Consider the following 72,089-nt stretch of genomic DNA (forward strand, 5'->3'; position numbering starts at 1 on the left):
CACAAACCCCCTTCAAAGCCAAAGGGGGTAGTACACGAAAAACTTGCAAAATTTGAAAGTACCATAACTCTTTCAAATGGTGCCCGATTTTTAAGATTCTTCGCTTGTTAGGATGATGGTTACCATAGTTTCGAGAATATGTAGGCGTGTAATTAGTTTTCGATCCCTACAAAAATTTCACAAATCCCCTTCAAAGCCAAAAACTGTTTCAAATGGTGCCCGATTTTTAAGATTCTTTGCTTGTTAGGATGATGGTTACCATAGTTTCGAGAATATGTAAGCGTATAATTAGTTTTCGATCCCTACAAAAATTTCACAAACCCCCTTCCAATCCAAAGGGGGTAGTACACGAAAAACTTGCAAAATTTGAAAGTACCATAACTCTTTCAAATGGTGCCCGATTTTTCAGATTATTTGCTTGTTAGGATGATGGTTACCATAGTTTCGATAATATGTAAGCGTATAATTAGTTTTCGATCCCTACAAAAATTTCACAAACCCCCTTCAAAGCCAAAGGGGGTAGTACACGAAAAAGTTGCAAAATTTGAAAGTACCATAACTCTTTCAAATGGTGCCCGATTTTTAAGATTCTTTGCTTGTTAGGATGATGGTTACCATAGTTTCGAGAATATGTAAGCGTATAATTAGTTTTCGATCCCTACAAAAATTTCACAAACCCCCTTCAAAGCCAAAGGGGGTAGTACACGAAAAACTAGCAAAATTTGAAAGTACCATAACTCTTTCAAATGGTGCCCGATTTTTAAGATTCTTTGCTTGTTAGGATGATGGCTACCATAGTTTCGAGAATATGTAAGCGTATAATTAGTTTTCGATCCCTACAAAAATTTCACAAACCCCCTTCAAAGCCAAAGGGGGTAGTACACGAAAAACTTGCAAAATTTGAAAGTACCATAACTCTTTCAAATGGTGCCCGATTTTTAAGATTATTTGCTTGTTAGGATGATGGTTACCATATTTTCGAGAATATGTAAGCGTATAATTAGTTTTCGATCCCTACAAAAATTTCACAAACCCCCTTCAAAGCCAAAGGGGGTAGTACACGAAAAACTTGCAAAATTTGAAAGTACCATAACTCTTTCAAATGGTGCCCGATTTTTAAGATTCTTCGCTTGTTAGGATGATGCTTACCATAGTTTCGAGAATATGTAGGCGTGTAATTAGTTTTCGATCCCTACAAAATTTCACAAACCCCCTTCAAAGCCAAAGGGGGTAGTACACGAAAAACTTGCAAAATTTGAAAGTACCATAACTCTTTCAAATGGTGCCCGATTTTTAAGATTCTTTGCTTGTTAGGATGATGGTTACCATAGTTTCGATAATATGTAAGCGTATAGTTAGTTTTCGATCCCTACAAAAATTTCACAAACCCCCTTCAAAGCCAAAGGGGGTAGTACACGAAAAACTTGCAAAATTTGAAAGTACCATAACTCTTTCAAATGGTGCCCGATTTTTAAGATTATTTGCTTGTTAGGATGATGGTTACCATATTTTCGAGAATATGTAAGCGTATAATTAGTTTTCGATCCCTACAAAAATTTCACAAACCCCCTTCAAAGCCAAAGGGGGTAGTACACGAAAAACTTGCAAAATTTGAAAGTACCATAACTCTTTCAAATGGTGCCCGATTTTTAAGATTCTTCGCTTGTTAGGATGATGGTTACCATAGTTTCGAGAATATGTAGGCGTGTAATTAGTTTTCGATCCCTACAAAAATTTCACAAATCCCCTTCAAAGCCAAAAACTGTTTCAAATGGTGCCCGATTTTTAAGATTCTTTGCTTGTTAGGATGATGGTTACCATAGTTTCGAGAATATGTAAGCGTATAATTAGTTTTCGATCCCTACAAAAATTTCACAAACCCCCTTCCAATCCAAAGGGGGTAGTACACGAAAAACTTGCAAAATTTGAAAGTACCATAACTCTTTCAAATGGTGCCCGATTTTTCAGATTATTTGCTTGTTAGGATGATGGTTACCATAGTTTCGATAATATGTAAGCGTATAATTAGTTTTCGATCCCTACAAAAATTTCACAAACCCCCTTCAAAGCCAAAGGGGGTAGTAGACGAAAAAGTTGCAAAATTTGAAAGTACCATAACTCTTTCAAATGGTGCCCGATTTTTAAGATTCTTTGCTTGTTAGGATGATGGTTACCATAGTTTCGAGAATATGTAAGCGTATAATAAGTTTTCGATCCCTACAAAAATTTCACAAACCCCCTTCAAAGCCAAAGGGGGTAGTACACGAAAAACTTGCAAAATTTGAAAGTACCATAACTCTTTCAAATGGTGCCCGATTTTTAAGATTCTTCGCTTGTTAGGATGATGGTTACCATAGTTTCGAGAATATGTAGGCGTGTAATTAGTTTTAGATCCCTACAAAAATTTCACAAATCCCCTTCAAAGCCAAATGGGTTAGTACACGAAAAACTTGCAAAATTTGAAAGTACCATAACTCTTTCAAATAGTGCCCAATTTTTAAGATTCTTTGCTTGTTAGGATGATGGTCACCATAGTTTCGAGAATATGTAAGCATATAATTAGTTTTAGATCCCTACAAAAATTTCGCAAATTCCCTTTAAAGCCAAAGGGGGTAGTACACGAAAAACTTGCAAAATTTGAAAGTACCATAACTCTTTCAAATGGTGCCCGATTTTTAAGATTCTTTGCTTGTTAGGATGATGGTTACCATAGTTTCGAGAATATGTAAGCGTATAATTAGTTTTAGATCCCTACAAAAATTTCACAAACCCCCTTCAAAGCCAAAGGGGGTAGTACACGAAAAAGTTGCAAAATTTGAAAGTACCATAACTCTTTCAAATGGTGCCCGATTTTTAAGATTCTTTGCTTGTTAGGATGATGGTTACCATAGTTTCGAGAATATGTAAGCGTATAATTAGTTTTCGATCCCTACAAAAATTTCACAAACCCCCTTCAAAGCCAAAGGGGGTAGTACACGAAAAACTTGCAAAATTTGAAAGTACCATAACTCTTTCAAATGGTGCCCGATTTTTAAGATTCTTCGCTTGTTAGGATGATGGTTACCATAGTTTTCGATAATATGTAAGCGTATAATTAGTTTTCGATCCCTACAAAAATTTCACAAACCCCCTTCAAAGCCAAAGGGGGTAGTACACGAAAAAGTTGCAAAATTTGAAAGTACCATAACTCTTTCAAATGGTGCCCGATTTTTAAGATTCTTTGCTTGTTAGGATGATGGTTACCATAGTTTCGAGAATATGTAAGCGTATAATTAGTTTTCGATCCCTACAAAAATTTCACAAACCCCCTTCAAAGCCAAAGGGGGTAGTACACGAAAAACTTGCAAAATTTGAAAGTACCATAACTCTTTCAAATGGTGCCCGATTTTTAAGATTCTTCGCTTGTTAGGATGATGGTTACCATAGTTTCGAGAATATGTAGGCGTGTAATTAGTTTTAGATCCCTACAAAAATTTCACAAATCCCCTTCAAAGCCAAATGGGTTATTACACGAAAAACTTGCAAAATTTGAAAGTACCATAACTCTTTCAAATGGTGCCCGATTTTTAAGATTCTTTGCTTGTTAGGATGATGGTTACCATAGTTTCGAGAATATGTAAGCGTATAATTAGTTTTCGATCCCTACAAAAATTTCACAAACCCCCTTCAAAGCCAAAGGGGGTAGTACACGAAAAACTAGCAAAATTTGAAAGTACCATAACTCTTTCAAATGGTGCCCGATTTTTAAGATTCTTTGTTTGTTAGGATGATGGTTACCATAGTTTCGAGAATATGTAAGCGTATAATTAGTTTTCGATCCCTACAAAAATTTCACAAACCCCCTTCAAAGCCAAAGGGGGTAGTACACGAAAAACTTGCAAAATTTGAAAGTACCATAACTCTTTCAAATGGTGCCCGATTTTTAAGATTCTTCGCTTGTTAGGATGATGGTTACCATAGTTTTCGATAATATGTAAGCGTATAATTAGTTTTCGATCCCTACAAAAATTTCACAAACCCCCTTCAAAGCCAAAGGGGGTAGTACACGAAAAAGTTGCAAAATTTGAAAGTACCATAACTCTTTCAAATGGTGCCCGATTTTTAAGATTCTTTGCTTGTTAGGATGATGGTTACCATAGTTTCGAGAATATGTAAGCGTATAATTAGTTTTAGATCCCTACAAAAATTTCACAAACCCCCTTCAAAGCCAAAGGGGGTAGTACACGAAAAACTTGCAAAATTTGAAAGTACCATAACTCTTTCAAATGGTGCCCGATTTTTAAGATTCTTTGCTTGTTAGGATGATGGTTACCATAGTTTCGATAATATGTAAGCGTATAGTTAGTTTTCGATCCCTATAAAAATTTCACAAACCCCCTTCAAAGCCAAAGGGGGTAGTACACGAAAAACTTGCAAAATTTGAAAGTACCATAACTCTTTCAAATGGTGCCCGATTTTTAAGATTATTTGCTTGTTAGGATGATGGTTACCATAGTTTCGAGAATATGTAAGCGTATAATTAGTTTTCGATCCCTAAAAAAATTTCACAAACCCCCTTCAAAGCCAAATGGGGTAGTACACGAAAAACTTGCAAAATTTGAAAGTACCATAACTCTTTCAAATGGTGCCCGATTTTTAAGATTCTTCGCTTGTTAGGATGATGGTTACCATAGTTTCGAGAATATGTAGGCGTGTAATTAGTTTTCGATCCCTACAAAAATTTCACAAATCCCCTTCAAAGCCAAAAACTGTTTCAAATGGTGCCCGATTTTTAAGATTCTTTGCTTGTTAGGATGATGGTTACCATAGTTTCGAGAATATGTAAGCGTATAATTAGTTTTCGATCCCTACAAAAATTTCACAAACCCCCTTCAAAGCCAAAGGGGGTAGTACACGAAAAACTTGCAAAATTTGAAAGTACCATAACTCTTTCAAATGGTGCCCGATTTTTCAGATTATTTGCTTGTTAGGATGATGGTTACCATAGTTTTTGATAATATGTAAGCGTATAATTAGTTTTCGATCCCTACAAAAATTTCACAAACCCCCTTCAAAGCCAAAGGGGGTAGTACACGAAAAAGTTGCAAAATTTGAAAGTACCATAACTCTTTCAAATGGTGCCCGATTTTTAAGATTCTTTGCTTGTTAGGATGATGGTTACCATAGTTTCGAGAATATGTAAGCGTATAATCAGTTTTCGATCCCTACAAAAATTTCACAAACCCCCTTCAAAGCCAAAGGGGTTAGTACACGAAAAACTTGAAAAATTTGAAAGTACCATAACTCTTTCAAATGGTGCCCGATTTTTAAGATTCTTTGCTTGTTAGGATGATGGTCACCATAGTTTCGAGAATATGTAAGCGTATAATTAGTTTTTGATCCCTACAAAAATTTCGCAAATTCCCTTTAAAGCCAAAGGGGGTAGTACACGAAAAACTTGCAAAATTTGAAAGTACCATAACTCTTTCAAATGGTGCCCGATTTTTAAGATTCTTTACTTGTTAGGATGATGGTTACTATAGTTTCGAGAATATGTAAGCGTATAATTAGTTTTAGATGCCTACAAAAATTTCACAAACCCCCTTCAAAGCCAAAGGGCGTACACGAAAAACTTGCAAAATTTAAAAGTACCATAACTCTTTCAAATGGTGCCCGATTTTTAAGATTCTTTGCTTGTTAGGATGATGGTTACCATAGTTTCGAGAATATGTAAGCGTATAATCAGTTTTCGATCCCTACAAAAATTTCACAAACCCCCTTCAAAGCCAAAGAGGGTAGTACACGAAAAACTAGCAAAATTTGAAAGTACCATAACTCTTTCAAATGGTGACCGATTTTTAAGATTATTTGCTTGTTAGGATGATGGTTACCATAGTTTCGATAATATGTAAGCGTATAATTAGTTTTCGATCCCTACAAAAATTTCACAAACCCCCTTCAAAGCCAAAGGGGGTAGTACACGAAAAACTTGCAAAATTTGAAAGTACCATAACTCTTTCAAATGGTGCCCGATTTTTAAGATTCTTTGCTTGTTAGGATGATGGTTACCATAGTTTCGAGAATATGTAAGCGTATAATTAGTTTTCGATCCCTACAAAAATTTCACAAACCCCCTTCAAAGCCAAAGGGACCGTACACGAAAAACTAGCAAAATTTGAAAGTACCATAACTCTTTCAAATGGTGCCCGATTTTTAAGATTCTTTGCTTGTTAGGATGATGGTTACCATAGTTTCGAGAATATGTAACCGTATAATTAGTTTTCGATCCCTACAAAAATTTCACAAACCCCCTTCAAAGCCAAATGGGGTAGTACACGAAAAACTTGCAAAATTTGAAAGTACCATAACTCTTTCAAATGGTGCCCGATTTTTAAGATTATTTGCTTGTTAGGATGATGGTTACCATATTTTCGAGAATATGTAAGCGTATAATTAGTTTTCGATCCCTACAAAAATTTCACAAACCCCCTTCAAAGCCAAAGGGGGTAGTACACGAAAAACTTGCAAAATTTGAAAGTACCATAACTCTTTCAAATTGTGCCCGATTTTTAAGATTCTTTGCTTGTTAGGATGATGGTTACCATAGTTTCGAGAATATGTAAGCGTATAATTAGTTTTCGATCCCTACAAAAATTTCACAAACCCCCTTCAAAGCCAAAGGGACCGTACACGAAAAACTAGCAAAATTTGAAAGTACCATAACTCTTTCAAATGGTGCCCGATTTTTAAGATTCTTTGCTTGTTAGGATGATGGTTACCATAGTTTCGAGAATATGTAACCGTATAATTAGTTTTCGATCCCTACCAAAATTTCACAAACCCCCTTCAAAGTCAAATGGGGTAGTACACGAAAAACTTGCAAAATTTGAAAGTACCATAAGTCTTTCAAATGGTGCCCGATTTTTAAGATTCTTTGCTTGTTAGGATGATGGTCACCATAGTTTCGAGAATATGTAAGCGTATAATTAGTTTTTGATCCCTACAAAAATTTCGCAAATTCCCTTTAAAGCCAAAGGGGGTAGTACACGAAAAACTTGCAAAATTTAAAAGTACCATAACTCTTTCAAATGGTGCCCGATTTTTAAGATTCTTTGCTTGTTAGGATGATGGTTACCATAGTTTCGAGAATATGTAAGCGTATAATCAGTTTTCGATCCCTACAAAAATTTCACAAACCCCCTTCAAAGCCAAAGGGGGTAGTACACGAAAAACTAGCAAAATTTGAAAGTACCATAACTCTTTCAAATGGTGACCGATTTTTAAGATTATTTGCTTGTTAGGATGATGGTTACCATAGTTTCGATAATATGTAAGCGTATAATTAGTTTTCGATCCCTACAAAAATTTCACAAACCCCCTTCAAAGCCAAAGGGGGTAGTACACGAAAAACTTGCAAAATTTGAAAGTACCATAACTCTTTCAAATGGTGCCCGATTTTTAAGATTCTTTGCTTGTTAGGATGATGGTTACCATAGTTTCGAGAATATGTAAGCGTATAATTAGTTTTCGATCCCTACAAAAATTTCACAAACCCCCTTCAAAGCCAAAGGGACCGTACACGAAAAACTAGCAAAATTTGAAAGTACCATAACTCTTTCAAATGGTGCCCGATTTTTAAGATTCTTTGCTTGTTAGGATGATGGTTACCATAGTTTCGAGAATATGTAACCGTATAATTAGTTTTCGATCCCTACAAAAATTTCACAAACCCCCTTCAAAGCCAAATGGGGTAGTACACGAAAAACTTGCAAAATTTGAAAGTACCATAACTCTTTCAAATGGTGCCCGATTTTTAAGATTATTTGCTTGTTAGGATGATGGTTACCATATTTTCGAGAATATGTAAGCGTATAATTAGTTTTCGATCCCTACAAAAATTTCACAAACCCCCTTCAAAGCCAAAGGGGGTAGTACACGAAAAACTTGCAAAATTTGAAAGTACCATAACTCTTTCAAATTGTGCCCGATTTTTAAGATTCTTTGCTTGTTAGGATGATGGTTACCATAGTTTCGAGAATATGTAAGCGTATAATTAGTTTTCGATCCCTACAAAAATTTCACAAACCCCCTTCAAAGCCAAAGGGACCGTACACGAAAAACTAGCAAAATTTGAAAGTACCATAACTCTTTCAAATGGTGCCCGATTTTTAAGATTCTTTGCTTGTTAGGATGATGGTTACCATAGTTTCGAGAATATGTAACCGTATAATTAGTTTTCGATCCCTACAAAAATTTCACAAACCCCCTTCAAAGCCAAATGGGGTAGTACACGAAAAACTTGCAAAATTTGAAAGTACCATAACTCTTTCAAATGGTGCCCGATTTTTAAGATTATTTGCTTGTTAGGATGATGGTTACCATATTTTCGAGAATATGTAAGCGTATAATTAGTTTTCGATCCCTACAAAAATTTCACAAACCCCCTTCAAAGCCAAAGGGGGTAGTACACGAAAAACTTGCAAAATTTGAAAGTACCATAACTCTTTCAAATTGTGCCCGATTTTTAAGATTCTTTGCTTGTTAGGATGATGGTTACCATAGTTTCGAGAATATGTAAGCGTATAATTAGTTTTCGATCCCTACAAAAATTTCACAAACCCCCTTCAAAGCCAAAGGGACCGTACACGAAAAACTAGCAAAATTTGAAAGTACCATAACTCTTTCAAATGGTGCCCGATTTTTAAGATTCTTTGCTTGTTAGGATGATGGTTACCATAGTTTCGAGAATATGTAACCGTATAATTAGTTTTCGATCCCTACAAAAATTTCACAAACCCCCTTCAAAGCCAAATGGGGTAGTACACGAAAAACTTGCAAAATTTGAAAGTACCATAAGTCTTTCAAATGGTGCCCGATTTTTAAGATTCTTTGCTTGTTAGGATGATGGTCACCATAGTTTCGAGAATATGTAAGCGTATAATTAGTTTTTGATCCCTACAAAAATTTCGCAAATTCCCTTTAAAGCCAAAGGGGGTAGTACACGAAAAACTTGCAAAATTTGAAAGTACCATAACTCTTTCAAATGGTGCCCGATTTTTAAGATTCTTTACTTGTTAGGATGATGGTTACCATAGTTTCGAGAATATGTAAGCGTATAATTAGTTTTAGATGCCTACAAAAATTTCACAAACCCCCTTCAAAGCCAAAGGGGGTAGTACACGAAAAACTTGCAAAATTTAAAAGTACCATAACTCTTTCAAATGGTGCCCGATTTTTAAGATTCTTTGCTTGTTAGGATGATGGTTACCATAGTTTCGAGAATATGTAAGCGTATAATCAGTTTTCGATCCCTACAAAAATTTCACAAACCCCCTTCAAAGCCAAAGGGGGTAGTACACGAAAAACTAGCAAAATTTGAAAGTACCATAACTCTTTCAAATGGTGACCGATTTTTAAGATTATTTGCTTGTTAGGATGATGGTTACCATAGTTTCGATAATATGTAAGCGTATAATTAGTTTTCGATCCCTACAAAAATTTCACAAACCCCCTTCAAAGCCAAAGGGGGTAGTACACGAAAAACTTGCAAAATTTGAAAGTACCATAACTCTTTCAAATGGTGCCCGATTTTTAAGATTCTTTGCTTGTTAGGATGATGGTTACCATAGTTTCGAGAATATGTAAGCGTATAATTAGTTTTCGATCCCTACAAAAATTTCACAAACCCCCTTCAAAGCCAAAGGGACCGTACACGAAAAACTAGCAAAATTTGAAAGTACCATAACTCTTTCAAATGGTGCCCGATTTTTAAGATTCTTTGCTTGTTAGGATGATGGTTACCATAGTTTCGAGAATATGTAACCGTATAATTAGTTTTCGATCCCTACAAAAATTTCACAAACCCCCTTCAAAGCCAAATGGGGTAGTACACGAAAAACTTGCAAAATTTGAAAGTACCATAACTCTTTCAAATGGTGCCCGATTTTTAAGATTATTTGCTTGTTAGGATGATGGTTACCATATTTTCGAGAATATGTAAGCGTATAATTAGTTTTCGATCCCTACAAAAATTTCACAAACCCCCTTCAAAGCCAAAGGGGGTAGTACACGAAAAACTTGCAAAATTTGAAAGTACCATAACTCTTTCAAATTGTGCCCGATTTTTAAGATTCTTTGCTTGTTAGGATGATGGTTACCATAGTTTCGAGAATATGTAAGCGTATAATTAGTTTTCGATCCCTACAAAAATTTCACAAACCCCCTTCAAAGCCAAAGGGACCGTACACGAAAAACTAGCAAAATTTGAAAGTACCATAACTCTTTCAAATGGTGCCCGATTTTTAAGATTCTTTGCTTGTTAGGATGATGGTTACCATAGTTTCGAGAATATGTAACCGTATAATTAGTTTTCGATCCCTACAAAAATTTCACAAACCCCCTTCAAAGCCAAATGGGGTAGTACACGAAAAACTTGCAAAATTTGAAAGTACCATAACTCTTTCAAATGGTGCCCGATTTTTAAGATTATTTGCTTGTTAGGATGATGGTTACCATATTTTCGAGAATATGTAAGCGTATAATTAGTTTTCGATCCCTACAAAAATTTCACAAACCCCCTTCAAAGCCAAAGGGGGTATTACACGAAAAACTTGCAAAATTTGAAAGTACCATAACTCTTTCAAATGGTGCCCGATTTTTAAGATTCTTCGCTTGTTAGGATGATGGTTACCATAGTTTCGAGAATATGTAGTCGTGTAATTAGTTTTCGATCCCTACAAAATTTCACAAACCCCCTTCAAAGCCAAAGGGGGTAGTACACGAAAAACTTACAAAATTTGAAAGTACCATAACTGTTTCAAATGGTGCCCGATTTTTAAGATTCTTTGCTTGTTAGGATGATGGTTACCATAGTTTCGAGAATATGTAAGCGTATAATTAGTTTTCGATCCCTACAAAAATTTCACAAACCCCCTTCAAAGCCAAAGGGGGTAGTACACGAAAAACTTGCAAAATTTGAAAGTACCATAACTCTTTCAAATGGTGACCGATTTTTAAGATTATTTGCTTGTTAGGATGATGGTTACCATAGTTTCGATAATATGTAAGCGTATAATTAGTTTTCGATCCCTACAAAAATTTCACAAACCCCCTTCAAAGCCAAAGGGGGTAGTACACTTGCAAAATTTGAAAGTACCATAACTCTTTCAAATGGTGCCCGATTTTTAAGATTCTTTGCTTGTTAGGATGATGGTTACCATAGTTTCGAGAATATGTAAGCGTATAATTAGTTTTCGATCCCTACAAAAATTTCACAAACCCCCTTCAAAGCCAAAGGGGGTAGTACACGAAAAACTTGCAAAATTTGAAAGTACCATAACTCTTTCAAATGGTGCCCGATTTTTAAGATTATTTGCTTGTTAGGATGATGGTTACCATATTTTCGAGAATATGTAAGCGTATAATTAGTTTTCGATCCCTACAAAAATTTCACAAACCCCCTTCAAAGCCAAAGGGGGTAGTACACGAAAAACTTGCAAAATTTGAAAGTACCATAACTCTTTCAAATGGTGCCCAATTTTTAAGATTCTTCGCTTGTTAGGATGATGGTTACCATAGTTTCGAGAATATGTAGGCGTGTAATTAGTTTTAGATCCCTACAAAAATTTCACAAATCCCCTTCAAAGCCATAGGGAACGTACACGAAAAACTTGAAAAATTTGAAAGTACCATAACTCTTTCAAATGGTGCCCGATTTTTAAGATTCTTTGCTTGTTAGGATGATGGTCACCATAGTTTCGAGAATATGTAAGCGTATAATTAGTTTTTGATGCCTACAAAAATTTCGCAAATTCCCTTTAAAGCCAAAGGGGGTAGTACACGAAAAACTTGAAAATTTGAAAGTACCATAACTCTTTCAAATGGTGCCCGATTTTTAAGATTCTTTACTTGTTAGGATGATGGTTACCATAGTTTCGAGAATATGTAAGCGTATAATTAGTTTTAGATGCCTACAAAAATTTCACAAACCCCCTTCAAAGCCAAAGGGGGTAGTATACGAAAAACTTGCAAAATTTAAAAGTACCATAACTCTTTCAAATGGTGCCCGATTTTTAAGATTCTTTGCTTGTTAGGATGATGGTTACCATAGTTTCGAGAATATGTAAGCGTATAATCAGTTTTCGATCCCTACAAAAATTTCACAAACCCCCTTCAAAGCCAAAGGGGGTAGTACACGAAAAACTAGCAAAATTTGAAAGTACCATAACTCTTTCAAATGGTGCCCGATTTTTAAGATTCTTTGCTTGTTAGGATGATGGTTACCATATTTTCGAGAATATGTAAGCGTATAATTAGTTTTCGATCCCTACAAAAATTTCACAAACCCCCTTCAAAGCCAAAGGGGGTAGTACACGAAAAACTTGCAAAATTTGAAAGTACCATAACTCTTTCAAATGGTGCCCGATTTTTAAGATTATTTGCTTTTTAGGATGATGGTTACCATATTTTCGAGAATATGTAAGCGTATAATTAGTTTTCGATCCCTACAAAAATTTCACAAACCCTCTTCAAAGCCAAAGGGGGTAGTACACGAAAAACTTGCAAAATTTGAAAGTACCATAACTCTTTCAAATGGTGCCCGATTTTTAAGATTCTTCGCTTGTTAGGATATTGGTTACCATAGTTTCGAGAATATGTAGGCGTGTAATTAGTTTTCGATCCCTACAAAAATTTCACAAATCCCCTTCAAAGCCAAAAACTGTTTCAAATGGTGCCCGATTTTTAAGATTCTTTGCTTGTTAGGATGATGGTTACCATAGTTTCGAGAATATGTAAGCGTATAATTAGTTTTCGATCCCTACAAAAATTTCACAAACCCCCTTCAAAGCCAAAGGGGGTAGTACACGAAAAACTTGAAAATTTGAAAGTACCATAACTCTTTCAAATGGTGCCCGATTTTTAAGATTCTTCGCTTGTTAGGATGATGGTTACCATAGTTTCGAGAATATGTAGGCGTGTAATTAGTTTTAGATCCCTACAAAAATTTCACAAATCCCCTTCAAAGCCAAAGGGGTTAGTACACGAAAAACTTGCAAAATTTGAAAGTACCATAACTCTTTCAAATGGTGCCCGATTTTAAGATTCTTTGCTTGTTAGGATGATGGTTACCATAGTTTCGAGAATATGTAAGCGTATAATTAGTTTTAGATCCCTACAAAAATTTCACAAACCCCCTTCAAAGCCAAAGGGGGTAGTACACGAAAAACTAGCAAAATTTGAAAGTACCATAACTCTTTCAAATGGTGCCCCATTTTTAAGATTCTTTGCTTGTTAGGATGATGGTTACCATAGTTTCGAGAATATGTAAGCGTATAATTAGTTTTCGATCCCTACAAAAATTTCACAAACCCCCTTCAAAGCCAAAGGGGGTAGTACACGAAAAACTAGCAAAATTTGAAAGTACCATAATTCTTTCAAATGGTGCCCGATTTTTAAGATTCTTTGCTTGTTAGGATGATGGTTACCATATTTTCGAGAATATGTAAGCGTATAATTAGTTTTCAATCCCTACAAAAATTTCACAAACCCCCTTCAAAGCCAAAGGGGGTAGTACACGAAAAACTTGCAAAATTTGAAAGTACCATAACTCTTTCAAATGGTGCCCGATTTTTAAGATTATTTGCTTTTTAGAATGATGGTTACCATATTTTCGAGAATATGTAAGCGTATAATTAGTTTTCGATCCCTACAAAAATTTCACAAACCCCCTTCAAAGCCAAAGGGGGTACACGAAAAACTTGCAAAATTTGAAAGTACCATAACTCTTTCAAATGGTGCCCGATTTTTAAGATTCTTCGCTTGTTAGGATGATGGTTACCATAGTTTCGAGAATATGTAGGCGTGTAATTAGTTTTCGATCCCTACAAAAATTTCACAAATCCCCTTCAAAGCCAAAGGGGGTAGTACACGAAAAACTTGCAAAATTTGAAAGTACCATAACTCTTTCAAATTGTGCCCGATTTTTAAGATTATTTGCTTGTTAGGATGATGGTTACCATATTTTCGAGAATATGTAAGCGTATAATTAGTTTTCGATCCCTACAAAAATTTCACAAACCCCCTTCAAAGCCAAAGGGGGTAGTACACGAAAAACTTGCAAAATTTGAAAGTACCATAACTCTTTCAAATGGTGCCCGATTTTTAAGATTATTTGCTTTTTAGGATGATGGTTACCATATTTTCGAGAATATGTAAGCGTATAATTAGTTTTCGATCCCTACAAAAATTTCACAAACCCCCTTCAAAGCCAAAGGGGGTAGTACACGAAAAACTTGCAAAATTTGAAAGTACCATAACTCTTTCAAATGGTGCCCGATTTTTAAGATTCTTCGCTTGTTAGGATGATGGTTACCATAGTTTCGAGAATATGTAGGCGTGTAATTAGTTTTCGATCCCTACAAAAATTTCACAAATCCCCTTCAAAGCCAAAAACTGTTTCAAATGGTGCCCGATTTTTAAGATTCTTTGCTTGTTAGGATGATGGTTACCATAGTTTCGAGAATATGTAAGCGTATAATTAGTTTTCGATCCCTACAAAAATTTCACAAACCCCCTTCAAAGCCAAAGGGGGTAGTACACGAAAAACTTCAAAATTTGAAAGTACCATAACTCTTTCAAATGGTGCCCGATTTTTAAGATTATTTGCTTGTTAGGATGATGGTTACCATAGTTTCGATAATATGTAAGCGTATAATTAGTTTTCGATCCCTACAAAAATTTCACAAACCCCCTTCAAAGCCAAAGGGGGTAGTACAGGAAAAACTTGCAAAATTTGAAAGTACTATAACTCTTTCAAATGGTGCCCGATTTTTAAGATTATTTGCTTTTTAGGATGATGGTTACCATATTTTCGAGAATATGTAAGCGTATAATTAGTTTTCGATCCCTACAAAAATTTCACAAACCCCCTTCAAAGCCAAAGGGGGTAGTACACGAAAAACTTGCAAAATTTGAAAGTACCATAACTCTTTCAAATGGTGCCCGATTTTTAAGATTCTTCGCTTGTTAGGATGATGGTTACCATAGTTTCGAGAATATGTAGGCGTGTAATTAGTTTTCGATCCCTACAAAAATTTCACAAATCCCCTTCAAAGCCAAAAACTGTTTCAAATGGTGCCCGATTTTTAAGATTCTTTGCTTGTTAGGATGATGGTTACCATAGTTTCGAGAATATGTAAGCGTATAATTAGTTTTCGATCCCTACAAAAATTTCACAAACCCCCTTCAAAGCCAAAGGGGGTACACGAAAAACTTGCAAAATTTGAAAGTACCATAACTCTTTCAAATGGTGCCCGATTTTTAAGATTCTTCGCTTGTTAGGATGATGGTTACCATAGTTTCGAGAATATGTAGGCGTGTAATTAGTTTTCGATCCCTACAAAAATTTCACAAATCCCCTTCAAAGCCAAAGGGGGTAGTACACGAAAAACTTGCAAAATTTGAAAGTACCATAACTCTTTCAAATTGTGCCCGATTTTTAAGATTATTTGCTTGTTAGGATGATGGTTACCATATTTTCGAGAATATGTAAGCGTATAATTAGTTTTCGATCCCTACAAAAATTTCACAAACCCCCTTCAAAGCCAAAGGGGGTAGTACACGAAAAACTTGCAAAATTTGAAAGTACCATAACTCTTTCAAATGGTGCCCGATTTTTAAGATTCTTCGCTTGTTAGGATGATGGTTACCATAGTTTCGAGAATATGTAGGCGTGTAATTAGTTTTAGATCCCTACAAAAATTTCACAAATCCCCTTCAAAGCCAAAGGGGTTAGTACACGAAAAACTTGAAAAATTTGAAAGTACCATAACTCTTTCAAATGGTGCCCGATTTTTAAGATTCTTTGCTTGTTACGATGATGGTCACCATAGTTTCGACAATATGTAAGCGTATAATTAGTTTTTGATCCCTACAAAAATTTCGCAAATTCCCTTTAAAGCCAAAGGGGGTAGTACACGAAAAACTTGCAAAATTTGAAAGTACCATAACTCTTTCAAATGGTGCCCGATTTTTAAGATTCTTCGCTTGTTAGGATGATGGTTACCATAGTTTCGAGAATATGTAGGCGTGTAATTAGTTTTCGATCCCTACAAAAATTTCACAAATCCCCTTCAAAGCCAAAGGGGGTAGTACACGAAAAACTTGCAAAATTTGAAAGTACCATAACTCTTTCAAATTGTGCCCGATTTTTAAGATTATTTGCTTGTTAGGATGATGGTTACCATATTTTCGAGAATATGTAAGCGTATAATTAGTTTTCGATCCCTACAAAAATTTCACAAACCCCCTTCAAAGCCAAAGGGGGTAGTACACGAAAAACTTGCAAAATTTGAAAGTACCATAACTCTTTCAAATGGTGCCCGATTTTTAAGATTATTTGCTTGTTAGGATGATGGTTACCATAGTTTCGATAATATGTAAGCGTATAATTAGTTCTCGATCCCTACAAAAATTTCACAAACCCCCTTCAAAGCCAAAGGGGGTAGTACACGAAAAACTTGCAAAATTTGAAAGTACCATAACTCTTTCAAATGGTGCCCGATTTTTAAGATTCTTTGCTTGTTAGGATGATGGTTACCATAGTTTCGAGAATATGTAAGCGTATAATTAGTTTTCGATCCCTACAAAAATTTCACAAACCCCCTTCAAAGCCAAAGGGGGTAGTACACGAAAAACTTGCAAAATTTGAAAGTACCATAACTCTTTCAAATTGTGCCCGATTTTTAAGATTATTTGCTTGTTAGGATGATGGTTACCATATTTTCGAGAATATGTAAGCGTATAATTAGTTTTCGATCCCTACAAAAATTTCACAAACCCCCTTCAAAGCCAAAGGGGGTAGTACACGAAAAACTTGCAAAATTTGAAAGTACCATAACTCTTTCAAATGGTGCCCGATTTTTAAGATTCTTCGCTTGTTAGGATGATGGTTACCATAGTTTCGAGAATATGTAGGCGTGTAATTAGTTTTAGATCCCTACAAAAATTTCACAAATCCCCTTCAAAGCCAAAGGGGTTAGTACACGAAAAACTTGAAAAATTTGAAAGTACCATAACTCTTTCAAATGGTGCCCGATTTTTAAGATTCTTTGCTTGTTACGATGATGGTCACCATAGTTTCGAGAATATGTAAGCGTATAATTAGTTTTTGATCCCTACAAAAATTTCGCAAATTCCCTTTAAAGCCAAAGGGGGTAGTACACGAAAAACTTGCAAAATTTGAAAGTACCATAACTCTTTCAAATGGTGCCCGATTTTTAAGATTCTTCGCTTGTTAGGATGATGGTTACCATAGTTTCGAGAATATGTAGGCGTGTAATTAGTTTTAGATCCCTACAAAAATTTCACAAATCCCCTTCAAAGCCAAAGGGGTTAGTACACGAAAAACTTGCAAAATTTGAAAGTACCATAACTCTTTCAAATGGTGCCCAATTTTTAAGATTCTTTGCTTGTTAGGATGATGGTCACCATAGTTTCGAGAATATGTAAGCGTATAATTAGTTTTTGATCCCTACAAAAATTTCGCAAATTCCCTTTAAAGCCAAAGGGGGTAGTACACGAAAAACTTGCAAAATTTGAAAGTACCATAACTCTTTCAAATGGTGCCCGATTTTTAAGATTCTTTGCTTGTTAGGATGATGGTTACCATAGTATCGAGAATATGTAAGCGTATAATTAGTTTTAGATCCCTACAAAAATTTCACAAACCCCCGTCAAAGCCAAAGGGGGTAGTACACGAAAAACTTGCAAAATTTGAAAGTACCATAACTCTTTCAAATGGTGCCCGATTTTTAAGATTCTTTGCTTGTTAGGATGATGGTTACCATAGTTTCGAGAATATGTAAGCGTATAATTAGTTTTCGATCCCTACAAAAATTTCACAAACCCCGTTCAAAGCCAAAGGGGGTAGTACACGAAAAACTAGCAAAATTTGAAAGTACCATAACTCTTTCAAATGGTGCCCGATTTTTAAGATTCTTTGCTTTTTAGGATGATGGTTACCATATTTTCGAGAATATGTAAGCGTATAATTAGTTTTCGATCCCTACAAAAATTTCACAAACCCCCTTCAAAGCCAAAGGGGGTAGTACACGAAAAACTTGCAAAATTTGAAAGTACCATAACTCTTTCAAATGGTGCCCGATTTTTAAGATTATTTGCTTTTTAGGATGATGGTTACCATATTTTCGAGAATATGTAAGCGTATAATTAGTTTTCGATCCCTACAAAAATTTCACAAACCCCCTTCAAAGCCAAAGGGGGTAGTACACGAAAAACTTGCAAAATTTGAAAGTACCATAACTCTTTCAAATGGTGCCCGATTTTTAAGATTCTTCGCTTGTTAGGATGATGGTTACCATAGTTTCGAGAATATGTAGGCGTGTAATTAGTTTTCGATCCCTACAAAAATTTCACAAATCCCCTTCAAAGCCAAAAACTGTTTCAAATGGTGCCCGATTTTTAAGATTCTTTGCTTGTTAGGATGATGGTTACCATAGTTTCGAGAATATGTAAGCGTATAATTAGTTTTCGATCCCTACAAAAATTTCACAAACCCCCTTCAAAGCCAAAGGGGGTAGTACACGAAAAACTTGCAAAATTTGAAAGTACCATAACTCTTTCAAATGGTGCCCGATTTTTAAGATTATTTGCTTTTTAGGATGATGGTTACCATATTTTCGAGAATATGTAAGCGTATAATTAGTTTTCGATCCCTACAAAAATTTCACAAACCCCCTTCAAAGCCAAAGGGGGTAGTACACGAAAAACTTGCAAAATTTGAAAGTACCATAACTCTTTCAAATGGTGCCCGATTTTTAAGATTCTTCGCTTGTTAGGATGATGGTTACCATAGTTTCGAGAATATGTAGGCGTGTAATTAGTTTTCGATCCCTACAAAAATTTCACAAATCCCCTTCAAAGCCAAAAACTGTTTCAAATGGTGCCCGATTTTTAAGATTCTTTGCTTGTTAGGATGATGGTTACCATAGTTTCGAGAATATGTAAGCGTATAATTAGTTTTCGATCCCTACAAAAATTTCACAAACCCCCTTCAAAGCCAAAGGGGGTAGTACACGAAAAACTTGAAAATTTGAAAGTACCATAACTCTTTCAAATGGTGCCCGATTTTTAAGATTATTTGCTTGTTAGGATGATGGTTACCATAGTTTCGATAATATGTAAGCGTATAATTAGTTCTCGATCCCTACAAAAATTTCACAAACCCCCTTCAAAGCCAAAGGGGGTAGTACACGAAAAACTTGCAAAATTTGAAAGTACCATAACTCTTTCAAATGGTGCCCGATTTTTAAGATTCTTTGCTTGTTAGGATGATGGTTACCATAGTTTCGAGAATATGTAAGCGTATAATTAGTTTTCGATCCCTACAAAAATTTCACAAACCCCCTTCAAAGCCAAAGGGGGTAGTACACGAAAAACTTGCAAAATTTGAAAGTACCATAACTCTTTCAAATGGTGCCCGATTTTTAAGATTCTTCGCTTGTTAGGATGATGGTTACCATAGTTTCGAGAATATGTAGGCGTGTAATTAGTTTTAGATCCCTACAAAAATTTCACAAATCCCCTTCAAAGCCAAAGGGGTTAGTACACGAAAAACTTGAAAAATTTGAAAGTACCATAACTCTTTCAAATGGTGCCCGATTTTTAAGATTCTTTGCTTGTTACGATGATGGTCACCATAGTTTCGAGAATATGTAAGCGTATAATTAGTTTTTGATCCCTACAAAAATTTCGCAAATTCCCTTTAAAGCCAAAGGGGGTAGTACACGAAAAACTTGCAAAATTTGAAAGTACCATAACTCTTTCAAATGGTGCCCGATTTTTAAGATTCTTTGCTTGTTAGGATGATGGTTACCATAGTATCGAGAATATGTAAGCGTATAATTAGTTTTAGATCCCTACAAAAATTTCACAAACCCCCGTCAAAGCCAAAGGGGGTAGTACACGAAAAACTTGCAAAATTTGAAAGTACCATAACTCTTTCAAATGGTGCCCGATTTTTAAGATTCTTTGCTTGTTAGGATGATGGTTACCATAGTTTCGAGAATATGTAAGCGTATAATTAGTTTTCGATCCCTACAAAAATTTCACAAACCCCCTTCAAAGCCAAAGGGGGTAGTACACGAAAAACTAGCAAAATTTGAAAGTACCATAACTCTTTCAAATGGTGCCCGATTTTTAAGATTCTTTGCTTGTTAGGATGATGGTTACCATATTTTCGAGAATATGTAAGCGTATAATTAGTTTTCAATCCCTACAAAAATTTCACAAACCCCCTTCAAAGCCAAATGGGGTAGTACACGAAAAACTTGCAAAATTTGAAAGTACCATAACTCTTTCAAATGGTGCCCGATTTTTAAGATTATTTGCTTTTTAGGATGATGGTTACCATATTTTCGAGAATATGTAAGCGTATAATTAGTTTTCGATCCCTACAAAAATTTCACAAACCCCCTTCAAAGCCAAAGGGGGTAGTACACGAAAAACTTGCAAAATTTGAAAGTACCATAACTCTTTCAAATGGTGCCCGATTTTTAAGATTCTTCGCTTGTTAGGATGATGGTTACCATAGTTTCGAGAATATGTAGGCGTGTAATTAGTTTTCGATCCCTACAAAAATTTCACAAATCCCCTTCAAAGCCAAAAACTGTTTCAAATGGTGCCCGATTTTTAAGATTCTTTGCTTGTTAGGATGATGGTTACCATAGTTTCGAGAATATGTAAGCGTATAATTAGTTTTCGATCCCTACAAAAATTTCACAAACCCCCTTCAAAGCCAAAGGGGGTAGTACACGAAAAACTTGAAAATTTGAAAGTACCATAACTCTTTCAAATGGTGCCCGATTTTTAAGATTATTTGCTTGTTAGGATGATGGTTACCATAGTTTCGATAATATGTAAGCGTATAATTAGTTCTCGATCCCTACAAAAATTTCACAAACCCCCTTCAAAGCCAAAGGGGGTAGTACACGAAAAACTTGCAAAATTTGAAAGTACCATAACTCTTTCAAATGGTGCCCGATTTTTAAGATTCTTTGCTTGTTAGGATGATGGTTACCATAGTTTCGAGAATATGTAAGCGTATAATTAGTTTTCGATCCCTACAAAAATTTCACAAACCCCCTTCAAAGCCAAAGGGGGTAGTACACGAAAAACTTGCAAAATTTGAAAGTACCATAACTCTTTCAAATTGTGCCCGATTTTTAAGATTATTTGCTTGTTAGGATGATGGTTACCATATTTTCGAGAATATGTAAGCGTATAATTAGTTTTCGATCCCTACAAAAATTTCACAAACCCCCTTCAAAGCCAAAGGGGGTAGTACACGAAAAACTTGCAAAATTTGAAAGTACCATAACTCTTTCAAATGGTGCCCGATTTTTAAGATTCTTCGCTTGTTAGGATGATGGTTACCATAGTTTCGAGAATATGTAGGCGTGTAATTAGTTTTAGATCCCTACAAAAATTTCACAAATCCCCTTCAAAGCCAAAGGGGTTAGTACACGAAAAACTTGCAAAATTTGAAAGTACCATAACTCTTTCAAATGGTGCCCGATTTTAAGATTCTTTGCTTGTTAGGACGATGGTTACCATAGTTTCGAGAATATGTAAGCGTATAATTAGTTTTAGATCCCTACAAAAATTTCACAAACCCCCTTCAAAGCCAAAGGGGGTAGTACACGAAAAACTAGCAAAATTTGAAAGTACCATAACTCTTTCAAATGGTGCCCCATTTTTAAGATTCTTTGCTTGTTAGGATGATGGTTACCATAGTTTCGAGAATATGTAAGCGTATAATTAGTTTTCGATCCCTACAAAAATTTCACAAACCCCCTTCAAAGCCAAAGGGGGTAGTACACGAAAAACTAGCAAAATTTGAAAGTACCATAACTCTTTCAAATGGTGCCCGATTTTTAAGATTCTTTGCTTGTTAGGATGATGGTTACCATATTTACGAGAATATGTAAGCGTATAATTAGTTTTCGATCCCTACAAAAATTTCACAAACCCCCTTCAAAGCCAAAGGGGGTAGTACACGAAAAACTTGCAAAATTTGAAAGTACCATAACTCTTTCAAATGGTGCCCGATTTTTAAGATTATTTGCTTTTTAGGATGATGGTTACCATATTTTCGAGAATATGTAAGCGTATAATTAGTTTTCGATCCCTACAAAAATTTCACAAACCCCCTTCAAAGCCAAAGGGGGTAGTACACGAAAAACTTGCAAAATTTGAAAGTACCATAACTCTTTCAAATGGTGCCCGATTTTTAAGATTCTTCGCTTGTTAGGATGATGGTTACCATAGTTTCGAGAATATGTAGGCGTGTAATTAGTTTTCGATCCCTACAAAAATTTCACAAATCCCCTTCAAAGCCAAAAACTGTTTCAAATGGTGCCCGATTTTTAAGATTCTTTGCTTGTTAGGATGATGGTTACCATAGTTTCGAGAATATGTAAGCGTATAATTAGTTTTCGATCCCTACAAAAATTTCTCAAACCCCCTTCAAAGCCAAAGGGGGTAGTACACGAAAAACTTGAAAATTTGAAAGTACCATAACTCTTTCAAATGGTGCCCGATTTTTAAGATTATTTGCTTGTTAGGATGATGGTTACCATAGTTTCGATAATATGTAAGCGTATAATTAGTTCTCGATCCCTACAAAAATTTCACAAACCCCCTTCAAAGCCAAAGGGGGTAGTACACGAAAAACTTGCAAAATTTGAAAGTACCATAACTCTTTCAAATGGTGCCCGATTTTTAAGATTCTTTGCTTGTTAGGATGATGGTTACCATAGTTTCGAGAATATGTAAGCGTATAATTAGTTTTCGATCCCTACAAAAATTTCACAAACCCCCTTCAAAGCCAAAGGGGGTAGTACACGAAAAACTTGCAAAATTTGAAAGTACCATAACTCTTTCAAATTGTGCCCGATTTTTAAGATTATTTGCTTGTTAGGATGATGGTTACCATATTTTCGAGAATATGTAAGCGTATAATTAGTTTTCGATCCCTACAAAAATTTCACAAACCCCCTTCAAAGCCAAAGGGGGTAGTACACGAAAGACTTGCAAAATTTGAAAGTACCATAACTCTTTCAAATGGTGCCCGATTTTTAAGATTCTTCGCTTGTTAGGATGATGGTTACCATAGTTTCGAGAATATGTAGGCGTGTAATTAGTTTTAGATCCCTACAAAAATTTCACAAATCCCCTTCAAAGCCAAAGGGGTTAGTACACGAAAAACTTGCAAAATTTGAAAGTACCATAACTCTTTCAAATGGTGCCCGATTTTAAGATTCTTTGCTTGTTAGGATGATGGTTACCATAGTTTCGAGAATATGTAAGCGTATAATTAGTTTTAGATCCCTACAAAAATTTCACAAACCCCCTTCAAAGCCAAAGGGGGTAGTACACGAAAAACTTGCAAAATTTGAAAGTACCATAACTCTTTCAAATGGTGCCCGATTTTTAAGATTCTTTGCTTGTTAGGATGATGGTTACCATAGTTTCGAGAATATGTAAGTGTATAATTAGTTTTCGATCCCTACAAAAATTTCCCAAACCCCCTTCAAAGCCAAAGGGGGTAGTATACGAAAAACTAGCAAAATTTGAAAGTACCATAACTCTTTCAAATGGTGCCCGATTTTTAAGATTCTTTGCTTGTTAGGATGGTGGTTACCATATTTTCGAGAATATGTAAGCGTATAATTAGTTTTCGATCCCTACAAAAATTTCACAAACCCCCTTCAAAGCCAAAGGGGGTAGTACACGAAAAACTTGCAAAATTTGAAAGTACCATAACTCTTTCAAATGGTGCCCGATTTTTAAGATTATTTGCTTTTTAGGATGATGGTTACCATATTTTCGAGAATATGTAAGCGTATAATTAGTTTTCGATCCCTACAAAAATTTCACAAACCCCCTTCAAAGCCAAAGGGGGTAGTTCACGAAAAACTTGCAAAATTTGAAAGTACCATAACTCTTTCAAATGGTGCCCGATTTTTAAGATTCTTCGCTTGTTATGATGATGGTTACCATAGTTTCGAGAATATGTAGGCGTGTAATTAGTTTTCGATCCCTACAAAAATTTCACAAATCCCCTTCAAAGCCAAAAACTGTTTCAAATGGTGCCCGATTTTTAAGATTCTTTGCTTGTTAGGATGATGGTTACCATAGTTTCGAGAATATGTAAGCGTATAATTAGTTTTCGATCCCTACAAAAATTTCACAAACCCCCTTCAAAGCCAAAGGGGGTAGTACACGAAAAACTTGCAAAATTTGAAAGTACCATAACTCTTTCAAATGGTGCCCGATTTTTAAGATTATTTGCTTGTTAGGATGATGGTTACCATAGTTTCGATAATATGTAAGCGTATAATTAGTTCTCGATCCCTACAAAAATTTCACAAACCCCCTTCAAAGCCAAAGGGGGTAGTACACGAAAAACTAGCAAAATTTGAAAGTACCATAACTCTTTCAAATGGTGCCCGATTTTTAAGATTCTTTGCTTGTTAGGATGGTGGTTACCATATTTTCGAGAATATGTAAGCGTATAATTAGTTTTCGATCCCTACAAAAATTTCACAAACCCCCTTCAAAGCCAAAGGGGGTAGTACACGAAAAACTTGCAAAATTTGAAAGTACCATAACTCTTTCAAATGGTGCCCGATTTTTAAGATTATTTGCTTTTTAGGATGATGGTTACCATATTTTCGAGAATATGTAAGCGTATAATTAGTTTTCGATCCCTACAAAAATTTCACAAACCCCCTTCAAAGCCAAAGGGGGTAGTTCACGAAAAACTTGCAAAATTTGAAAGTACCATAACTCTTTCAAATGGTGCCCGATTTTTAAGATTCTTCGCTTGTTATGATGATGGTTACCATAGTTTCGAGAATATGTAGGCGTGTAATTAGTTTTCGATCCCTACAAAAATTTCACAAATCCCCTTCAAAGCCAAAAACTGTTTCAAATGGTGCCCGATTTTTAAGATTCTTTGCTTGTTAGGATGATGGTTACCATAGTTTCGAGAATATGTAAGCGTATAATTAGTTTTCGATCCCTACAAAAATTTCACAAACCCCCTTCAAAGCCAAAGGGGGTAGTACACGAAAAACTTGCAAAATTTGAAAGTACCATAACTCTTTCAAATGGTGCCCGATTTTTAAGATTATTTGCTTGTTAGGATGATGGTTACCATAGTTTCGATAATATGTAAGCGTATAATTAGTTCTCGATCCCTACAAAAATTTCACAAACCCCCTTCAAAGCCAAAGGGGGTAGTACACGAAAAACTTGCAAAATTTGAAAGTACCATAACTCTTTCAAATGGTGCCCGATTTTAAGATTCTTTGCTTGTTAGGATGATGGTTACCATAGTTTCGAGAATATGTAAGCGTATAATTAGTTTTCGATCCCTACAAAAATTTCACAAACCCCCTTCAAAGCCAAAGGGGGTAGTACACGAAAAACTTGCAAAATTTGAAAGTACCATAACTCTTTCAAATTGTGCCCGATTTTTAAGATTATTTGCTTGTTAGGATGATGGTTACCATATTTTCGAGAATATGTAAGCGTATAATTAGTTTTCGATCCCTACAAAAATTTCACAAACCCCCTTCAAAGCCAAAGGGGGTAGTACACGAAAGACTTGCAAAATTTGAAAGTACCATAACTCTTTCAAATGGTGCCCGATTTTTAAGATTCTTCGCTTGTTAGGATGATGGTTACCATAGTTTCGAGAATATGTAGGCGTGTAATTAGTTTTAGATCCCTACAAAAATTTCACAAATCCCCTTCAAAGCCAAAGGGGTTAGTACACGAAAAACTTGCAAAATTTGAAAGTACCATAACTCTTTCAAATGGTGCCCGATTTTAAGATTCTTTGCTTGTTAGGATGATGGTTACCATAGTTTCGAGAATATGTAAGCGTATAATTAGTTTTAGATCCCTACAAAAATTTCACAAACCCCCTTCAAAGCCAAAGGGGGTAGTACACGAAAAACTTGCAAAATTTGAAAGTACCATAACTCTTTCAAATGGTGCCCGATTTTTAAGATTCTTTGCTTGTTAGGATGATGGTTACCATAGTTTCGAGAATATGTAAGTGTATAATTAGTTTTCGATCCCTACAAAAATTTCCCAAACCCCCTTCAAAGCCAAAGGGGGTAGTATACGAAAAACTAGCAAAATTTGAAAGTACCATAACTCTTTCAAATGGTGCCCGATTTTTAAGATTCTTTGCTTGTTAGGATGGTGGTTACCATATTTTCGAGAATATGTAAGCGTATAATTAGTTTTCGATCCCTACAAAAATTTCACAAACCCCCTTCAAAGCCAAAGGGGGTAGTACACGAAAAACTTGCAAAATTTGAAAGTACCATAACTCTTTCAAATGGTGCCCGATTTTTAAGATTATTTGCTTTTTAGGATGATGGTTACCATATTTTCGAGAATATGTAAGCGTATAATTAGTTTTCGATCCCTACAAAAATTTCACAAACCCCCTTCAAAGCCAAAGGGGGTAGTTCACGAAAAACTTGCAAAATTTGAAAGTACCATAACTCTTTCAAATGGTGCCCGATTTTTAAGATTCTTCGCTTGTTAGGATGATGGTTACCATAGTTTCGAGAATATGTAGGCGTGTAATTAGTTTTCGATCCCTACAAAAATTTCACAAATCCCCTTCAAAGCCAAAAACTGTTTCAAATGGTGCCCGATTTTTAAGATTCTTTGCTTGTTAGGATGATGGTTACCATAGTTTCGAGAATATGTAAGCGTATAATTAGTTTTCGATCCCTACAAAAATTTCACAAACCCCCTTCAAAGCCAAAGGGGGTAGTACACGAAAAACTTGCAAAATTTGAAAGTACCATAACTCTTTCAAATGGTGCCCGATTTTTAAGATTATTTGCTTGTTAGGATGATGGTTACCATAGTTTCGATAATATGTAAGCGTATAATTAGTTCTCGATCCCTACAAAAATTTCACAAACCCCCTTCAAAGCCAAAGGGGGTAGTACACGAAAAACTTGCAAAATTTGAAAGTACCATAACTCTTTCAAATGGTGCCCGATTTTAAGATTCTTTGCTTGTTAGGATGATGGTTACCATAGTTTCGAGAATATGTAAGCGTATAATTAGTTTTCGATCCCTACAAAAATTTCACAAACCCCCTTCAAAGCCAAAGGGGGTAGTACACGAAAAACTTGCAAAATTTGAAAGTACCATAACTCTTTCAAATGGTGCCCGATTTTTAAGATTATTTGCTTGTTAGGATGATGGTTACCATATTTTCTAGAATATGTAAGCGTATAATTAGTTTTCGATCCCTACAAAAATTTCACAAACCCCCTTCAAAGCCAAAGGGGGTAGTACACGAAAAACTTGCAAAATTTGAAAGTACCATAACTCTTTCAAATGGTGCCCGATTTTTAAGATTCTTCGCTTGTTAGGATGATGGTTACCATAGTTTCGAGAATATGTAGGCGTGTAATTATTTTTAGATCCCTACAAAAATTTCACAAATCCCCTTCAAAGCCAAAGGGGTTAGTACACGAAAAACTTGCAAAATTTGAAAGTACCATAACTCTTTCAAATGGTGCCCGATTTTTAAGATTCTTTGCTTGTTAGGATGATGGTCACCATAGTTTCGAGAATATGTAAGCGTATAATTAGTTTTTGATCCCTACAAAAATTTCGCAAATTCCCTTTAAAGCCAAAGGGGGTAGTACACGAAAAACTTGCAAAATTTGAAAGTACCATAACTCTTTCAAATGGTGCCCGATTTTTAAGATTCTTTGCTTGTTAGGATGATGGTTACCATAGTTTCGAGAATATGTAAGCGTATAATTAGTTTTAGATCCCTACAAAAATTTCACAAACCCCCTTCAAAGCCAAAGGGGGTAGTACACGAAAAACTTGCAAAATTTGAAAGTACCATAACTCTTTCAAATGGTGCCCGATTTTTAAGATTCTTCGCTTGTTAGGATGATGGTTACCATAGTTTCGAGAATATGTAGGCGTGTAATTAGTTTTCGATCCCTACAAAAATTTCACAAATCCCCTTCAAAGCCAAAAACTGTTTCAAATGGTGCCCGATTTTTAAGATTCTTTGCTTGTTAGGATGATGGTTACCATAGTTTCGAGAATATGTAAGCGTATAATTAGTTTTCGATCCCTACAAAAATTTCTCAAACCCCCTTCAAAGCCAAAGGGGGTAGTACACGAAAAACTTGAAAATTTGAAAGTACCATAACTCTTTCAAATGGTGCCCGATTTTTAAGATTATTTGCTTGTTAGGATGATGGTTACCATAGTTTCGATAATATGTAAGCGTATAATTAGTTCTCGATCCCTACAAAAATTTCACAAACCCCCTTCAAAGCCAAAGGGGGTAGTACACGAAAAACTTGCAAAATTTGAAAGTACCATAACTCTTTCAAATGGTGCCCGATTTTTAAGATTCTTTGCTTGTTAGGATGATGGTTACCATAGTTTCGAGAATATGTAAGCGTATAATTAGTTTTCGATCCCTACAAAAATTTCACAAACCCCCTTCAAAGCCAAAGGGGGTAGTACACGAAAAACTTGCAAAATTTGAAAGTACCATAACTCTTTCAAATTGTGCCCGATTTTTAAGATTATTTGCTTGTTAGGATGATGGTTACCATATTTTCGAGAATATGTAAGCGTATAATTAGTTTTCGATCCCTACAAAAATTTCACAAACCCCCTTCAAAGCCAAAGGGGGTAGTACACGAAAGACTTGCAAAATTTGAAAGTACCATAACTCTTTCAAATGGTGCCCGATTTTTAAGATTCTTCGCTTGTTAGGATGATGGTTACCATAGTTTCGAGAATATGTAGGCGTGTAATTAGTTTTAGATCCCTACAAAAATTTCACAAATCCCCTTCAAAGCCAAAGGGGTTAGTACACGAAAAACTTGCAAAATTTGAAAGTACCATAACTCTTTCAAATGGTGCCCGATTTTAAGATTCTTTGCTTGTTAGGATGATGGTTACCATAGTTTCGAGAATATGTAAGCGTATAATTAGTTTTCGATCCCTACAAAAATTTCACAAACCCCCTTCAAAGCCAAAGGGGGTAGTACACGAAAAACTTGCAAAATTTGAAAGTACCATAACTCTTTCAAATGCTGCCCGATTTTTAAGATTATTTGCTTGTTAGGATGATGGTTACCATATTTTCTAGAATATGTAAGCGTATAATTAGTTTTCGATCCCTACAAAAATTTCACAAACCCCCTTCAAAGCCAAAGGGGGTAGTACACGAAAAACTTGCAAAATTTGAAAGTACCATAACTCTTTCAAATGGTGCCCGATTTTTAAGATTCTTCGCTTGTTAGGATGATGGTTACCATAGTTTCGAGAATATGTTGGCGTGTAATTATTTTTAGATCCCTACAAAAATTTCACAAATCCCCTTCAAAGCCAAAGGGGTTAGTACACGAAAAACTTGCAAAATTTGAAAGTACCATAACTCTTTCAAATGGTGCCCGATTTTTAAGATTCTTTGCTTGTTAGGATGATGGTCACCATAGTTTCGAGAATATGTAAGCGTATAATTAGTTTTTGATCCCTACAAAAATTTCGCAAATTCCCTTTAAAGCCAAAGGGGGTAGTACACGAAAAACTTGCAAAATTTGAAAGTACCATAACTCTTTCAAATGGTGCCCGATTTTTAAGATTCTTTGCTTGTTAGGATGATGGTTACCATAGTTTCGAGAATATGTAAGCGTATAATTAGTTTTAGATCCCTACAAAAATTTCACAAACCCCCTTCAAAGCCAAAGGGGGTAGTACACGAAAAACTTGCAAAATTTGAAAGTACCATAACTCTTTCAAATGGTGCCCGATTTTTAAGATTCTTCGCTTGTTAGGATGATGGTTACCATAGTTTCGAGAATATGTAGGCGTGTAATTAGTTTTCGATCCCTACAAAAATTTCACAAATCCCCTTCAAAGCCAAAAACTGTTTCAAATGGTGCCCGATTTTTAAGATTCTTTGCTTGTTAGGATGATGGTTACCATAGTTTCGAGAATATGTAAGCGTATAATTAGTTTTCGATCCCTACAAAAATTTCTCAAACCCCCTTCAAAGCCAAAGGGGGTAGTACACGAAAAACTTGAAAATTTGAAAGTACCATAACTCTTTCAAATGGTGCCCGATTTTTAAGATTATTTGCTTGTTAGGATGATGGTTACCATAGTTTCGATAATATGTAAGCGTATAATTAGTTCTCGATCCCTACAAAAATTTCACAAACCCCCTTCAAAGCCAAAGGGGGTAGTACACGAAAAACTTGCAAAATTTGAAAGTACCATAACTCTTTCAAATGGTGCCCGATTTTTAAGATTCTTTGCTTGTTAGGATGATGGTTACCATAGTTTCGAGAATATGTAAGCGTATAATTAGTTTTCGATCCCTACAAAAATTTCACAAACCCCCTTCAAAGCCAAAGGGGGTAGTACACGAAAAACTTGCAAAATTTGAAAGTACCATAACTCTTTCAAATTGTGCCCGATTTTTAAGATTATTTGCTTGTTAGGATGATGGTTACCATATTTTCGAGAATATGTAAGCGTATAATTAGTTTTCGATCCCTACAAAAATTTCACAAACCCCCTTCAAAGCCAAAGGGGGTAGTACACGAAAGACTTGCAAAATTTGAAAGTACCATAACTCTTTCAAATGGTGCCCGATTTTTAAGATTCTTCGCTTGTTAGGATGATGGTTACCATAGTTTCGAGAATATGTAGGCGTGTAATTAGTTTTAGATCCCTACAAAAATTTCACAAATCCCCTTCAAAGCCAAAGGGGTTAGTACACGAAAAACTTGCAAAATTTGAAAGTACCATAACTCTTTCAAATGGTGCCCGATTTTAAGATTCTTTGCTTGTTAGGATGATGGTTACCATAGTTTCGAGAATATGTAAGCGTATAATTAGTTTTAGATCCCTACAAAAATTTCACAAACCCCCTTCAAAGCCAAAGGGGGTAGTACACGAAAAACTTGCAAAATTTGAAAGTACCATAACTCTTTCAAATGGTGCCCGATTTTTAAGATTCTTTGCTTGTTAGGATGATGGTTACCATAGTTTCGAGAATATGTAAGTGTATAATTAGTTTTCGATCCCTACAAAAATTTCCCAAACCCCCTTCAAAGCCAAAGGGGGTAGTATACGAAAAACTAGCAAAATTTGAAAGTACCATAACTCTTTCAAATGGTGCCCGATTTTTAAGATTCTTTGCTTGTTAGGATGGTGGTTACCATATTTTCGAGAATATGTAAGCGTATAATTAGTTTTCGATCCCTACAAAAATTTCACAAACCCCCTTCAAAGCCAAAGGGGGTAGTACACGAAAAACTTGCAAAATTTGAAAGTACCATAACTCTTTCAAATGGTGCCCGATTTTTAAGATTATTTGCTTTTTAGGATGATGGTTACCATATTTTCGAGAATATGTAAGCGTATAATTAGTTTTCGATCCCTACAAAAATTTCACAAACCCCCTTCAAAGCCAAAGTGGGTAGTTCACGAAAAACTTGCAAAATTTGAAAGTACCATAACTCTTTCAAATGGTGCCCGATTTTTAAGATTCTTCGCTTGTTAGGATGATGGTTACCATAGTTTCGAGAATATGTAGGCGTGTAATTAGTTTTCGATCCCTACAAAAATTTCACAAATCCCCTTCAAAGCCAAAAACTGTTTCAAATGGTGCCCGATTTTTAAGATTCTTTGCTTGTTAGGATGATGGTTACCATAGTTTCGAGAATATGTAAGCGTATAATTAGTTTTCGATCCCTACAAAAATTTCACAAACCCCCTTCAAAGCCAAAGGGGGTAGTACACGAAAAACTTGCAAAATTTGAAAGTACCATAACTCTTTCAAATGGTGCCCGATTTTTAAGATTATTTGCTTGTTAGGATGATGGTTACCATAGTTTCGATAATATGTAAGCGTATAATTAGTTCTCGATCCCTACAAAAATTTCACAAACCCCCTTCAAAGCCAAAGGGGGTAGTACACGAAAAACTTGCAAAATTTGAAAGTACCATAACTCTTTCAAATGGTGCCCGATTTTAAGATTCTTTGCTTGTTAGGATGATGGTTACCATAGTTTCGAGAATATGTAAGCGTATAATTAGTTTTCGATCCCTACAAAAATTTCACAAACCCCCTTCAAAGCCAAAGGGGGTAGTACACGAAAAACTTGCAAAATTTGAAAGTACCATAACTCTTTCAAATGGTGCCCGATTTTTAAGATTATTTGCTTGTTAGGATGATGGTTACCATATTTTCTAGAATATGTAAGCGTATAATTAGTTTTCGATCCCTACAAAAATTTCACAAACCCCCTTCAAAGCCAAAGGGGGTAGTACACGAAAAACTTGCAAAATTTGAAAGTACCATAACTCTTTCAAATGGTGCCCGATTTTTAAGATTCTTCGCTTGTTAGGATGATGGTTACCATAGTTTCGAGAATATGTAGGCGTGTAATTATTTTTAGATCCCTACAAAAATTTCACAAATCCCCTTCAAAGCCAAAGGGGTTAGTACACGAAAAACTTGCAAAATTTGAAAGTACCATAACTCTTTCAAATGGTGCCCGATTTTTAAGATTCTTTACTTGTTAGGATGATGGTCACCATAGTTTCGAGAATATGTAAGCGTATAATTAGTTTTTGATCCCTACAAAAATTTCGCAAATTCCCTTTAAAGCCAAAGGGGGTAGTACACGAAAAACTTGCAAAATTTGAAAGTACCATAACTCTTTCAAATGGTGCCCGATTTTTAAGATTCTTTGCTTGTTAGGATGATGGTTACCATAGTTTCGAGAATATGTAAGCGTATAATTAGTTTTAGATCCCTACAAAAATTTCACAAACCCCCTTCAAAGCCAAAGGGGGTAGTACACGAAAAACTTGCAAAATTTGAAAGTACCATAACTCTTTCAAATGGTGCCCGATTTTTAAGATTCTTCGCTTGTTAGGATGATGGTTACCATAGTTTCGAGAATATGTAGGCGTGTAATTAGTTTTCGATCCCTACAAAAATTTCACAAATCCCCTTCAAAGCCAAAAACTGTTTCAAATGGTGCCCGATTTTTAAGATTCTTTGCTTGTTAGGATGATGGTTACCATAGTTTCGAGAATATGTAAGCGTATAATTAGTTTTCGATCCCTACAAAAATTTCACAAACCCCCTTCAAAGCCAAAGGGGGTAGTACACGAAAAACTTGAAAATTTGAAAGTACCATAACTCTTTCAAATGGTGCCCGATTTTTAAGATTATTTGCTTGTTAGGATGATGGTTACCATAGTTTCGATAATATGTAAGCGTATAATTAGTTCTCGATCCCTACAAAAATTTCACAAACCCCCTTCAAAGCCAAAGGGGGTAGTACACGAAAAACTTGCAAAATTTGAAAGTACCATAACTCTTTCAAATGGTGCCCGATTTTTAAGATTCTTTGCTTGTTAGGATGATGGTTACCATAGTTTCGAGAATATGTAAGCGTATAATTAGTTTTCGATCCCTACAAAAATTTCACAAACCCCCTTCAAAGCCAAAGGGGGTAGTACACGAAAAACTTGCAAAATTTGAAAGTACCATAACTCTTTCAAATGGTGCCCGATTTTTAAGATTCTTCGCTTGTTAGGATGATGGTTACCATAGTTTCGAGAATATGTAGGCGTGTAATTAGTTTTAGATCCCTACAAAAATTTCACAAATCCCCTTCAAAGCCAAAGGGGTTAGTACACGAAAAACTTGCAAAATTTGAAAGTACCATAACTCTTTCAAATGGTGCCCGATTTTAAGATTCTTTGCTTGTTAGGATGATGGTTACCATAGTTTCGAGAATATGTAAGCGTATAATTAGTTTTAGATCCCTACAAAAATTTCACAAACCCCCTTCAAAGCCAAAGGGGGTAGTACACGAAAAACTTGCAAAATTTGAAAGTACCATAACTCTTTCAAATGGTGCCCGATTTTTAAGATTCTTTGCTTGTTAGGATGATGGTTACCATAGTTTCGAGAATATGTAAGCGTATAATTAGTTTTCGATCCCTACAAAAATTTCCCAAACCCCCTTCAAAGCCAAAGGGGGTAGTACACGAAAAACTAGCAAAATTTGAAAGTACCATATCTCTTTCAAATGGTGCCCGATTTTTAAGATTCTTTGCTTGTTAGGATGATGGTTACCATATTTTCGAGAATATGTAAGCGTATAATTAGTTTTCGATCCCTACAAAAATTTCACAAACCCCCTTCAAAGCCAAAGGGGGTAGTACACGAAAAACTTGCAAAATTTGAAAGTACCATAACTCTTTCAAATGGTGCCCGATTTTTAAGATTATTTGCTTTTTAGGATGATGGTTACCATATTTTCGAGAATATGTAAGCGTATAATTAGTTTTCGATCCCTACAAAAATTTCACAAACCCCCTTCAAAGCCAAAGGAGGTAGTACACGAAAAACTTGCAAAATTTGAAAGTACCATAACTCTTTCAAATGGTGCCCGATTTTTAAGATTCTTCGCTTGTTAGGATGATGGTTACCATAGTTTCGAGAATATGTAGGCGTGTAATTAGTTTTCGATCCCTACAAAAATTTCACAAATCCCCTTCAAAGCCAAAAACTGTTTCAAATGGTGCCCGATTTTTAAGATTCTTTGCTTGTTAGGATGATGGTTACCATAGTTTCGAGAATATGTAAGCGTATAATTAGTTTTCGATCCCTACAAAAATTTCACAAACCCCCTTCAAAGCCAAAGGGGGTAGTACACGAAAAACTTGCAAAATTTGAAAGTACCATAACTCTTTCAAATGGTGCCCGATTTTTAAGATTATTTGCTTGTTAGGATGATGGTTACCATAGTTTCGATAATATGTAAGCGTATAATTAGTTCTCGATCCCTACAAAAATTTCACAAACCCCCTTCAAAGCCAAAGGGGGTAGTACACGAAAAACTTGCAAAATTTGAAAGTACCATAACTCTTTCAAATGGTGCCCGATTTTAAGATTCTTTGCTTGTTAGGATGATGGTTACCATAGTTTCGAGAATATGTAAGCGTATAATTAGTTTTCGATCCCTACAAAAATTTCACAAACCCCTTCAAAGCCAAAGGGGGTAGTACACGAAAAACTTGCAAAATTTGAAAGTACCATAACTCTTTCAAATGGTGCCCGATTTTTAAGATTATTTGCTTGTTAGGATGATGGTTACCATATTTTCGAGAATATGTAAGCGTATAATTAGTTTTCGATCCCTACAAAAATTTCACAAACCCCCTTCAAAGCCAAAGGGGGTAGTACACGAAAAACTTGCAAAATTTGAAAGTACCATAACTCTTTCAAATGGTGCCCGATTTTTAAGATTCTTCGCTTGTTAGGATGATGGTTACCATAGTTTCAAGAATATGTAGGCGTGTAATTAGTTTTAGATCCCTACAAAAATTTCACAAATCCCATTCAAAGCCAAAGGGGTTAGTACACGAAAAACTTGCAAAATTTGAAAGTACCATAACTCTTTCAAATGGTGCCCGATTTTTAAGATTCTTTGCTTGTTAGGATGATGGTCACCATAGTTTCGAGAATATGTAAGCGTATAATTAGTTTTTGATCCCTACAAAAATTTCGCAAATTCCCTTTAAAGCCAAAGGGGGTAGTACACGAAAAACTTGCAAAATTTGAAAGTACCATAACTCTTTCAAATGGTGCCCGATTTTTAAGATTCTTTGCTTGTTAGGATGATGGTTACCATAGTTTCGAGAATATGTAAGCGTATAATTAGTTTTAGATCCCTACAAAAATTTCACAAACCCCCTTCAAAGCCAAAGGGGGTAGTACACGAAAAACTTGCAAAATTTGAAAGTACCATAACTCTTTCAAATGGTGCCCGATTTTTAAGATTCTTCGCTTGTTAGGATGATGGTTACCATAGTTTCGAGAATATGTAGGCGTGTAATTAGTTTTAGATCCCTACAAAAATTTCACAAATCCCCTTCAAAGCCAAAGAGGTTAGTACACGAAAAACTTGAAAAATTTGAAAGTACCATAACTCTTTCAAATGGTGCCCGATTTTTAAGATTCTTTGCTTGTTAGGATGATGGTCACCATAGTTTCGAGAATATGTAAGCGTATAATTAGTTTTTGATCCCTACAAAAATTTCGCAAATTCCCTTTAAAGCCAAAGGGGGTAGTACACGAAAAACTTGCAAAATTTGAAAGTACCATAACTCTTTCAAATGGTGCCCGATTTTTAAGATTCTTTGCTTGTTAGGATGATGGTTACCATAGTTTCGATAATATGTAAGCGTATAATTAGTTCTCGATCCCTACAAAAATTTCACAAACCCCCTTCAAAGCCAAAGGGGGTAGTACACGAAAAACTTGCAAAATTTGAAAGTACCATAACTCTTTCAAATGGTGCCCGATTTTAAGATTCTTTGCTTTTTAGGATGATGGTTACCATAGTTTCGAGAATATGTAAGCGTATAATTAGTTTTCGATCCCTACAAAAATTTCACAAACCCCCTTCAAAGCCAAAGGGGGTTGTACACGAAAAACTTGCAAAATTTGAAAGTACCATAACTCTTTCAAATGGTGCCCGATTTTTAAGATTATTTGCTTGTTAGGATGATGGTTACCATATTTTCGAGAATATGTAAGCGTATAATTAGTTTTCGATCCCTACAAAAATTTCACAAACCCCCTTCAAAGCCAAAGGGGGTAGTACACGAAAAACTTGCAAAATTTGAAAGTACCATAACTCTTTCAAATGGTGCCCCATTTTTAAGATTCTTTGCTTGTTAGGATGATGGTTACCATATTTTCGAGAATATGTAAGCGTATAATTAGTTTTCGATCCCTACAAAAATTTCACAAACCCCCTTCAAAGCCAAAGGGGGTAGTACACGAAAAACTTGCAAAATTTGAAAGTACCATAACTCTTTCAAATGGTGCCCGATTTTTAAGATTCTTCGCTTGTTAGGATGATGGTTACCATAGTTTCGAGAATATGTAGGCATGTAATTAGTTTTAGATCCCTACAAAAATTTCACAAATCCCCTTCAAAGCCAAAGGGGTTAGTACACGAAAAACTTGCAAAATTTGAAAGTACCATAACTCTTTCAAATGGTGCCCGATTTTTAAGATTCTTTGCTTGTTAGGATGATGGTCACCATAGTTTCGAGAATATGTAAGCGTATAATTAGTTTTTGATCCCTACAAAAATTTCGCAAATTCCCTTTAAAGCCAAAGGGGGTAGTACACGAAAAACTTGCAAAATTTGAAAGTACCATAACTCTTTCAAATGGTGCCCGATTTTTAAGATTCTTTGCTTGTTAGGATGATGGTTACCATAGTTTCGAGAATATGCAAGCGTATAATTAGTTTTAGATCCCTACAAAAATTTCACAAACCCCCTTCAAAGCCAAAGGGGGTAGTACACGAAAAACTTGCAAAATTTGAAAGTACCATAACTCTTTCAAATGGTGCCCGATTTTTAAGATTCTTTGCTTGTTAGGATGATGGTTACCATAGTTTCGAGAATATGTAAGCGTATAATTAGTTTTCGATCCCTACAAAAATTTCACAAACCCCTTCAAAGCCAAAGGGGTTAGTACACGAAAAACTTGCAAAATTTGAAAGTACCATAACTCTTTCAAATGGTGCCCGATTTTTAAGATTATTTGCTTGTTAGGATGATGGTTACCATATTTTCGAGAATATGTAAGCGTATAATTAGTTTTCGATCCCTACAAAAATTTCACAAACCCCCTTCAAAGCCAAAGGGGGTAGTACACGAAAAACTTGCAAAATTTGAAAGTACCATAACTCTTTCAAATGGTGCCCGATTTTTAAGATTCTTCGCTTGTTAGGATGATGGTTACCATAGTTTCGAGAATATGTAGGCGTGTAATTAGTTTTAGATCCGTACAAAAATTTCACAAATCCCCTTCAAAGCCAAAGGGGTTAGTACACGAAAAACTTGAAAAATTTGAAAGTACCATAACTCTTTCAAATGGTGCCCGATTTTTAAGATTCTTCGCTTGTTAGGATGATGGTTACCATAGTTTCGAGAATATGTAGGCGTGTAATTAGTTTTAGATCCCTACAAAAATTTCACAAATCCCCTTCAAAGCCAAAGGGGTTAGTACACGAAAAACTTGAAAAATTTGAAAGTACCATAACTCTTTCAAATGGTGCCCGATTTTTAAGATTCTTTGCTTGTTAGGATGATGGTCACCATAGTTTCGAGAATATGTAAGCGTATAATTAGTTTTTGATCCCTACAAAAATTTCGCAAATTCCCTTTAAAGCCAAAGGGGGTAGTACACGAAAAACTTTCAAAATTTGAAAGTACCATAACTCTTTCAAATGGTGCCCGATTTTTAAGATTCTTTGCTTGTTAGGATGATGGTCACCATAGTTTCGAGAATATGCAAGCGTATAATTAGTTTTAGATCCCTACAAAAATTTCACAAACCCCCTTCAAAGCCAAAGGGGGTAGTACACGAAAAACTTGCAAAATTTGAAAGTACCATAACTCTTTCAAATGGTGCCCGATATTTAAGATTCTTCGCTTGTTAGGATGATGGTTACCATAGTTTCGAGAATATGTAGGCGTGTAATTAGTTTTAGATCCCTACAAAAATTTCACAAATCCCCTTCAAAGCCAAAGGGGTTAGTACACGAAAAACTTGCAAAATTTGAAAGTACCATAACTCTTTCAAATGGTGCCCGATTTTAAGATTCTTTGCTTGTTAGGATGATGGTTACCATAGTTTCGAGAATATGTAAGCGTATAATTAGTTTTAGATCCCTACAAAAATTTCACAAACCCCCTTCAAAGCCAAAGGGGGTAGTACACGAAAAACTTGCAAAATTTGAAAATACCATAACTCTTTCAAATGGTGCCCGATTTTTAAGATTCTTTGCTTGTTAGGATGATGGTTACCATAGTTTCGAGAATATGTAAGCGTATAATTAGTTTTCGATCCCTACAAAAATTTCCCAAACCCCCTTCAAAGCCAAAGGGGGTAGTACACGAAAAACTAGCAAAATTTGAAAGTACCATAACTCTTTCAAATGGTGCCCGATTTTTAAGATTCTTTGCTTGTTAGGATGATGGTTACCATATTTTCGAGAATATGTAAGCGTATAATTAGTTTTCGATCCCTACAAAAATTTCACAAACCCCCTTCAAAGCCAAAGGGGGTAGTACACGAAAAACTTGCAAAATTTGAAAGTACCATAACTCTTTCAAATGGTGCCCGATTTTTAAGATTATTTGCTTTTTAGGATGATGGTTACCATATTTTCGAGAATATGTAAGCGTATAATTAGTTTTCGATCCCTACAAAAATTTCACAAACCCCCTTCAAAGCCAAAGGGGGTAGTACACGAAAAACTTGCAAAATTTGAAAGTACCATAACTCTTTCAAATGGTGCCCGATTTTTAAGATTCTTCGCTTGTTAGGATGATGGTTACCATAGTTTCGAGAATATGTAGGCGTGTAATTAGTTTTCGATCCCTACAAAAATTTCACAAATCCCCTTCAAAGCCAAAAACTGTTTCAAATGGTGCCCGATTTTTAAGATTCTTTGCTTGTTAGGATGATGGTTACCATAGTTTCGAGAATATGTAAGCGTATAATTAGTTTTCGATCCCTACAAAAATTTCACAAACCCCCTTCAAAGCCAAAGGGGGTAGTACACGAAAAACTTGCAAAATTTGAAAGTACCATAACTCTTTCAAATGGTGCCCGATTTTTAAGATTATTTGCTTGTTAGGATGATGGTTACCATAGTTTCGATAATATGTAAGCGTATAATTAGTTCTCGATCCCTACAAAAATTTCACAAACCCCCTTCAAAGCCAAAGGGGGTAGTACACGAAAAACTTGCAAAATTTGAAAGTACCATAACTCTTTCAAATGGTGCCCGATTTTTAAGATTCTTTGCTTGTTAGGATGATGGTTACCATAGTTTCGATAATATGTAAGCGTATAATTAGTTCTCGATCCCTACAAAAATTTCACAAACCCCCTTCAAAGCCAAAGGGGGTAGTACACGAAAAACTTGCAAAATTTGAAAGTACCATAACTCTTTCAAATGGTGCCCGATTTTAAGATTCTTTGCTTGTTAGGATGATGGTTACCATAGTTTCGAGAATATGTAAGCGTATAATTAGTTTTCGATCCCTACAAAAATTTCACAAACCCCCTTCAAAGCCAAAGGGGGTTGTACACGAAAAACTTGCAAAATTTGAAAGTACCATAACTCTTTCAAATGGTGCCCGATTTTTAAGATTATTTGCTTGTTAGGATGATGGTTACCATATTTTCGAGAATATGTAAGCGTATAATTAGTTTTCGATCCCTACAAAAATTTCACAAACCCCCTTCAAAGCCAAAGGGGGTAGTACACGAAAAACTTGCAAAATTTGAAAGTACCATAACTCTTTCAAATGGTGCCCCATTTTTAAGATTCTTTGCTTGTTAGGATGATGGTTACCATATTTTCGAGAATATGTAAGCGTATAATTAGTTTTCGATCCCTACAAAAATTTCACAAACCCCCTTCAAAGCCAAAAGGGGTAGTACACGAAAAACTTGCAAAATTTGAAAGTACCATAACTCTTTCAAATGGTGCCCGATTTTTAAGATTCTTCGCTTGTTAGGATGATGGTTACCATAGTTTCGAGAATATGTAGGCGTGTAATTAGTTTTAGATCCCTACAAAAATTTCACAAATCCCCTTCAAAGCCAAAGGGGTTAGTACACGAAAAACTTGCAAAATTTGAAAGTACCATAACTCTTTCAAATGGTGCCCGATTTTTAAGATTCTTTGCTTGTTAGGATGATGGTCACCATAGTTTCGAGAATATGTAAGCGTATAATTAGTTTTTGATCCCTACAAAAATTTCGCAAATTCCCTTTAAAGCCAAAGGGGGTAGTACACGAAAAACTTGCAAAATTTGAAATTACCATAACTCTTTCAAATGGTGCCCGATTTTTAAGATTCTTTGCTTGTTAGGATGATGGTTACCATAGTTTCGAGAATATGCAAGCGTATAATTAGTTTTAGATCCCTACAAAAATTTCACAAACCCCCTTCAAAGCCAAAGGGGGTAGTACACGAAAAACTTGCAAAATTTGAAAGTACCATAACTCTTTCAAATGGTGCCCGATTTTTAAGATTCTTTGCTTGTTAGGATGATGGTTACCATAGTTTCGAGAATATGTAAGCGTATAATTAGTTTTCGATCCCTACAAAAATTTCACAAACCCCTTCAAAGCCAAAGGGGGTAGTACACGAAAAACTTGCAAAATTTGAAAGTACCATAACTCTTTCAAATGGTGCCCGATTTTTAAGATTATTTGCTTGTTAGGATGATGGTTACCATATTTTCGAGAATATGTAAGCGTATAATTAGTTTTCGATCCCTACAAAAATTTCACAAACCCCCTTCAAAGCCAAAGGGGGTAGTACACGAAAAACTTGCAAAATTTGAAAGTACCATAACTCTTTCAAATGGTGCCCGATTTTTAAGATTCTTCGCTTGTTAGGATGATGGTTACCATAGTTTCGAGAATATGTAGGCGTGTAATTAGTTTTAGATCCCTACAAAAATTTCACAAATCCCCTTCAAAGCCAAAGGGGTTAGTACACGAAAAACTTGAAAAATTTGAAAGTACCATAACTCTTTCAAATGGTGCCCGATTTTTAAGATTCTTCGCTTGTTAGGATGATGGTTACCATAGTTTCGAGAATATGTAGGCGTGTAATTAGTTTTAGATCCCTACAAAAATTTCACAAATCCCCTTCAAAGCCAAAGGGGTTAGTACACGAAAAACTTGAAAAATTTGAAAGTACCATAACTCTTTCAAATGGTGCCCGATTTTTAAGATTCTTTGCTTGTTAGGATGATGGTCACCATAGTTTCGAGAATATGTAAGCGTATAATTAGTTTTTGATCCCTACAAAAATTTCGCAAATTCCCTTTAAAGCCAAAGGGGGTAGTACACGAAAAACTTTCAAAATTTGAAAGTACCATAACTCTTTCAAATGGTGCCCGATTTTTAAGATTCTTTGCTTGTTAGGATGATGGTCACCATAGTTTCGAGAATATGCAAGCGTATAATTAGTTTTAGATCCCTACAAAAATTTCACAAACCCCCTTCAAAGCCAAAGGGGGTAGTACACGAAAAACTTGCAAAATTTGAAAGTACCATAACTCTTTCAAATGGTGCCCGATTTTTAAGATTCTTTGCTTGTTAGGATGATGGTTACCATAGTTTCGAGAATATGTAAGCGTATAATTAGTTTTCGATCCCTACAAAAATTTCACAAACCCCCTTCAAAGCCAAAGGGGGTAGAACACGAAAAACTAGCAAAATTTGAAAGTACCATAACTCTTTCAAATGGTGCCCCATTTTTAAGATTCTTTGCTTGTTAGGATGATGGTTACCATATTTTCGAGAATATGTAAGCGTATAATTAGTGTTCGATCCCTACAAAAATATCACAAACCCCCTTCAAAGCCAAAGGGGGAGTACACGAAAAACTTGCAAAATTTGAAAGTACCATAACTCTTTCAAATGGTGCCCGATTTTTAAGATTCTTTGCTTGTTAGGATGATGGTTACCATATTTTCGAGAATATGTAAGCGTATAATTAGTTTTCGATCCCTACAAAAATTTCACAAACCCCCTTCAAAGCCAAAGGGGGTAGTACACGAAAAACTTGCAAAATTTGAAAGTACCATAACTCTTTCAAATGGTGCCCGATTTTTAAGATTCTTCGCTTGTTAGGATGATGGTTACCATAGTTTCGAGAATATGTAGGCGTGTAATTAGTTTTCGATCCCTACAAAAATTTCACAAATCCCCTTCAAAGCCAAAAACTGTTTCAAATGGTGCCCGATTTTTAAGATTCTTTGCTTGTTAGGATGATGGTTACCATAGTTTCGAGAATATGTAAGCGTATAATTAGTTTTTGATCCCTACAAAAATTTCGCAAATTCCCTTTAAAGCCAAAGGGGGTAGTACACGAAAAACTTGCAAAATTTGAAAGTACCATAACTCTTTCAAATGGTGCCCGATTTTTAAGATTCTTTGCTTGTTAGGATGATGGTCACCATAGTTTCGAGAATATGTAAGCGTATAATTAGTTTTTGATCCCTACAAAAATTTCGCAAATTCCCTTTAAAGCCAAAGGGGGTAGTACACGAAAAACTTGCAAAATTTGAAAGTACCATAACTCTTTCAAATGGTGCCCGATTTTTAAGATTCTTTGCTTGTTAGGATGATGGTCACCATAGTTTCGAGAATATGTAAGCGTATAATTAGTTTTTGATCCCTACAAAAATTTCGCAAATTCCCTTTAAAGCCAAAGGGGGTAGTACACGAAAAACTTTCAAAATTTGAAAGTACCATAACTCTTTCAAATGGTGCCCGATTTTTAAGATTCTTTGCTTGTTAGGATGATGGTCACCATAGTTTCGAGAATATGCAAGCGTATAATTAGTTTTAGATCCCTACAAAAATTTCACAAACCCCCTTCAAAGCCAAAGGGGGTAGTACACGAAAAACTTGCAAAATTTGAAAGTACCATAACTCTTTCAAATGGTGCCCGATTTTTAAGATTCTTCGCTTGTTAGGATGATGGTTACCATAGTTTCGAGAATATGTAGGCGTGTAATTAGTTTTAGATCCCTACAAAAATTTCACAAATCCCCTTCAAAGCCAAAGGGGTTAGTACACGAAAAACTTGAAAAATTTGAAAGTACCATAACTCTTTCAAATGGTGCCCGATTTTTAAGATTCTTTGCTTGTTAGGATGATGGTCACCATAGTTTCGAGAATATGTAAGCGTATAATTAGTTTTTGATCCCTACAAAAATTTCGCAAATTCCCTTTAAAGCCAAAGGGGGTAGTACACGAAAAACTTTCAAAATTTGAAAGTACCATAACTCTTTCAAATGGTGCCCGATTTTTAAGATTCTTTGCTTGTTAGGATGATGGTCACCATAGTTTCGAGAATATGCAAGCGTATAATTAGTTTTAGATCCCTACAAAAATTTCACAAACCCCCTTCAAAGCCAAAGGGGGTAGTACACGAAAAACTTGCAAAATTTGAAAGTACCATAACTCTTTCAAATGGTGCCCGATTTTTAAGATTCTTTGCTTGTTAGGATGATGGTTACCATAGTTTCGAGAATATGTAAGCGTATAATTAGTTTTCGATCCCTACAAAAATTTCACAAACCCCCTTCAAAGCCAAAGGGGGTAGAACACGAAAAACTAGCAAAATTTGAAAGTACCATAACTCTTTCAAATGGTGCCCCATTTTTAAGATTCTTTGCTTGTTAGGATGATGGTTACCATATTTTCGAGAATATGTAAGCGTATAATTAGTTTTCGATCCCTACAAAAATATCACAAACCCCCTTCAAAGCCAAAGGGGGAGTACACGAAAAACTTGCAAAATTTGAAAGTACCATAACTCTTTCAAATGGTGCCCGATTTTTAAGATTCTTTGCTTGTTAGGATGATGGTTACCATATTTTCGAGAATATGTAAGCGTATAATTAGTTTTCGATCCCTACAAAAATTTCACAAACCCCCTTCAAAGCCAAAGGGGGTAGTACACGAAAAACTTGCAAAATTTGAAAGTACCATAACTCTTTCAAATGGTGCCCGATTTTTAAGATTCTTCGCTTGTTAGGATGATGGTTACCATAGTTTCGAGAATATGTAGGCGTGTAATTAGTTTTCGATCCCTACAAAAATTTCACAAATCCCCTTCAAAGCCAAAAACTGTTTCAAATGGTGCCCGATTTTTAAGATTCTTTGCTTGTTAGGATGATGGTTACCATAGTTTCGAGAATATGTAAGCGTATAATTAGTTTTTGATCCCTACAAAAATTTCGCAAATTCCCTTTAAAGCCAAAGGGGGTAGTACACGAAAAACTTGCAAAATTTGAAAGTACCATAACTCTTTCAAATGGTGCCCGATTTTTAAGATTCTTTGCTTGTTAGGATGATGGTCACCATAGTTTCGAGAATATGTAAGCGTATAATTAGTTTTTGATCCCTACAAAAATTTCGCAAATTCCCTTTAAAGCCAAAGGGGGTAGTACACGAAAAACTTGCAAAATTTGAAAGTACCATAACTCTTTCAAATGGTGCCCGATTTTTAAGATTCTTTGCTTGTTAGGATGATGGTCACCATAGTTTCGAGAATATGTAAGCGTATAATTAGTTTTTGATCCCTACAAAAATTTCGCAAATTCCCTTTAAAGCCAAAGGGGGTAGTACACGAAAAACTTGCAAAATTTGAAAGTACCATAACTCTTTCAAATGGTGCCCGATTTTTAAGATTCTTTGCTTGTTAGGATGATGGTTACCATAGTTTCGAGAATATGCAAGCGTATAATTAGTTTTAGATCCCTACAAAAATTTCACAAACCCCCTTCAAAGCCAAAGGGGGTAGTACACGAAAAACTTGCAAAATTTGAAAGTACCATAACTCTTTCAAATGGTGCCCGATTTTTAAGATTATTTGCTTGTTAGGATGATGGTTACCATAGTTTCGAGAATATGTAAGCGTATAATTAGTTTTCGATCCCTACAAAAATTTCACAAACCCCCTTCAAAGCCAAAGGGGGTAGAACACGAAAAACTAGCAAAATTTGAAAGTACCATAACTCTTTCAAATGGTGCCCCATTTTTAAGATTCTTTGCTTGTTAGGATGATGGTTACCATATTTTCGAGAATATGTAAGCGTATAATTAGTTTTCGATCCCTACAAAAATTTCACAAACCCCCTTCAAAGCCAAATGGGGTAGTACACGAAAAACTTGCAAAATTTGAAAGTTCCATAACTCTTTCAAATGGTGCCCGATTTTTAAGATTCTTCGCTTGTTAGGATGATGGTTACCATAGTTTTGAGAATATGTAGGCGTGTAATTAGTTTTAGATCCCTACAAAAATTTCACAAATCCCCTTCAAAGCCAAAGGGGTTAGTACACGAAAAACTTGAAAAATTTGAAAGTACCATAACTCTTTCAAATGGTGCCCGATTTTTAAGATTCTTTGCTTGTTAGGATGATGGTCACCATAGTTTCGAGAATATGTAAGCGTATAATTAGTTTTTGATCCCTACAAAAATTTCGCAAATTCCCTTTAAAGCCAAAGGGGGTAGTACACGAAAAACTTGCAAAATTTGAAAGTACCATAACTCTTTCAAATGGTGCCCGATTTTTAAGATTCTTTGCTTGTTAGGATGATGGTCACCATAGTTTCGAGAATATGTAAGCGTATAATTAGTTTTTGATCCCTACAAAAATTTCGCAAATTCCCTTTAAAGCCAAAGGGTACTAGTACACGAAAAACTTGCAAAATTTGAAAGTACCATAACTCTTTCAAATGGTGCCCGATTTTTAAGATTCTTTGCTTGTTAGGATGATGGTTACCATAGTTTCGAGAATATGCAAGCGTATAATTAGTTTTAGATCCCTACAAAAATTTCACAAACCCCCTTCAAAGCCAAAGGGGGTAGTACACGAAAAACTTGCAAAATTTGAAAGTACCATAACTCTTTCAAATGGTGCCCGATTTTTAAGATTCTTTGCTTGTTAGGATGATGGTTACCATAGTTTCGAGAATATGTAAGCGTATAATTAGTTTTCGATCCCTACAAAAATTTCACAAACCCCCTTCAAAGCCAAAGGGGGTAGAACACGAAAAACTAGCAAAATTTGAAAGTACCATAACTCTTTCAAATGGTGCCCCATTTTTAAGATTCTTTGCTTGTTAGGATGATGGTTACCATATTTTCGAGAATATGTAAGCGTATAATTAGTTTTCGATCCCTACAAAAATTTCACAAACCCCCTTCAAAGCCAAAGGGGGTAGTACACGAAAAACTTGCAAAATTTGAAAGTACCATAACTCTTTCAAATGGTGCCCGATTTTTAAGATTCTTCGCTTGTTAGGATGATGGTTACCATAGTTTCGAGAATATGTAGGCGTGTAATTAGTTTTAGATCCCTACAAAAATTTCACAAATCCCCTTCAAAGCCAAAGGGGTTAGTACACGAAAAACTTGAAAAATTTGAAAGTACCATAACTCTTTCAAATGGTGCCCGATTTTTAAGATTCTTTGCTTGTTAGGATGATGGTCACCATAGTTTCGAGAATATGTAAGCGTATAATTAGTTTTTGATCCCTACAAAAATTTCGCAAATTCCCTTTAAAGCCAAAGGGGGTAGTACACGAAAAACTTGCAAAATTTGAAAGTACCATAACTCTTTCAAATGGTGCCCGATTTTTAAGATTCTTTGCTTGTTAGGATGATGGTCACCATAGTTTCGAGAATATGTAAGCGTATAATTAGTTTTTGATCCCTACAAAAATTTCGCAAATTCCCTTTAAAGCCAAAGGGTACTAGTACACGAAAAACTTGCAAAATTTGAAAGTACCATAACTCTTTCAAATGGTGCCCGATTTTTAAGATTCTTTGCTTGTTAGGATGATGGTTACCATAGTTTCGAGAATATGCAAGCGTATAATTAGTTTTAGATCCCTACAAAAATTTCACAAACCCCCTTCAAAGCCAAAGGGGGTAGTACACGAAAAACTTGCAAAATTTGAAAGTACCATAACTCTTTCAAATGGTGCCCGATTTTTAAGATTCTTTGCTTGTTAGGATGATGGTTACCATAGTTTCGAGAATATGTAAGCGTATAATTAGTTTTCGATCCCTACAAAAATTTCACAAACCCCCTTCAAAGCAAAAGGGGGTAGAACACGAAAAACTAGCAAAATTTGAAAGTACCATAACTCTTTCAAATGGTGCCCCATTTTTAAGATTCTTTGCTTGTTAGGATGATGGTTACCATATTTTCGAGAATATGTAAGCGTATAATTAGTTTTCGATCCCTACAAAAATTTCACAAACCCCCTTCAAAGCCAAAGGGGGTAGTACACGAAAAACTTGCAAAATTTGAAAGTACCATAACTCTTTCAAATGGTGCCCGATTTTTAAGATTCTTTGCTTGTTAGGATGATGGTTACCATATTTTCGAGAATATGTAAGCGTATAATTAGTTTTCGATCCCTACAAAAATTTCACAAACCCCCTTCAAAGCCAAACGGGGTAGTACACGAAAAACTTGCAAAATTTGAAAGTACCATAACTCTTTCAAATGGTGCCCGATTTTTAAGATTCTTTGCTTGTTAGGATGATGGTTACCATAGTTTCGAGAATATGCAAGCGTATAATTAGTTTTTGATCCCTACAAAAATTTCACAAACCCCCTTTAAAGCCAAAGGGGGTAGTACACGAAAAACTTGCAAAATTTGAAAGTACCATAACTCTTTCAAATGGTGCCCGATTTTTAAGATTCTTTGCTTGTTAGGATGATGGTCACCATAGTTTCGAGAATATGTAAGCGTATAATTAGTTTTTGATCCCTACAAAAATTTCGCAAATTCCCTTTAAAGCCAAAGGGGGTAGTACACGAAAAACTTGCAAAATTTGAAAGTACCATAACTCTTTCAAATGGTGCCCGATTTTTAAGATTCTTTGCTTGTTAGGATGATGGTCACCATAGTTTCGAGAATATGTAAGCGTATAATTAGTTTTTGATCCCTACAAAAATTTCGCAAATTCCCTTTAAAGCCAAAGGGTACTAGTACACGAAAAACTTGCAAAATTTGAAAGTACCATAACTCTTTCAAATGGTGCCCGATTTTTAAGATTCTTTGCTTGTTAGGATGATGGTTACCATAGTTTCGAGAATATGCAAGCGTATAATTAGTTTTAGATCCCTACAAAAATTTCACAAACCCCCTTCAAAGCCAAAGGGGGTAGTACACGAAAAACTTGCAAAATTTGAAAGTACCATAACTCTTTCAAATGGTGCCCGATTTTTAAGATTCTTTGCTTGTTAGGATGATGGTTACCATAGTTTCGAGAATATGTAAGCGTATAATTAGTTTTCGATCCCTACAAAAATTTCACAAACCCCCTTCAAAGCAAAAGGGGGTAGAACACGAAAAACTAGCAAAATTTGAAAGTACCATAACTCTTTCAAATGGTGCCCGATTTTTAAGATTCTTTGCTTGTTAGGATGATGGTCACCATAGTTTCGAGAATATGTAAGCGTATAATTAGTTTTCGATCCCTACAAAAATTTCACAAACCCCCTTCAAAGCCAAAGGGGGTAGAACACGAAAAACTAGCAAAATTTGAAAGTACCATAACTCTTTCAAATGGTGCCCCATTTTTAAGATTCTTTGCTTGTTAGGATGATGGTTACCATATTTTCGAGAATATGTAAGCGTATAATTAGTTTTCGATCCCTACAAAAATTTCACAAACCCCCTTCAAAGCCAAAGGGGGTAGTACACGAAAAACTTGCAAAATTTGAAAGTACCATAACTCTTTCAAATGGTGCCCGATTTTTAAGATTCTTTGCTTGTTAGGATGATGGTTACCATATTTTCGAGAATATGTAAGCGTATAATTAGTTTTCGATCCCTACAAAAATTTCACAAACCCCCTTCAAAGCCAAACGGGGTAGTACACGAAAAACTTGCAAAATTTGAAAGTACCATAACTCTTTCAAATGGTGCCCGATTTTTAAGATTCTTTGCTTGTTAGGATGATGGTTACCATAGTTTCGAGAATATGCAAGCGTATAATTAGTTTTAGATCCCTACAAAAATTTCACAAACCCCCTTCAAAGCCAAAGGGGGTAGTACACTAAAAACTTGCAAAATTTGAAAGTACCATAACTCTTTCAAATGGTGCCCGATTTTTAAGATTCTTTGCTTGTTAGGATGATGGTTACCATAGTTTCGAGAATATGCAAGCGTATAATTAGTTTTAGATCCCTACAAAAATTTCGCAAATTCCCTTTAAAGCCAAAGGGTACTAGTACACGAAAAACTTGCAAAATTTGAAAGTACCATAACTCTTTCAAATGGTGCCCGATTTTTAAGATTCTTTGCTTGTTAGGATGATGGTTACCATAGTTTCGAGAATATGCAAGCGTATAATTAGTTTTAGATCCCTACAAAAATTTCACAAACCCCCTTCAAAGCCAAAGGGGGTAGTACACGAAAAACTTGCAAAATTTGAAAGTACCATAACTCTTTCAAATGGTGCCCGATTTTTAAGATTCTTTGCTTGTTAGGATGATGGTTACCATAGTTTCGAGAATATGTAAGCGTATAATTAGTTTTCGATCCCTACAAAAATTTCACAAACCCCCTTCAAAGCAAAAGGGGGTAGAACACGAAAAACTAGCAAAATTTGAAAGTACCATAACTCTTTCAAATGGTGCCCGATTTTTAAGATTCTTTGCTTGTTAGGATGATGGTCACCATAGTTTCGAGAATATGTAAGCGTATAATTAGTTTTCGATCCCTACAAAAATTTCACAAACCCCCTTCAAAGCCAAAGGGGGTAGAACACGAAAAACTAGCAAAATTTGAAAGTACCATAACTCTTTCAAATGGTGCCCCATTTTTAAGATTCTTTGCTTGTTAGGATGATGGTTACCATATTTTCGAGAATATGTAAGCGTATAATTAGTTTTCGATCCCTACAAAAATTTCACAAACCCCCTTCAAAGCCAAAGGGGGTAGTATACGAAAAACTTGCAAAATTTGAAAGTACCATAACTCTTTCAAATGGTGCCCGATTTTTAAGATTCTTTGCTTGTTAGGATGATGGTTACCATATTTTCGAGAATATGTAAGCGTATAATTAGTTTTCGATCCCTACAAAAATTTCACAAACCCCCTTCAAAGCCAAACGGGGTAGTACACGAAAAACTTGCAAAATTTGAAAGTACCATAACTCTTTCAAATGGTGCCCGATTTTTAAGATTCTTTGCTTGTTAGGATGATGGTTACCATAGTTTCGAGAATATGCAAGCGTATAATTAGTTTTAGATCCCTACAAAAATTTCACAAACCCCCTTCAAAGCCAAAGGGGGTAGTACACTAAAAACTTGCAAAATTTGAAAGTACCATAACTCTTTCAAATGGTGCCCGATTTTTAAGATTCTTTGCTTGTTAGGATGATGGTTACCATAGTTTCGAGAATATGTAAGCGTATAATTAGTTTTCGATCCCTACAAAAATTTCACAAACCCCCTTCAAAGCCAAAGGGGGTAGAACACGAAAAACTAGCAAAATTTGAAAGTACCATAACTCTTTCAAATGGTGCCCCATTTTTAAGATTCTTTGCTTGTTAGGATGATGGTTACCATATTTTCGAGAATATGTAAGCGTATAATTAGTTTTCGATCCCTACAAAAATTTCACAAACCCCCTTCAAAGCCAAAGGGGGTAGTACACGAAAAACTTGCAAAATTTGAAAGTACCATAACTCTTTCAAATGGTGCCCGATTTTTAAGATTCTTTGCTTGTTAGGATGATGGTTACCATATTTTCGAGAATATGTAAGCGTATAATTAGTTTTCGATCCCTACAAAAATTTCACAAACCCCCTTCAAAGCCAAACGGGGTAGTACACGAAAAACTTGCAAAATTTGAAAGTACCATAACTCTTTCAAATGGTGCCCGATTTTTAAGATTCTTTGCTTGTTAGGATGATGGTTACCATATTTTCGAGAATATGTAAGCGTATAATTAGTTTTCGATCCCTACAAAAATTTCACAAACCCCCTTCAAAGCCAAAGGGAGTAGTACACGAAAAACTTGCAAAATTTGAAAGTACCATAACTCTTTCAAATGGTGCCCGATTTTTAAGATTCTTTGCTTGTTAGGATGATGGTTACCATAGTTTCGAGAATATGCAAGCGTATAATTAGTTTTAGATCCCTACAAAAATTTCACAAACCCCATTCAAAGCTAAAGGGGGTAGTACACGAAAAACTTGCAAAATTTGAAAGTACCATAACTCTTTCAAATGGTGCCCGATTTTTAAGATTCTTTGCTTGTTAGGATGATGGTTACCATAGTTTCGAGAATATGTAAGCGTATAATTAGTTTTCGATCCCTACAAAAATTTCACAAACCCCCTTCAAAGCCAAAGGGGGTAGAACACGAAAAACTAGCAAAATTTGAAAGTACCATAACTCTTTCAAATGGTGCCCCATTTTTAAGATTCTTTGCTTGTTAGGATGATGGTTACCATATTTTCGAGAATATGTAAGCGTATAATTAGTTTTCGATCCCTACAAAAATTTCACAAACCCCCTTCAAAGCCAAAGGGGGTAGAACACGAAAAACTAGCAAAATTTGAAAGTACCATAACTCTTTCAAATGGTGACCCATTTTTAAGATTCTTTGCTTGTTAGGATGATGGTTACCATATTTTCGAAAATATGTAAGCGTATAATTAGTTTTCGATCCCTACAAAAATTTCACAAACCCCCTTCAAAGCCAAAGGGGGTAGTACACGAAAAACTTGCAAAATTTGAAAGTACCATAACTCTTTCAAATGGTGCCCGATTTTTAAGATTCTTTGCTTGTTAGGATGATGGTTACCATATTTTCGAGAATATGTAAGCGTATAATTAGTTTTCGATCCCTACAAAAATTTCACAAACCCCCTTCAAAGCCAAAGGGAGTAGTACACGAAAAACTTGCAAAATTTGAAAGTACCATAACTCTTTCAAATGGTGCCCGATTTTTAAGATTCTTTGCTTGTTAGGATGATGGTTACCATAGTTTCGAGAATATGCAAGCGTATAATTAGTTTTAGATCCCTACAAAAATTTCACAAACCCCATTCAAAGCTAAAGGGGGTAGTACACGAAAAACTTGCAAAATTTGAAAGTACCATAACTCTTTCAAATGGTGCCCGATTTTTAAGATTCTTTGCTTGTTAGGATGATGGTTACCATAGTTTCGAGAATATGTAAGCGTATAATTAGTTTTCGATCCCTACAAAAATTTCACAAACCCCCTTCAAAGCCAAAGGGGGTAGAACACGAAAAACTAGCAAAATTTGAAAGTACCATAACTCTTTCAAATGGTGCCCCATTTTTAAGATTCTTTGCTTGTTAGGATGATGGTTACCATATTTTCGAGAATATGTAAGCGTATAATTAGTTTTCGATCCCTACAAAAATTTCACAAACCCCCTTCAAAGCCAAAGGGGGTAGAACACGAAAAACTAGCAAAATTTGAAAGTACCATAACTCTTTCAAATGGTGACCCATTTTTAAGATTCTTTGCTTGTTAGGATGATGGTTACCATATTTTCGAAAATATGTAAGCGTATAATTAGTTTTCGATCCCTACAAAAATTTCACAAACCCCCTTCAAAGCCAAAGGGGGTAGTACACGAAAAACTTGCAAAATTTGAAAGTACCATAACTCTTTCAAATGGTGCCCGATTTTTAAGATTATTTGCTTTTTAGGATGATGGTTACCATATTTTCGAGAATATGTAAGCGTATAATTAGTTTTCGATCCCTACAAAAATTTCACAAACCCCCTTCAAAGCCAAAGGGGGTAGTACACGAAAAACTTGCAAAATTTGAAAGTACCATAACTCTTTCAAATGGTGCCCGATTTTTAAGATTCTTCGCTTGTTAGGATGATGGTTACCATAGTTTCGAGAATATGTAGGCGTGTAATTAGTTTTAGATCCCTACAAAAATTTCACAAATCCCCTTCAAAGCCAAAGGGGTTAGTACACGAAAAACTTGAAAAATTTGAAAGTACCATAACTCTTTCAAATGGTGCCCGATTTTTAAGATTCTTCGCTTGTTAGGATGATGGTTACCATAGTTTCGAGAATATGTAGGCGTGTAATTAGTTTTAGATCCCTACAAAAATTTCACAAATCCCCTTCAAAGCCAAAGGGGTTAGTACACGAAAAACTTGAAAAATTTGAAAGTACCATAACTCTTTCAAATGGTGCCCGATTTTTAAGATTCTTTGCTTGTTAGGATGATGGTCACCATAGTTTCGAGAATATGTAAGCGTATAATTAGTTTTTGATCCCTACAAAAATTTCGCAAATTCCCTTTAAAGCCAAAGGGGGTAGTACACGAAAAACTTGCAAAATTTGAAAGTACCATAACTCTTTCAAATGGTGCCCGATTTTTAAGATTCTTCGCTTGTTAGGATGATGGTTACCATAGTTTCGAGAATATGTAGGCGTGTAATTAGTTTTAGATCCCTACAAAAATTTCACAAATCCCCTTCAAAGCCAAAGGGGTTAGTACACGAAAAACTTGAAAAATTTGAAAGTACCATAACTCTTTCAAATGGTGCCCGATTTTTAAGATTCTTTGCTTGTTAGGATGATGGTCACCATAGTTTCGAGAATATGTAAGCGTATAATTAGTTTTTGATCCCTACAAAAATTTCGCAAATTCCCTTTAAAGCCAAAGGGGGTAGTACACGAAAAACTTGCAAAATTTGAAAGTACCATAACTCTTTCAAATGGTGCCCGATTTTTAAGATTCTTTGCTTGTTAGGATGATGGTCACCATAGTTTCGAGAATATGTAAGCGTATAATTAGTTTTTGATCCCTACAAAAATTTCGCAAATTCCCTTTAAAGCCAAAGGGGGTAGTACACGAAAAACTTGCAAAATTTGAAAGTACCATAACTCTTTCAAATGGTGCCCGATTTTTAAGATTCTTTGCTTGTTAGGATGATGGTTACCATAGTTTCGAGAATATGCAAGCGTATAATTAGTTTTAGATCCCTACAAAAATTTCACAAACCCCCTTCAAAGCCAAAGGGGGTAGTACACGAAAAACTTGCAAAATTTGAAAGTACCATAACTCTTTCAAATGGTGCCCGATTTTTAAGATTCTTTGCTTGTTAGGATGATGGTTACCATAGTTTCGAGAATATGTAAGCGTATAATTAGTTTTCGATCCCTACAAAAATTTCACAAACCCCCTTCAAAGCCAAAGGGGGTAGAACACGAAAAACTAGCAAAATTTGAAAGTACCATAACTCTTTCAAATGGTGCCCCATTTTTAAGATTCTTTGCTTGTTAGGATGATGGTTACCATATTTTCGAGAATATGTAAGCGTATAATTAGTTTTCGATCCCTACAAAAATTTCACAAACCCCCTTCAAAGCCAAAGGGGGTAGTACACGAAAAACTTGCAAAATTTGAAAGTACCATAACTCTTTCAAATGGTGCCCGATTTTTAAGATTCTTCGCTTGTTAGGATGATGGTTACCATAGTTTCGAGAATATGTAGGCGTGTAATTAGTTTTAGATCCCTACAAAAATTTCACAAATCCCCTTCAAAGCCAAAGGGGTTAGTACACGAAAAACTTGAAAAATTTGAAAGTACCATAACTCTTTCAAATGGTGCCCGATTTTTAAGATTCTTTGCTTGTTAGGATGATGGTCACCATAGTTTCGAGAATATGTAAGCGTATAATTAGTTTTTGATCCCTACCAAAATTTCGCAAATTCCCTTTAAAGCCAAAGGGGGTAGTACACGAAAAACTTGCAAAATTTGAAAGTACCATAACTCTTTCAAATGGTGCCCGATTTTTAAGATTCTTTGCTTGTTAGGATGATGGTCACCATAGTTTCGAGAATATGTAAGCGTATAATTAGTTTTTGATCCCTACAAAAATTTCGCAAATTCCCTTTAAAGCCAAAGGGGGTAGTACACGAAAAACTTGCAAAATTTGAAAGTACCATAACTCTTTCAAATGGTGCCCGATTTTTAAGATTCTTTGCTTGTTAGGATGATGGTTACCATAGTTTCGAGAATATGCAAGCGTATAATTAGTTTTCGATCCCTACAAAAATTTCACAAACCCCCTTCAAAGCCAAAGGGGGTAGTACACGAAAAACTTGCAAAATTTGAAAGTACCATAACTCTTTCAAATGGTGCCCGATTTTTAAGATTCTTTGCTTGTTAGGATGATGGTCACCATAGTTTCGAGAATATGTAAGCGTATAATTAGTTTTTGATCCCTACAAAAATTTCGCCAATTCCCTTTAAAGCCAAAGGGGGTAGTACACGAAAAACTTGCAAAATTTGAAAGTACCATAACTCTTTCAAATGGTGCCCGATTTTTAAGATTCTTTGCTTGTTAGGATGATGGTCACCATAGTTTCGAGAATATGTAAGCGTATAATTAGTTTTTGATCCCTACAAAAATTTCGCAAATTCCCTTTAAAGCCAAAGGGGGTAGTACACGAAAAACTTGCAAAATTTGAAAGTACCATAACTCTTTCAAATGGTGCCCGATTTTTAAGATTCTTTGCTTGTTAGGATGATGGTTACCATAGTTTCGAGAATATGCAAGCGTATAATTAGTTTTCGATCCCTACAAAAATTTCACAAACCCCCTTCAAAGCCAAAGGGGGTAGTACACGAAAAACTTGCAAAATTTGAAAGTACCATAACTCTTTCAAATGGTGCCCGATTTTTAAGATTCTTCGCTTGTTAGGATGATGGTTACCATAGTTTCGAGAATATGTAGGCGTGTAATTAGTTTTAGATCCCTACAAAAATTTCACAAACCCCCTTCAAAGCCAAAGGGGGTAGAACACGAAAAACTAGCAAAATTTGAAAGTACCATAACTCTTTCAAATGGTGCCCCATTTTTAAGATTCTTTGCTTGTTAGGATGATGGTCACCATAGTTTCGAGAATATGTAAGCGTATAATTAGTTTTTGATCCCTACAAAAATTTCGCAAATTCCCTTTAAAGCCAAAGGGGGTAGTACACGAAAAACTTGCAAAATTTGAAAGTACCATAACTCTTTCAAATGGTGCCCGATTTTTAAGATTCTTTGCTTGTTAGGATGATGGTCACCATAGTTTCGAGAATATGTAAGCGTATAATTAGTTTTTGATCCCTACAAAAATTTCGCAAATTCCCTTTAAAGCCAAAGGTGGTAGTACACGAAAAACTTGCAAAATTTGAAAGTACCATAACTCTTTCAAATGGTGCCCGATTTTTAAGATTCTTTGCTTGTTAGGATGATGGTTACCATAGTTTCGAGAATATGCAAGCGTATAATTAGTTTTCGATCCCTACAAAAATTTCACAAACCCCCTTCAAAGCCAAATGGGGTAGTACACGAAAAACTTGCAAAATTTGAAAGTACCATAACTCTTTCAAATGGTGCCCGATTTTTAAGATTCTTTGCTTGTTAGGATGATGGTTACCATAGTTTCGAGAATATGTAAGCGTATAATTAGTTTTCGATCCCTACAAAAATTTCACAAACCCCCTTCAAAGCCAAAGGGGGTAGAACACGAAAAACTAGCAAAATTTGAAAGTACCATAACTCTTTCAAATGGTGCCCCATTTTTAAGATTCTTTGATTGTTAGGATGATGGTTACCATATTTTCGAGAATATGTAAGCGTATAATTAGTTTTCGATCCCTACAAAAATTTCACAAACCCCCTTCAAAGCCAAAGGGGGTAGAACACGAAAAACTAGCAAAATTTGAAAGTACCATAACTCTTTCAAATGGTGCCCCATTTTTAAGATTCTTTGCTTGTTAGGATGATGGTTACCATATTTTCGAGAATATGTAAGCGTATAATTAGTTTTCGATCCCTACAAAAATTTCACAAACCCCCTTCAAAGCCAAAGGGGGTAGTACACGAAAAACTTGCAAAATTTGAAAGTACCATAACTCTTTCAAATGGTGCCCGATTTTTAAGATTATTTGCTTTTTAGGATGATGGTTACCATATTTTCGAGAATATGTAAGCGTATAATTAGTTTTCGATCCCTACAAAAATTTCACAAACCCCCTTCAAAGCCAAACGGGGTAGTACACGAAAAACTTGCAAAATTTGAAAGTACCATAACTCTTTCAAATGGTGCCCGATTTTTAAGATTCTTTGCTTGTTAGGATGATGGTTACCATAGTTTCGAGAATATGCAAGCGTATAATTAGTTTTAGATCCCTACAAAAATTTCACAAACCCCCTTCAAAGCCAAAGGGGGTAGTACACTAAAAACTTGCAAAATTTGAAAGTACCATAACTCTTTCAAATGGTGCCCGATTTTTAAGATTCTTTGCTTGTTAGGATGATGGTTACCATAGTTTCGAGAATATGTAAGCGTATAATTAGTTTTCGATCCCTACAAAAATTTCACAAACCCCCTTCAAAGCCAAAGGGGGTAGAACACGAAAAACTAGCAAAATTTGAAAGTACCATAACTCTTTCAAATGGTGCCCCATTTTTAAGATTCTTTGCTTGTTAGGATGATGGTTACCATATTTTCGAGAATATGTAAGCGTATAATTAGTTTTCGATCCCTACAAAAATTTCACAAACCCCCTTCAAAGCCAAAGGGGGTAGTACACGAAAAACTTGCAAAATTTGAAAGTACCATAACTCTTTCAAATGGTGCCCGATTTTTAAGATTCTTTGCTTGTTAGGATGATGGTTACCATATTTTCGAGAATATGTAAGCGTATAATTAGTTTTCGATCCCTACAAAAATTTCACAAACCCCCTTCAAAGCCAAACGGGGTAGTACACGAAAAACTTGCAAAATTTGAAAGTACCATAACTCTTTCAAATGGTGCCCGATTTTTAAGATTCTTTGCTTGTTAGGATGATGGTTACCATATTTTCGAGAATATGTAAGCGTATAATTAGTTTTCGATCCCTACAAAAATTTCACAAACCCCCTTCAAAGCCAAAGGGAGTAGTACACGAAAAACTTGCAAAATTTGAAAGTACCATAACTCTTTCAAATGGTGCCCGATTTTTAAGATTCTTTGCTTGTTAGGATGATGGTTACCATAGTTTCGAGAATATGCAAGCGTATAATTAGTTTTAGATCCCTACAAAAATTTCACAAACCCCCTTCAAAGCCAAAGGGGGTAGTACACGAAAAACTTGCAAAATTTGAAAGTACCATAACTCTTTCAAATGGTGCCCGATTTTTAAGATTCTTTGCTTGTTAGGATGATGGTTACCATAGTTTCGAGAATATGTAAGCGTATAATTAGTTTTCGATCCCTACAAAAATTTCACAAACCCCCTTCAAAGCCAATGGGGGTAGAACACGAAAAACTAGCAAAATTTGAAAGTACCATAACTCTTTCAAATGGTGCCCGATTTTTAAGATTCTTTGCTTGTTAGGATGATGGTTACCATATTTTCGAGAATATGTAAGCGTATAATTAGTTTTCGATCCCTACAAAAATTTCACAAACCCCCTTCAAAGCCAAAGGGGGTAGAACACGAAAAACTAGCAAAATTTGAAAGTACCATAACTCTTTCAAATGGTGCCCCATTTTTAAGATTCTTTGCTTGTTAGGATGATGGTTACCATATTTTCGAGAATATGTAAGCGTATAATTAGTTTTCGATCCCTACAAAAATTTCACAAACCCCCTTCAAAGCCAAAGGGGGTAGTACACGAAAAACTTGCAAAATTTGAAAGTACCATAACTCTTTCAAATGGTGCCCGATTTTTAAGATTCTTTGCTTGTTAGGATGATGGTTACCATATTTTCGAGAATATGTAAGCGTATAATTAGTTTTCGATCCCTACAAAAATTTCACAAACCCCCTTCAAAGCCAAACGGGGTAGTACACGAAAAACTTGCAAAATTTGAAAGTACCATAACTCTTTCAAATGGTGCCCGATTTTTAAGATTCTTTGCTTGTTAGGATGATGGTTACCATATTTTCGAGAATATGTAAGCGTATAATTAGTTTTCGATCCCTACAAAAATTTCACAAACCCCCTTCAAAGCCAAACGGGGTAGTACACGAAAAACTTGCAAAATTTGAAAGTACCATAACTCTTTCAAATGGTGCCCGATTTTTAAGATTCTTTGCTTGTTAGGATGATGGTTACCATAGTTTCGAGAATATGTAAGCGTATAATTAGTTTTCGATCCCTACAAAAATTTCACAAACCCCCTTCAAAGCCAAAGGGGGTAGAACACGAAAAACTAGCAAAATTTGAAAGTACCATAACTCTTTCAAATGGTGCCCCATTTTTAAGATTCTTTGCTTGTTAGGATGATGGTTACCATATTTTCGAGAATATGTAAGCGTATAATTAGTTTTCGATCCCTACAAAAATTTCACAAACCCCCTTCAAAGCCAAAGGGGGTAGTACACGAAAAACTTGCAAAATTTGAAAGTACCATAACTCTTTCAAATGGTGCCCGATTTTTAAGATTCTTTGCTTGTTAGGATGATGGTTACCATATTTTCGAGAATATGTAAGCGTATAATTAGTTTTCGATCCCTACAAAAATTTCACAAACCCCCTTCAAAGCCAAACGGGGTAGTACACGAAAAACTTGCAAAATTTGAAAGTACCATAACTCTTTCAAATGGTGCCCGATTTTTAAGATTCTTTGCTTGTTAGGATGATGGTTACCATATTTTCGAGAATATGTAAGCGTATAATTAGTTTTCGATCCCTACAAAAATTTCACAAACCCCCTTCAAAGCCAAAGGGAGTAGTACACGAAAAACTTGCAAAATTTGAAAGTACCATAACTCTTTCAAATGGTGCCCGATTTTTAAGATTCTTTGCTTGTTAGGATGATGGTTACCATAGTTTCGAGAATATGCAAGCGTATAATTAGTTTTAGATCCCTACAAAAATTTCACAAACCCCCTTCAAAGCCAAAGGGGGTAGTACACGAAAAACTTGCAAAATTTGAAAGTACCATAACTCTTTCAAATGGTGCCCGATTTTTAAGATTCTTTGCTTGTTAGGATGATGGTTACCATAGTTTCGAGAATATGTAAGCGTATAATTAGTTTTCGATCCCTACAAAAATTTCACAAACCCCCTTCAAAGCCAATGGGGGTAGAACACGAAAAACTAGCAAAATTTGAAAGTACCATAACTCTTTCAAATGGTGCCCCATTTTTAAGATTCTTTGCTTGTTAGGATGATGGTTACCATATTTTCGAGAATATGTAAGCGTATAATTAGTTTTCGATCCCTACAAAAATTTCACAAACCCCCTTCAAAGCCAAAGGGGGTAGAACACGAAAAACTAGCAAAATTTGAAAGTACCATAACTCTTTCAAATGGTGCCCCATTTTTAAGATTCTTTGCTTGTTAGGATGATGGTTACCATATTTTCGAAAATATGTAAGCGTATAATTAGTTTTCGATCCCTACAAAAATTTCACAAACCCCCTTCAAAGCCAAAGGGGGTAGTACACGAAAAACTTGCAAAATTTGAAAGTACCATAACTCTTTCAAATGGTGCCCGATTTTTAAGATTATTTGCTTTTTAGGATGATGGTTACCATATTTTCGAGAATATGTAAGCGTATAATTAGTTTTCGATCCCTACAAAAATTTCACAAACCCCCTTCAAAACCAAAGGGGGTAGTACACGAAAAACTTGCAAAATTTGAAAGTACCATAACTCTTTCAAATGGTGCCCGATTTTTAAGATTCTTCGCTTGTTAGGATGATGGTTACCATAGTTTCGAGAATATGTAGGCGTGTAATTAGTTTTAGATCCCTACAAAAATTTCACAAATCCCCTTCAAAGCCAAAGGGGTTAGTACACGAAAAACTTGAAAAATTTGAAAGTACCATAACTCTTTCAAATGGTGCCCGATTTTTAAGATTCTTTGCTTGTTAGGATGATGGTCACCATAGTTTCGAGAATATGTAAGCGTATAATTAGTTTTTGATCCCTACAAAAATTTCGCAAATTCCCTTTAAAGCCAAAGGGGGTAGTACACGAAAAACTTGCAAAATTTGAAAGTACCATAACTCTTTCAAATGGTGCCCGATTTTTAAGATTCTTTGCTTGTTAGGATGATGGTCACCATAGTTTCGAGAATATGTAAGCGTATAATTAGTTTTTGATCCCTACAAAAATTTCGCAAATTCCCTTTAAAGCCAAAGGGGGTAGTAGACGAAAAACTTGCAAAATTTGAAAGTACCATAACTCTTTCAAATGGTGCCCGATTTTTAAGATTCTTTGCTTGTTAGGATGATGGTTACCATAGTTTCGAGAATATGCAAGCGTATAATTAGTTTTAGATCCCTACAAAAATTTCACAAACCCCCTTCAAAGCCAAAGGGGGTAGTACACGAAAAACTTGCAAAATTTGAAAGTACCATAACTCTTTCAAATGGTGCCCGATTTTTAAGATTCTTTGCTTGTTAGGATGATGGTTACCATAGTTTCGAGAATATGTAAGCGTATAATTAGTTTTCGATCCCTACAAAAATTTCACAAACCCCCTTCAAAGCCAAAGGGGGTAGAACACGAAAAACTAGCAAAATTTGAAAGTACCATAACTCTTTCAAATGGTGCCCCATTTTTAAGATTCTTTGCTTGTTAGGATGATGGTTACCATATTTTCGAGAATATGTAAGCGTATAATTAGTTTTCGATCCCTACAAAAATTTCACAAACCCCCTTCAAAGCCAAAGGGGGTAGTACACGAAAAACTTGCAAAATTTGAAAGTACCATAACTCTTTCAAATGGTGCCCGATTTTTAAGATTCTTCGCTTGTTAGGATGATGGTTACCATAGTTTCGAGAATATGTAGGCGTGTAATTAGTTTTAGATCCCTACAAAAATTTCACAAATCCCCTTCAAAGCCAAAGGGGTTAGTACACGAAAAACTTGAAAAATTTGAAAGTACCATAACTCTTTCAAATGGTGCCCGATTTTTAAGATTCTTTGCTTGTTAGGATGATGGTCACCATAGTTTCGAGAATATGTAAGCGTATAATTAGTTTTTAATCCCTACAAAAATTTCGCAAATTCCCTTTAAAGCCAAAGGGGGTAGTACACGAAAAACTTGCAAAATTTGAAAGTACCATAACTCTTTCAAATGGTGCCCGATTTTTAAGATTCTTTGCTTGTTAGGATGATGGTCACCATAGTTTCGAGAATATGTAAGCGTATAATTAGTTTTTGATCCCTACAAAAATTTCGCAAATTCCCTTTAAAGCCAAAGGGGGTAGTAGACGAAAAACTTGCAAAATTTGAAAGTACCATAACTCTTTCAAATGGTGCCCGATTTTTAAGATTCTTTGCTTGTTAGGATGATGGTTACCATAGTTTCGAGAATATGCAAGCGTATAATTAGTTTTAGATCCCTACAAAAATTTCACAAACCCCCTTCAAAGCCAAAGGGGGTAGTACACGAAAAACTTGCAAAATTTGAAAGTACCATAACTCTTTCAAATGGTGCCCGATTTTTAAGATTCTTTGCATGTTAGGATGATGGTTACCATAGTTTCGAGAATATGTAAGCGTATAATTAGTTTTCGATCCCTACAAAAATTTCACAAACCCCCTTCAAAGCCAAAGGGGGTAAAACACGAAAAACTAGCAAAATTTGAAAGTACCATAACTCTTTCAAATGGTGCCCGATTTTTAAGATTCTTTGCTTGTTAGGATGATGGTTACCATAGTTTCGAGAATATGTAAGCGTATAATTAGTTTTCGATCCCTACAAAAATTTCACAAACCCCCTTCAAAGCCAAAGGGGGTAAAACACGAAAAACTAGCAAAATTTGAAAGTACCATAACTCTTTCAAATGGTGCCCCATTTTTAAGATTCTTTGATTGTTAGGATGATGGTTACCATATTTTCGAGAATATGTAAGCGTATAATTAGTTTTCGATCCCTACAAAAATTTCACAAACCCCCTTCAAAGCCAAAGGGGGTAGTACACGAAAAACTTGCAAAATTTGAAAGTACCATAACTCTTTCAAATGGTGCCCGATTTTTAAGATTCTTCGCTTGTTAGGATGATGGTTACCATAGTTTCGAGAATATGTAGGCGTGTAATTAGTTTTAGATCCCTACAAAAATTTCACAAATCCCCTTCAAAGCCAAAGGGGTTAGTACACGAAAAACTTGAAAAATTTGAAAGTACCATAACTCTTTCAAATGGTGCCCGATTTTTAAGATTCTTTGCTTGTTAGGATGATGGTCACCATAGTTTCGAGAATATGTAAGCGTATAATTAGTTTTTGATCCCTACAAAAATTTCGCAAATTCCCTTTAAAGCCAAAGGGGGTAGTACACGAAAAACTTGCAAAATTTGAAAGTACCATAACTCTTTCAAATGGTGCCCGATTTTTAAGATTCTTTGCTTGTTAGGATGATGGTCACCATAGTTTCGAGAATATGTAAGCGTATAATTAGTTTTTGATCCCTACAAAAATTTCGCAAATTCCCTTTAAAGCCAAAGGGGGTAGTAGACGAAAAACTTGCAAAATTTGAAAGTACCATAACTCTTTCAAATGGTGCCCGATTTTTAAGATTCTTTGCTTGTTAGGATGATGGTTACCATAGTTTCGAGAATATGCAAGCGTATAATTAGTTTTAGATCCCTACAAAAATTTCACAAACCCCCTTCAAAGCCAAAGGGGGTAGTACACGAAAAACTTGCAAAATTTGAAAGTACCATAACTCTTTCAAATGGTGCCCGATTTTTAAGATTCTTTGCTTGTTAGGATGATGGTTACCATAGTTTCGAGAATATGTAAGCGTATAATTAGTTTTCGATCCCTACAAAAATTTCACAAACCCCCTTCAAAGCCAAAGGGGGTAAAACACGAAAAACTAGCAAAATTTGAAAGTACCATAACTCTTTCAAATGGTGCCCCATTTTTAAGATTCTTTGATTGTTAGGATGATGGTTACCATATTTTCGAGAATATGTAAGCGTATAATTAGTTTTCGATCCCTACAAAAATTTCACAAACCCCCTTCAAAGCCAAAGGGGGTAGAACACGAAAAACTAGCAAAATTTGAAAGTACCATAACTCTTTCAAATGGTGCCCCATTTTTAAGATTCTTTGCTTGTTAGGATGATGGTTACCATATTTTCGAGAATATGTAAGCGTATAATTAGTTTTCGATCCCTACAAAAATTTCACAAACCCCCTTCAAAGCCAAAGGGGGTAGTACACGAAAAACTTGCAAAATTTGAAAGTACCATAACTCTTTCAAATGGTGCCCGATTTTTAAGATTATTTGCTTTTTAGGATGATGGTTACCATATTTTCGAGAATATGTAAGCGTATAATTAGTTTTCGATCCCTACAAAAATTTCACAAACCCCCTTCAAAGCCAAAGGGGGTAGTACACGAAAAACTTGCAAAATTTGAAAGTACCATAACTCTTTCAAATGGTGCCCGATTTTTAAGATTCTTCGCTTGTTAGGATGATGGTTACCATAGTTTCGAGAATATGTAGGCGTGTAATTAGTTTTAGATCCCTACAAAAATTTCACAAATCCCCTTCAAAGCCAAAGGGGTTAGTACACGAAAAACTTGCAAAATTTGAAAGTACCATAACTCTTTCAAATGGTGCCCGATTTTTAAGATTCTTTGCTTGTTAGGATGATGGTCACCATAGTTTCGAGAATATGTAAGCGTATAATTAGTTTTTGATCCCTACAAAAATTTCGCAAATTCCCTTTAAAGCCAAAGGGGGTAGTACACGAAAAACTTGCAAAATTTGAAAGTACCATAACTCTTTCAAATGGTGCCCGATTTTTAAGATTCTTTGCTTGTTAGGATGATGGTTACCATAGTTTCGAGAATATGCAAGCGTATAATTAGTTTTCGATCCCTACAAAAATTTCACAAACCCCCTTCAAAGCCAAAGGGGGTAGTACACGAAAAACTTGCAAAATTTGAAAGTACCATAACTCTTTCAAATGGTGCCCGATTTTTAAGATTCTTCGCTTGTTAGGATGATGGTTACCATAGTTTCGAGAATATGTAGGCGTGTAATTAGTTTTAGATCCCTACAAAAATTTCACAAACCCCCTTCAAAGCCAAAGGGGGTAGAACACGAAAAACTAGCAAAATTTGAAAGTACCATAACTCTTTCAAATGGTGCCTGATTTTTAAGATTCTTTGCTTGTTAGGATGATGGTCACCATAGTTTCGAGAATATGTAAGCGTATAATTAGTTTTTGATCCCTACAAAAATTTCGCAAATTCCCTTTAAAGCCAAAGGGGGTAGTACACGAAAAACTTGCAAAATTTGAAAGTACCATAAATCTTTCAAATGGTGCCCGATTTTTAAGATTCTTTGCTTGTTAGGATGATGGTCACCATAGTTTCGAGAATATGTAAGCGTATAATTAGTTTTTGATCCCTACAAAAATTTCGCAAATTCCCTTTAAAGCCAAAGGGGGTAGTACACGAAAAACTTGCAAAATTTGAAAGTACCATAACTCTTTCAAATGGTGCCCGATTTTTAAGATTCTTTGCTTGTTAGGATGATGGTCACCATAGTTTCGAGAATATGTAAGCGTATAATTAGTTTTTGATCCCTACAAAAATTTCGCAAATTCCCTTTAAAGCCAAAGGGGGTAGTAGACGAAAAACTTGCAAAATTTGAAAGTACCATAACTCTTTCAAATGGTGCCCGATTTTTAAGATTCTTTGCTTGTTAGGATGATGGTTACCATAGTTTCGAGAATATGCAAGCGTATAATTAGTTTTCGATCCCTACAAAAATTTCACAAACCCCCTTCAAAGCCAAAGGGGGTAGTACACGAAAAACTTGCAAAATTTGAAAGTACCATAACTCTTTCAAATGGTGCCCGATTTTTAAGATTCTTCGCTTGTTAGGATGATGGTTACCATAGTTTCGAGAATATGTAGGCGTGTAATTAGTTTTAGATCCCTACAAAAATTTCACAAACCCCCTTCAAAGCCAAAGGGGGTAGAACACGAAAAACTTGCAAAATTTGAAAGTACCATAACTCTTTCAAATGGTGCCCGATTTTTAAGATTCTTTGCTTGTTAGGATGATGGTCACCATAGTTTCGAGAATATGTAAGCGTATAATTAGTTTTTGATCCCTACAAAAATTTCGCAAATTCCCTTTAAAGCCAAAGGGGGTAGTACACGAAAAACTTGCAAAATTTGAAAGTACCATAACTCTTTCAAATGGTGCCCGATTTTTAAGATTCTTTGCTTGTTAGGATGATGGTTACCATAGTTTCGAGAATATGCAAGCGTATAATTAGTTTTCGATCCCTACAAAAATTTCACAAACCCCCTTCAAAGCCAAAGGGGGTAGTACACGAAAAACTTGCAAAATTTGAAAGTACCATAACTCTTTCAAATGGTGCCCGATTTTTAAGATTCTTCGCTTGTTAGGATGATGGTTACCATAGTTTCGAGAATATGTAGGCGTGTAATTAGTTTTAGATCCCTACAAAAATTTCACAAACCCCCTTCAAAGCCAAAGGGGGTAGAACACGAAAAACTAGCAAAATTTGAAAGTACCATAACTCTTTCAAATGGTGCCTGATTTTTAAGATTCTTTGCTTGTTAGGATGATGGTCACCATAGTTTCGAGAATATGTAAGCGTATAATTAGTTTTTGATCCCTACAAAAATTTCGCAAATTCCCTTTAAAGCCAAAGGGGGTAGTACACGAAAAACTTGCAAAATTTGAAAGTACCATAAATCTTTCAAATGGTGCCCGATTTTTAAGATTCTTTGCTTGTTAGGATGATGGTCACCATAGTTTCGAGAATATGTAAGCGTATAATTAGTTTTTGATCCCTACAAAAATTTCGCAAATTCCCTTTAAAGCCAAAGGGGGTAGTACACGAAAAACTTGCAAAATTTGAAAGTACCATAACTCTTTCAAATGGTGCCCGATTTTTAAGATTCTTTGCTTGTTAGGATGATGGTCACCATAGTTTCGAGAATATGTAAGCGTATAATTAGTTTTTGATCCCTACAAAAATTTCGCAAATTCCCTTTAAAGCCAAAGGGGGTAGTAGACGAAAAACTTGCAAAATTTGAAAGTACCATAACTCTTTCAAATGGTGCCCGATTTTTAAGATTCTTTGCTTGTTAGGATGATGGTTACCATAGTTTCGAGAATATGCAAGCGTATAATTAGTTTTCGATCCCTACAAAAATTTCACAAACCCCCTTCAAAGCCAAAGGGGGTAGTACACGAAAAACTTGCAAAATTTGAAAGTACCATAACTCTTTCAAATGGTGCCCGATTTTTAAGATTCTTCGCTTGTTAGGATGATGGTTACCATAGTTTCGAGAATATGTAGGCGTGTAATTAGTTTTAGATCCCTACAAAAATTTCACAAACCCCCTTCAAAGCCAAAGGGGGTAGAACACGAAAAACTAGCAAAATTTGAAAGTACCATAACTCTTTCAAATGGTGCCCGATTTTTAAGATTCTTTGCTTGTTAGGATGATGGTCACCATAGTTTCGAGAATATGTAAGCGTATAATTAGTTTTTGATCCCTACAAAAATTTCGCAAATTCCCTTTAAAGCCAAAGGGGGTAGTACACGAAAAACTTGCAAAATTTGAAAGTACCATAACTCTTTCAAATGGTGCCCGATTTTTAAGATTCTTTGCTTGTTAGGATGATGGTCACCATAGTTTCGAGAATATGTAAGCGTATAATTAGTTTTTGATCCCTACAAAAATTTCGCAAATTCCCTTTAAAGCCAAAGGGGGTAGTAGACGAAAAACTTGCAAAATTTAAAAGTACCATAACTCTTTCAAATGGTGCCCGATTTTAAAGATTCTTTGCTTGTTAGGATGATGGTTACCATAGTTTCGAGAATATGCAAGCGTATAATTAGTTTTAGATCCCTACAAAAATTTCACAAACCCCCTTCAAAGCCAAAGGAGGTAGTACACGAAAAACTTGCAAAATTTGAAAGTACCATAACTCTTTCAAATGGTGCCCGATTTTTAAGATTCTTTGCTTGTTAGGATGATGGTTACCATAGTTTCGAGAATATGTAAGCGTATAATTAGTTTTCGATCCCTACAAAAATTTCACAAACCCCCTTCAAAGCCAAAGGGGGTAAAACACGAAAAACTAGCAAAATTTGAAAGTACCATAACTCTTTCAAATGGTGCCCCATTTTTAAGATTCTTTGATTGTTAGGATGATGGTTACCATATTTTCGAGAATATGTAAGCGTATAATTAGTTTTCGATCCCTACAAAAATTTCACAAACCCCCTTCAAAGCCAAAGGGGGTAGAACACGAAAAACTAGCAAAATTTGAAAGTACCATAACTCTTTCAAATGGTGCCCCATTTTTAAGATTCTTTGCTTGTTAGGATGATGGTTACCATATTTTCGAGAATATGTAAGCGTATAATTAGTTTTCGATCCCTACAAAAATTTCACAAACCCCCTTCAAAGCCAAAGGGGGTAGTACACGAAAAACTTGCAAAATTTGAAAGTACCATAACTCTTTCAAATGGTGCCCGATTTTTAAGATTATTTGCTTTTTAGGATGATGGTTACCATATTTTCGAGAATATGTAAGCGTATAATTAGTTTTCGATCCCTACAAAAATTTCACAAACCCCCTTCAAAGCCAAAGGGGGTAGTACACGAAAAACTTGCAAAATTTGAAAGTACCATAACTCTTTCAAATGGTGCCCGATTTTTAAGATTCTTCGCTTGTTAGGATGATGGTTACCATAGTTTCGAGAATATGTAGGCGTGTAATTAGTTTTAGATCCCTACAAAAATTTCACAAATCCCCTTCAAAGCCAAAGGGGTTAGTACACGAAAAACTTGCAAAATTTGAAAGTACCATAACTCTTTCAAATGGTGCCCGATTTTTAAGATTCTTTGCTTGTTAGGATGATGGTCACCATAGTTTCGAGAATATGTAAGCGTATAATTAGTTTTTGATCCCTACAAAAATTTCGCAAATTCCCTTTAAAGCCAAAGGGGGTAGTACACGAAAAACTTGCAAAATTTGAAAGTACCATAACTCTTTCAAATGGTGCCCGATTTTTAAGATTCTTTGCTTGTTAGGATGATGGTTACCATAGTTTCGAGAATATGCAAGCGTATAATTAGTTTTCGATCCCTACAAAAATTTCACAAACCCCCTTCAAAGCCAAAGGGGGTAGTACACGAAAAACTTGCAAAATTTGAAAGTACCATAACTCTTTCAAATGGTGCCCGATTTTTAAGATTCTTTGCTTGTTAGGATGATGGTTACCATAGTTTCGAGAATATGCAAGCGTATAATTAGTTTTCGATCCCTACAAAAATTTCACAAACCCCCTTCAAAGCCAAAGGGGGTAGTAGTACACGAAAAACTTGCAAAATTTGAAAGTACCATAACTCTTTCAAATGGTGCCCGATTTTTAAGATTCTTCGCTTGTTAGGATGATGGTTACCATAGTTTCGAGAATATGTAGGCGTGTAATTAGTTTTAGATCCCTACAAAAATTTCACAAACCCCCTTCAAAGCCAAAGGGGGTAGAACACGAAAAACTAGCAAAATTTGAAAGTACCATAACTCTTTCAAATGGTGCCCGATTTTTAAGATTCTTTGCTTGTTAGGATGATGGTCACCATAGTTTCGAGAATATGTAAGCGTATAATTAGTTTTTGATCCCTACAAAAATTTCGCAAATTCCCTTTAAAGCCAAAGGGGGTAGTACACGAAAAACTTGCAAAATTTGAAAGTACCATAACTCTTTCAAATGGTGCCCGATTTTTAAGATTCTTTGCTTGTTAGGATGATGGTCACCATAGTTTCGAGAATATGTAAGCGTATAATTAGTTTTTGATCCCTACAAAAATTTCGCAAATTCCCTTTAAAGCCAAAGGGGGTAGTAGACGAAAAACTTGCAAAATTTGAAAGTACCATAACTCTTTCAAATGGTGCCCGATTTTTAAGATTCTTTGCTTGTTAGGATGATGGTTACCATAGTTTCGAGAATATGCAAGCGTATAATTAGTTTTAGATCCCTACAAAAATTTCACAAACCCCCTTCAAAGCCAAAGGGGGTAGTACACGAAAAACTTGCAAAATTTGAAAGTACCATAACTCTTTCAAATGGTGCCCGATTTTTAAGATTCTTTGCTTGTTAGGATGATGGTTACCATAGTTTCGAGAATATGTAAGCGTATTATTAGTTTTCGATCCCTACAAAAATTTCACAAACCCCCTTCAAAGCCAAAGGGGGTAAAACACGAAAAACTAGCAAAATTTGAAAGTACCATAACTCTTTCAAATGGTGCCCCATTTTTAAGATTCTTTGATTGTTAGGATGATGGTTACCATATTTTCGAGAATATGTAAGCGTATAATTAGTTTTCGATCCCTACAAAAATTTCACAAACCCCCTTCAAAGCCAAAGGGGGTAGAACACGAAAAACTAGCAAAATTTGAAAGTACCATAACTCTTTCAAATGGTGCCCCATTTTTAAGATTCTTTGCTTGTTAGGATGATGGTTACCATATTTTCGAGAATATGTAAGCGTATAATTAGTTTTCGATCCCTACAAAAATTTCACAAACCCCCTTCAAAGCCAAAGGGGGGTAGTACACGAAAAACTTGCAAAATTTGAAAGTACCATAACTCTTTCAAATGGTGCCCGATTTTTAAGATTATTTGCTTTTTAGGATGATGGTTACCATATTTTTGAGAATATGTAAGCGTATAATTAGTTTTCGATCCCTACAAAAATTTCACAAACCCCCTTCAAAGCCAAAGGGGGTAGTACACGAAAAACTTGCAAAATTTGAAAGTACCATAACTCTTTCAAATGGTGCCCGATTTTTAAGATTCTTCGCTTGTTAGGATGATGGTTACCATAGTTTCGAGAATATGTAGGCGTGTAATTAGTTTTAGATCCCTACAAAAATTTCACAAATCCCCTTCAAAGTCAAAGGGGTTAGTACACGAAAAACTTGCAAAATTTGAAAGTACCATAACTCTTTCAAATGGTGCCCGATTTTTAAGATTCTTTGCTTGTTAGGATGATGGTCACCATAGTTTCGAGAATATGTAAGCGTATAATTAGTTTTTGATCCCTACAAAAATTTCGCAAATTCCCTTTAAAGCCAAAGGGGGTAGTACACGAAAAACTTGCAAAATTTGAAAGTACCATAACTCTTTCAAATGGTTCCCGATTTTTAAGATTCTTTGCTTGTTAGGATGATGGTTACCATAGTTTCGAGAATATGCAAGCGTATAATTAGTTTTCGATCCCTACAAAAATTTCACAAACCCCCTTCAAAGCCAAAGGGGGTAGTAC

Source organism: Urtica dioica, chromosome 5, assembly GCF_054948205.1.
Source record: "Urtica dioica subsp. dioica isolate 48M chromosome 5, U.dioica_male_clone48M_v1_H2, whole genome shotgun sequence".
NCBI classification, from domain to species: Eukaryota; Viridiplantae; Streptophyta; class Magnoliopsida; order Rosales; family Urticaceae; genus Urtica; species Urtica dioica.